The sequence below is a fragment of the Salvelinus fontinalis genome, chromosome 1, assembly GCF_029448725.1.
Source record: "Salvelinus fontinalis isolate EN_2023a chromosome 1, ASM2944872v1, whole genome shotgun sequence".
NCBI lineage: Eukaryota > Metazoa > Chordata > Actinopteri > Salmoniformes > Salmonidae > Salvelinus > Salvelinus fontinalis.
In genome coordinates this window covers 94,454,669-94,526,757 of record NC_074665.1, presented here as the reverse complement: position 1 = coordinate 94,526,757, position 72,089 = coordinate 94,454,669, and the positions used below count along the sequence as shown (strand labels likewise).

Below are 72,089 nucleotides of genomic sequence, written 5' to 3'. Positions count from 1 at the left end.
CCGTGGCTTGTTTTAAATTCAATGTTGTTAATGATTACAGCAAATCAAACATTAGTATTGGCAAAATCACGAGCACTTAATGTGGCCTCTGAAAGTATTCATACCTCTTGACTTATTCAACATTTTGTTGTGTTACAGCCTGGATTCAAACTGAATTAAATATATTTTTTTCTCACCCCATCGACAAACAATAATAATGACAAAGTGAAAACTTGTTTTTAAATTTCTTTGCTAATTTATTGAAAATTAAATACAGAAATATCTAATTTACATAAGTATTCAACCCCCTGAATCAATACAAGTTAGAATCACATTTGACAGCAATTACAGCTGTGAGTCTTTCTGGGTAAGTCTCTAAGAGCTTCACACTTGGATTGTACAATATTTGCACATTATTCTTTAAAAAATGATTTAAGCTCTATCAAGTTGGTTGTTGATCATTACTAGACAATGATTTTCAAGTCTTGGCATAGATTTTCAAGCCGATTTAAGTCAAAACTGTAATTAGGCCAATCAGGAACATTCAACGTCATCTTGGTAAGCAACTCCAGTGTATATTTGGCCTTGTGTTTTAGGTTATTGTCCTTCTGAAAGGTGAATTCATCTCCCAGTGCCTGGTGGAAAGCAGATTGAACCAGGTTTTCCTCTAGTATTCTGCCTGTTCTTAGCTCTATTCCATTTCTTTTTATCCCTAAAATAAAATCCCTAGTCTTTGCCAATGAAAAACATACCCATAACATGATGCAGCCACCAACCATGCTTGAAATATGAAGAGTGGTACTCAGTGATGTGTTGTGTTGGATTTGCTCCAAACATAATGCTTTGTGGTATACTCAGGATATGAAGTTTATTTCTTTGACAAATTATTTGCAGTTTAACTTTAGTGCCTGATTGCAAACAGGATGAAGGTTTTGGAACATATTTATTCTATACAGGTTTCCTTCTGTTCACTCTGTCACTTAGGTTAGTATTTTGGAGTAACCACAATGTTTTTAGTTTTCTCCTGCCACAGCCATTAAAGTCTGTAACTGTATTAAAGTCACCATTGGCCTCATGGTGAAATCCCTGAGCAGTTTCTTTCCTCTCCGGCAACTGAGTTAGGGTTAAGGAGGCCTGTATCGTCATAGTGACTGGGTGTATTGATACACCATCCAAAGGGTAATTAATAACTTCACCATGCTCAAAGGGCTATTCAATATCTGTTTATTTTTTATTTTTACCCATCTACCAATACGTGCCTTTCTTTGCGAGGCATTGGACAAGCTCTCTGGTCTTTGCGGTCGAATTTGTGTTTGAAATTCACTGCTCAACTGAGGGACCTTACAGATAATTGTATGCGTAGGGTACAGAGATGAGGTAGTCATTCAAAAATCATGTTAAACACTATTATTGTACACAGAGTTTGTCCATGCAAATTATCATGTGACTTGTTAAGCACATTTTTACTCCTACATTTATTTAGGCGTTGCCATGACAAAGGGCTTGAATACTTATTGACTCAAGACATTTCAGCTATTTATTTTTAATACATTTGGAACCATTTCTAAAAATATAAGTCCACTTTATCATTATGGGTTATTGTGTGTCGGCCAGTGACACACAATCTAAATGCAACACATTTTAAAATCAGACTGTAACACAACAAAGTGTGTAAAAATTCCAGGCGTGTGAAAACTTTCTGAAGGCTCTGTACATAGAAAAACACATGCAAAATAATATTTCATAATGTCGACATATTGTTTCGCATGTGTATGTAGGCTTATATCTCAATACAGAAGTTCACAAGTCAAAACAATAGTCCGGTTTGCTGAATATACAGTCAAAAGGAAGGCAACGTTTAATTGTCAAAGGCAATCCAGCATCTGGAACCTTAATGCAAAGCGTTGCTCGTTGCTCGTTTGGCTCTAAATTTGATGAAGAGCGCCTCCTTTTGGTCATTTTAAAGACCACCACCCCGATTGTAGATTTCCAGGCAAACTTCAGCGCGTCACAGACCCGCTACGTTTGTCAATAGATTGTTGACCCTTTAGAATGTAACACGTGATCTAATTAGTGTATAGAGTTAACGTCTAACTACCTATGTTGTTTTAATGTATATGAGATGTTCAGAACATTCATGTCTTATTTAGGCTTGCTTTGGTGTCGCTCGAGGGAAAAGATTTCATATAATAAATACAAATGCTATCTAATAGTTGATGGTCATAAAATCAGTCAAGAAAAGGTTTACAGTTTTGATTAGTTGCCGGAAATTAGAAATTAATTTACAATAGACTTGATTAAAAAAACAGAACCTAATTCACGTGCTTTACAATCGGGGTTGTTTGCCAGTTAGACATGTGGTTGTTTCCGTACAATAAACAAGGCATCAATTAACAGCGTGCTGTGGGCATCGCAATTTCAATGCAAAGAAAGCATAGCGATAGACCCTGATAAACTATCGGCTAATTTAAAATGCATTCTGAATGTTATAAATATATCTGTTTCAAAGGTTCTAATGTCAAGGGGGGCACCTTCATTACGGAGACAGGGTTCGATTAGGCAACTCCAGATATTGTAATTGGCTTTAATGAAACATGTATCGGGATAATTAACTCTGAAATATGTGCAACCGCTGGGACGTTGAGTCGGTGTCAGCTTTCATACTGTCCAGATGTCCTAACACAGATCAGCCTTCAATTAAAAGTTGAACGGTTTTATTTAAAAGCAAGCTTTAAATGAGTATTTTACTTAAAACAATTTTAATCTAATAAACGAGCATAGCCTTTATAAATGTTGAAAATGCAAAAGGGGAAGATTTTGGTAATAGGGCAGATTGGAGAGTGATTGTTGAGATTACAAACCACTGCTCCTAGTCTACCAACCGTTATAAACCACTGCTCCTAGTCTACCAACCGTTATAAACCACTGCTCCTAGCCTACCAACCGTTACAAACCACTGCTCCTAGTCTACCAACCGTTACAAACCACTGCTCCTAGTCTACCAACCGTTACAAACCACTGCTCCTAGCCTACCAACCGTTACAAACCACTGCTCCTAGTCTACCAACCGTTACAAACCACTGCTCCTAGTCTACCAACCGTTACAAACCACTGCTCCTAGCCTACCAACCGTTACAAACCACTGCTCCTAGTCTACCAACCGTTATAAACCACTGCTCCTAGTCTACCAACCGTTATAAACCACTGCTCCAAGCCTACCAACCGTTACAAACCACTGCTCTTAGCCTACCAACCGTTATAAACCACTGCTCCTAGCCTACCAACCGTTATAAACAGCTGCTCCTAGCCTACCAACCGTTATAAACAGCTGCTCCTAGCCTACCAACCGCTATAAACCACTGCTCCTAGCCTACCAACCGTTATAAACCACTGCTCCTAGCCTACCAACCGTTATAAACAGCTGCTCCTAGCCTACCAACCGTTATAAACAGCTGCTCCTAGCCTACCAACCGTTATAAACAGCTGCTCCTAGCCTACCAACCGTTATAAACAGCTGCTCCTAGCCTACCAACCGTTATAAACAGCTGCTCCTAGCCTACCAACCGTTATAAACCACTGCTCCTAGCCTACCAACCGTTACAAACAGCTGCTCCTAGCCTACCAACCGTTACAAACCACTGCTCCTAGCCTACCAAACGTTATAAACCACTGCTCCTAGCCTACCAACCGTTATAAACAGCTGCTTCTAGCCTACCAACCGTTATAAACCACTGCTCCTAGTCTACCAACCATTATAAACCACTGCTCCTAGCCTACCAACCGCTATAAACAGCTGCTCCTAGCCTACCAACCGTTATAAACAGCTGCTCCTAGCCTACCAACCGTTATAAACCACTGCTCCTAGCCTACCAACCGTTATAAACCACTGCTCCTAGCCTACCAACCGTTATAAACAGCTGCTCCTAGCCTACCAACCGTTATAAACAGCTGCTCCTAGCCTACCAACCGTTATAAACCACTGCTCCTAGCCTACCAACCGTTATAAACAGCTGCTCCTAGCCTACCAACCGTTATAAACAGCTGCTCCTAGCCTACCAACCGTTATAAATAGCTGCTCCTAGCCTACCAACCGTTATAAACAGCTGCTCCTAGCCTACCAACCGTTATAAACAGCTGCTCCTAGCCTACCAACCGTTATAAACCACTGCTCCTAGCCTACCAACCGTTATAAACCACTGCTCCTAGTCTACCAACCGTTACAAACCACTGCTCCTAGCCTACCAACCGTTATAAACTACTGCTCCTAGCCTACCTCACTCCTTATCTGCTTGACTGATGATTATTGCCTACAATCCAGTTTCAACTTCACAGTTTATTAAGACTAAAGATTAACAGTAGAACAATGTGATTTTACTGTTGACTGTGCCTAATCCTTTAATTCAACGTTTGCCCCCTTAATCATCGCGATGTGACAGTGATTAGTGTCAAATAATGATTCTGATGATAACGATAATGCCTAAATGATGCTATCAGTATTATAGATATTAAACAAGGGTATACGACTACAACAGGTCAGCACTAGTCTACTAATGGCAGTATATTAGGCTGTAATACAATACTACTGATTTAAATGATTTTAAACAATGTCTTGATGAACAGTGCAGAAGAACATGTGAGATGGTTGAGTTATGTCAAGCGGCCTACCCGAGTTGCTGTATAATTAGCATTTTCACTCTGGTGCTAAAATGAAGAGAGAGATGCTGTGCGGCTCGCCAGCGGCACAGCCCGGGGCGATAGTCATATAAAGAAGGAGGGGGGAAAAAATGAATAAAGAAACCGAGACCTATTCCAGGCAATTAACATGTAAAATATCCAGTGGAAATCGAGAGTGAACCGAGAGTGGTTGGGTCAACCGCTCCCCTTTTCAGAATAAGAAATATATTCGTTTGGATACTATTGAATAAAACAGTTGACTTCCATAATTAAAGATTTGCAGATGTGCACCTGCCACCTTCACCAAGTGATCATCTCTGATATAATCACATATAGGTCAGATATAATGTAGACTATTTGTGCTTCAGATAAAATGGCCTCACATTATGTCTTTCTCTATCAGATTAATCCATACCATTTGATTCATTGTTTCTCTCGTAAATTGCTCAAATTGGCAATAGTTGGTTGGGGGCAATTGTTCAAATCACGTAGCATTTGAGAACTTAAACATAGAACCACAGCTCAGGCCATAGGCGATAGCGACCTCAGTTTGACAGCGACAGCCAGCCTTTACCCGTCTGAAGAAACGCCATTCCACGGTGACAGTGCCCCACCTACAGGCATACTTAGTTAAATCATTCTACTCAGTCCACACTTTTAATAGGTCTCGTGCGAGTAACCTAATAATTATGCACACGGTCAACACAGCCTAAGTCAAAAATGGTGACATAATCATTATTGTGTGGTTATTGGAGCAGTTGTCACAGCTGTGGGGTAAATTGAACACAAAACACATCATTCAAAAGACAGTTGCTTCAAAACTCTAAGCACATTTTCAATTGACTAAGTACAACACACACAACAAATCATGCGGTCACTTTTTTCACCAAACTTTTAATCTGTGTTTCATTTAGAAATACATGTTTCACATTGAAATACATTTTCATATAAAATTAAATTGCTTTCCGCAATGCAATGCTTGATATGATTGTCTTTTAATTTGTTCAAATACATTTGACTATTACTTTAATCCGACTGTTCTTAGTTTTCAAACTGTTTTGTCTACAACAGAGTTGGATAATTACATAATAAACGTTTATGTTTGTAAAGTAGAAACATAACGTTTGATAGTGTAAAGTAGAAACGTAATGTTTGATAGTGTAAAGTAGAAACGTAATGTTTGATAGTGTAAAGTAGAAACATAATGTTTGATAGTGTAAAGTAGACACATAATGTTTGATAGTGTAAAGTAGAAACGTAATGTTTGATAGTGTAAAGTAGAAACATAACGTTTGATAGTGTAAAGTAGAAACTTAATGTTTGATAGTGTAAAGTAGAAACTTAATGTTTGATAGTGTAAAGTAGAAACTTAATGTTTGATAGTGTAACGTACTATTACGATAATGACTTATGATTTTATTCATTAATTTAAAAAAATGTGATATTGGCAAGATCATGTTGGCCAATAGAGTACTGTAATGTTGCCCAATAATGTTTGTGACATGTTTCGTGCTGCTACCATTTTGTGTTGCTACCATACTGTGTTGTCATGTGTTGCTGCCTTGCTATGTTGTTGTCTTTAGGTCTCTCTTTATGTAGTGTTGTGTTGTCTCTCGTGTCGGGATGTGTGTTTTGTCCTATATTTATATATGTATATATATATATATTTTTTTATCCCAGCCCCCTGTCTCCGCAGGAGGCCTTTTGCCTTTTGGTAGGCCATCATTGTAAATAAAAATTTGTTCTTAACTCACTCGCTTAGTTAAATTACATAAATTATATTACATAGTTAAATAAAATACAAAATAAAACTGTAATACTGTAATATATGCCAACAGAGTACTGTAATACTGTAATATATGCCAATAGAGTATTGTAATACTGTAATATATGCCAATAGAGTATTGTAATACAGTAACATATACCAATAGAGTACTGTAATACTGTAATATATGCCAATAGAGTACTGTAATACTGTAATATATGCCAATAGAGTACTGTAATACTGTAATATATGCCAATAGAGTACTGTATTACTGTAATATATGCCAATAGAGTACTGTAATACTGTAATATATGCCAATAGAGTACTGTAATACTGTAATATATGCCAATAGAGTACTGTAATACTGTAATATATGCCAATAGAGTACTGTAATACTGTAATATATGCCAATAGAATACTGTAATTCTGTAATATATGCCAATAGAGTACTGTAATACTGTAATATATGCCAATAGAGTACTGTAATACTGTAATATATGTCAATAGAGTACTGTAATACTGTAATATATGCCAATAGAGTACTGTAATACTGTAATATATGCCAATAGAGTATTGTAATACTGTAATATATGCCAGTAGAGTACTGTATTACTGTAATATATGCCAATAGAGTACTGTAATACTGTAATATATGCCAATAAAGTACTGTATTACTGTAATATATGCCAATAAAGTGCTGTAATACTGTAATATATGCCAATAAAGTACTGTATTACTGTAATATATGCCAATAAAGTGCTGTAATACTGTAATATATGCCAATAGAGTACTGTAATATATGCCAATAGAGTACTGTAATACTGTAATATATGCCATTTACGTAGCTGCCGTTTTAATCCAAAGTGACAACAGTGAGTCCATACATTTTTGTATGTGACCCCAGCAGGAATCCAACCTACAACTCAAATGTGTCTCGTGCCATGTGCTTACTAACTGAGCCACAAAGGACCACCACAATGTTCACGCTCGTGATTAAAGACGGACCAAGGCGCAGCGTGCGTAGAGTTGCACATCTTTATTCACCGTGAAACTTCGACAAAACAAGAAACGAACAACGAAACGGGAAAGTCGAGGTGCACAAAAAACACTCACACAAACAATATACCACAACCACAGGTGGGAACAATGGAGAACTTAAACATGATCCCCAATTAGAGACAACGATAATCAGCTGCCTCTAATTGGAAACCATACCAAGTACACCAACATAGAAATAGGAAAACTAGAACACCCCCCTAGTCACGCCCTGATCTACAATACCATAGAGAACCAAGGGCTCTGTATGTTCAGGGCCTGACAACAATAAAGAAGTACTATACATGATTACAGTACATGTGGACAGTGCATGATAGCCATGCCCATGAGCGTACCACCTTCCTTCAGGCCATGGATGAGGCATGCAATGACATCAACCCAGACCTACACTACCAGTCAAAAGTTTGGACACAACTACTCATTCAAGGGTTTTTCTTCATTTATTTATTTTACTATTTTCTACATTGTAGAATAATAGAGAAGACATCAAAACTATGAAATAACACATATGGAATCATGTAGTAACCAGAAAAGTGTTAAACAGATCAAAATATATTTGAGATTTGAGATTCTTCAAAGTAGCCACCCTTTGCCTTGATGACAGCTTTGCCCACTCTTGGCATTCTCTCAACCAGCTTGGTTGAATGAGTAGGTGTGTCCAAACTTTTGACTTGTACTGTAAGGGAAAGGGGGATACCTTTGGATTAACTAACAGTTTTTCCCCAGGTGTATGAACAACGAGGACATTTACTCTGATATGGATGAGATCTATGGTCAAATGCTCCAGACAGGCTTGATGCTAACTAGCGCCTGCTACATGTTATGTGTCTTTCATTCATTTAATGTGCTTCATTTGACTACACCTATAGTGTCATTATATATTAAAAATAAATGTACTTTCTTGCATCAATGATTGTGAAAGATGTCTTCAATGATCACACATTGGGATAGAAATTAAGGAAATTGGATTTTAAGTAAATTTTGATTGTTATTGGTTAAACCTGTTGTTAAAATAACTACATTTAAAGATGTCTTTGTGTTATGATTTTAGTGATTAAATCAATGTTCTCACAGTATTTCACAGTAAACATGTTTTTGGATTGGTTGTGTGGTGAAAGATATCTCTAGACAAAACACAAGAAAAGGTTTTTAATGGAAAACACGCTGCACCATAAATGTTACCAGTTTGGACTTTTTGTACTAAAAGTTTAGAAAATTCACCGCATACAGAAAGTATTCTGATCACCTTCCCCTTTTTACAAATGTTGTTACGTTACAACCCTATTCTAAAATGGATTAAATTACATTTTTCCTCAACAATCTACAAACAATACCCCCTAACTGGCAGGTAGGAGCGCTGGGCCAGTAACCCGAAAGTTTACTGGATCGAATCCCCGAGCTGACAAGGTAAAAATCTGTCGTTCTGCCCCTGAGCAAGGAAGTTAACCCGCTGTTCCCCGGGCGCCGAAGACGCGGATGTCGATGATGGTAGCCCCCCCCCCACCTCTCTGATTCAGAGGGGTTGGGTTAAATGCAGAAGACACATTTCAGTTGAATGCATTCAGTTGTACAACTGACTAGGTATCCCTCTTTCCCTTTCCCTTAATGACAAAGAGGAGGGGGGGGGACCTTTAGAGGTGGCTAAGTGGTAAAGCAGAGGAAACACTTCCTGATTCATCATCAGAGTTCTACAGCCTCACTCATCATTTGCAACATATTTAATTTCCCTTTGTCGGTGTCGGTGTCGGTGCCGGTGCCGGTGTCGGTGTCTGTGTCGGTGTCTGTGTCTGTGTCGGTGTCTGTGTCGGTGTCGGTGTCGGTGTCTGTGTCTGTGTCTGTGTCTGTGTGGTCTTCTATCCTCATGGGGACCTAGAATTCCCAAATGTCCCCACAAGGATGGTAAAAACAAGGGAAATTCTCCCTTGTGGGAACATTTGCCACTTCCCCTTGAGTCATAGTGGGAGGACCACACAGTGTGTCACCACCTGACTCCCAGTTTACTTCCATATGAAGGTTATTATGTCAATATTTGCGCATCGAAAGCGCTTCCACCTCCATTTCTCACAACGCCTAATTCATATTACAAATACAAAACGACCCCAGCTTGTCTGCCGTGTTTTGTTTTGTCGACATTTGGAAAGTTGACTGACAAATTCTCTATTTCCATTAGGCCTGTTTTTCTTTTTGCTTTTTTCTATCCGACATTTACTTTACTCGCATAAAAACGGATGGAAACCTGGTTATAGTCTAATAATGTGTGCAGCTGTACATTAAATATCTCTGCACTGTTGAAATCTCTCAAAACAAACAGAGACATAATTACTGTAAACAAAACCCCCTTGTGGTGACTTGTCCTACTTTCTGCAGCCCATATTGGGGGGAGGAAGAGAAGCATGGCAGAGAGACAGAGAGAAAGAGGCTGGCATATGGACCGCGTCTTCATTAGAACCATGGCAATAAATAGATTAATTGGGCAGATTAAGAAACCAAAGCTTTGATCAGATAATCCCCTGCAACATCCCAAAATGGCACCCTATAGACCCTGGTCAAAAGTAGTGCACTAAATAGGGAATAGGATGCCATAGTAGTGCACTAAATAGGGAATAGGATGCCATTTGGGACAGACAAAACATCTCTGTGGTTTCCTGCAAGACTATTCATGAGGAATATTCCTACAGATTTAAACACATAGTGGAGTTTAGCTGAAGAGTTTGTTATCTAATTACATAAGAGACATGCAGGACATCACAGCCAGTTCTTGTTTGTTGATCATTCTGTCCCTCCCAGAGAAAACACTGTGTTCTTCTATTAAAAAGGGTTGTGTGTGTGTGTGTGTGTACTAATGAATATTTGACCATCAGCAGCAGCAGCAGCAGCAGTCAGTCAGTCAGAATTGTCATCTCTGGGAAGCAAAGCAGGTCAGTGGCGACCAGTCATTCAGGGCCTCTGTTTTGAGCCCCACCTGTTTAGCTAAAACCTTTCATTTAAAAAATGATTTATTTTTGTTGTTGTTGTTGCCTGTTTTGCATATTATTTTGGTATTATAATACGTGTCACATATCAGTTTGCAAACAATGTATAAAACAAATACATATGAGTTAATAAAGCTGCATACAAACATGGTCTCTTTTTTTGCTTTCTTGAGGAAGGCAGCACCAAAATGTTTTCAAAGTGTTTCAGCCTAGCTCAGTGCTTTCTGTGGTGGTGGGGCAGCCAGCGGAAAGTACGGAGCGTAGGGGTTGGTAATGTTCTCTAGTTGCACCGTGATTGGCTCAGTGTTCTCTCACTCATGGGGACACTATGTCACCACTAAATTTACAGGTAGAGCTCGAACAATTCACGCTCCTCGTGTGCTACCATAGAGTTACATTAGAAGTGCCCATCCAAGAAGGCTTTTATTTGGCGTCATTGGCCACAGATAAAATGACGTCAAATCATGTTATATCTACCGTAGCTTTGATTGGACTGATCATGTCATTATCATACTTTCAAAATCTTTGCTAGTAAGTTATCAGTCATTATCATGAAGTCGACAATCTACCGGAAAATATCAATCATTCTCGTATGAAGAGAAATTATGAAGAGAAATTATAGATAAAACGTATCTGTGCTCATCAGCCATTGGACATAAACATCACACAACAAGTTGGAAACCACAAACTCAACAATGAGTGGTTTGGAAGGAATCAGTGGCTAACTGTAAGCCTTGCAAAGCTATCACTAGCCTGCTATTCAGTGGAGTGGGTGTGTGGTCCAAGTCTGGGTTTAAAGGTCTCTTTTCTAAGCTTAAAATAACAAACATTCAACATTGGCCATGCTGTCGATCCAGCATGACTTCTGCTGCGATCAAAACAACTGGAAACTCGGAACTGGAAAGAACAAGCTCTGACTGGGAAAATACGTTTTGAACGGTCATCCAACTTGGAATTCCAAGTCGGGAACTCGGGCCTCTTTCTAGAGCTCCGACCTGAAGATCACTGATGTCATGATTCAACCTTGTTTTTTTCCCAGAGTTCCGAGCTGTCTTGAAAATACCATAAATCCAGAGAATGCCAGACTTTGATGACAAAATGTTCTCACAAAGGACCGCAGCGCCACCTACCTGTTCTAGTTAGCAAAGCACAAGAAAGCGAGTCCAAAAATGTCTTGTATGCTTTTGCATAAATTGTTATATTCCAGGGAGATATGTATAATGTTGCTAAGAAAGTAAAACTAAGTGTATGTTGTGTAGTAAGCTGTTAGTAGCCCATGTGTCTTACCCTAATAATTAGGTCACTTTCCCCCTCATAATTTACCCTACTGTTTTGACATGGAGGTGCACATGTAGCCTATAGCCTGTTTTAGAGAAATGTTATCATTGAATATTGTAAGATCTTTCGTTCTCTGCTTATATGCCCCCTTATATACCCTATGGTTCTGACTTGGTGTACACGGAGAACACTGAATTCTGTCACTGTACACTTAAAAAAATAACTTGTTTTGTATTACATTGCTCAACATGTTCTCAACATTTTGTCATAATTTAGTTAAAGCAATGAACATTTACTTTTTTGGACTTACGTTTGTATATCCGCTCTCGTTTGACTTCGGGCTGCATATTTTCAGCCACACGCTAAAATGGCCACTGAAGCAGGTGAATAAAGGAAGTAAATGAAGCAACAGCAGACGAGATGGTGAATGTGGTTCGTTAGACACGTGAGGAATAACAGGTGGTGTCCCTCAGGTCCCCCAGAGAGCAGAATCTTAACGCCCTTTAACTTCTCACTCGTCCCCAGGGACCCCCACCGTCCACGCAGCATCTCCCCTCGTTGACACAGATCGGATTTAACATTTAAACAACAGCAAGGTGCACCGCCGCCAATCCTCTGCAAACACCTCCAAACAAATGTACAAGCAGAGGTTATGCTCAGAGGCAAACAAGCCACCGAACGCATGCAGAACAGAGGTGAACACCACAAGTCATTGTTAATTCATAATATATTTATTATTCGTTATGGGGGGCCTTGGGATCAGATAAAACATTATGCATTAACAGTCTCTGTCTCTACTCTCCCCTCCTCCACTGTTTGGCCTTACCTCTCTGAAAGCTTTGTTCAAACTACAGTACCTATTCCTGTCCTGACACTCAGCCTGACATTAAGATATCTCTCTGAAAGGAGTCCTGTTCTTTCATGTGTTTGGTAACCCTTCCAAGCAGCTCCTCCGTTAGTCGTATGTGACTGGTGGTGACTGACAGGTCGACACAGGCACGCCACTTAAATAGTTTCATGGTACCGTGTATGGTGCAGGAAGTCTTGAGGGATTCCTTTGGGCACAAGGAGTAATGGGAGCTACTGTCAAGAGCACAGCAAGAGACAAAAGTGATTTCAGTACATAACCTTTAACATAAAACAGTATCCATGTTTGTATGGTTTTATTTCTTGGAGGGATGGGGGAGGGGGATGTTCTGAAGAATAATAAAAAACTGGGGAGTTGCAGTAGTATACAAATAAAACTGTCACCCTTTAATTCATAAAACACAATAAAAAATATTGCTTTAAAGCTAGAATCTGCAGTTAAAAACAATAACAATAACAAAGCAGACAGCCCACCAAAAGCAGAGGGATGTGCCTAGAGAAATGTAATGATATCAGAACTATAGTTTTAACAAGGCTCGAGACCATATATATGTATATATATTTATATACAGTTGAAGTCGGACGTTTACATACACCTTAGTCAATTACATTAAAACTCAGTTTTTCGCAATTCCTGACATTTAATTGTAGTAAAAATTCCCTGTCTTAGGTCAGTTAGGATCACCACTTTATTTTAAGAATGTGAAATGTCAGAATAATAGTAGAGAGAATTATTTCTTTCAGATTTTATTTCTTTCATCACATTTCCAGTGGGTCAGAAGTTTACATACACTCAATTAGTATTTAGTAGCATTGCCTTGAAATTGTTAAACTTGGGTCAAACGTTTCGGGTAGCCTTCCACAAGCTTCCCAAAATAAGTTGGGTGAATTTTGGTCCATTCCTCCTAACAGAGCTGGTGCAACTGAGTCAGGTTTGTAGGCCTCCTTGCTTGCACATGCTTTTTCAGTTCTGCCCACAAATTTTCTATAGGATTGAGGTCAGGGCTTTGTGATGGCCACTCCAATACCTTGACTTTGTTGTCCTTAAGCCATTTTGCCACAACTTTGGAAGTATGCTTGGGGTCATTGTCCATTTGGAAGACCCATTTGCGACCAAGCTTTAATTTCCTGACTGATGTCTTGATGTTGCTTCAATATATCAATTTTCCTGCCTCATGATGCCATCTATTTTGTGAAGTGCACCAGACCCTCCTGCAGCAAAGCACCCCCACAACATGATGCTGCCACCCCCGTGCTTCACGGTTAGGATGGTGTTCTTCGGCTTGCAAGCCCCCCCCTTTTTCCTCCAAACATAACGATGGTCATTATGGCCAACAGTTCTATTTTTGTTTCATCAGACCAGAGGACATTTCTCCAAAAAGTACGATATTTTTCCCCACGTGCAGTTGAAAACCATAGTCTGGCTTTTTTGGCGGTTTTATGAGCAGTGGCTTCTTCCTTGCTGACCGGCCTTTCAGGTTATGTCGATACAGGACTTGTTTTACTGTGGATATAGATACTTTTGTACCTGTTTCCTCCAGCATCTTCACAAGGTCTTTTGCTGTTGTTCTGGGATTGATTTGCACTTTTCACACCAAAGTACGTTCATCTCTAGGAGACAGAACACATCTCCTTCCTGAGCGGTATGACGGCTGCGTGGTCCTATGGTGTTTATACGTGCGTACTATTGTTTGTACAGATGAACGTGGTACCTTCAGGCGTTTGGAAATTGCTCCCTAGGATGAACCAGTCTTGTGGAGGTCTGAATTTTTTTTTCTGAGGTCTTGGCTGATTTCTTTTGATTTTCCCATGATGTCAAGCAAAGAGGCACTGAGTTTGAAGGTAGGCCTTGACATACATCCACAGGTACACCTCCAATTGACTCATCATTTTAATTAGCCTATCAGAAACTTCTAAAGCCATGACATAATTTTCTGGAATTTTCCAAGCTGTTTAAAGGCACAGTCAACTTAGTGTATGTAAACTTCTGACCCACTGGAATTGTGATACATTGAATTATAAGGGAAATAATCTGTCTGTAAACAATTGTTGGAAAAATTACTTGTCATGCACAAAGTAGATTTCCTAACTGACTTGCCAAAACAATAGTTTGTTAACAAGAAATTTGTGGAGTGGTAGAAAAACTAGTTTTAATGACTCCAACCTAAGTGTATGTAAACTTCCCACTTCAACTGTATATATATCTTTACATTTATGTTGTTTACAGACATTGGAGTAAAAAAATCATATATTTTGCCCTCTGATGGAGTACGACAGTTGAACGACACTCATTTATAAGCTCTATTCTTTAAGCATCGATGAGTATATATCATAAATTTATGTCCAAAAATGGATGTAGCAACTAAGAATGTAGCTTCAATGTTCTGTTGTCTTTTAGCCATTTAACAGTTTATGACCTTGGAATTCGCTGTAAACTGTTTGCCCCTTGGTTATGACTGTTTGCCCCTTGGTTATGGGTTCACGTCAAATAAGAGGGGAATTCAAGGTGTACTTCGAACACTCATTATATAGGAATGACCATGACAAGGTTAAGTGTTTGTATACAATAGTGATATAGAACAAATTGGCTCAGTAATTGAAGTCATTTTACACTTCGCATTGGGTATATTTACTTCAATTTGTTGTCGGACGGAACAATATCATTCACAATGCACTGTTAGCTATTGTATGGGTTTGAATTACTAGTGCTGAGCGATTAACCTACTTTTTAAAACATTTTTTTTACTATAATTGACCAACGTCGGTTCAATTATTAGAATTGCATTTCCTTCTGTTTTTTTTTCCTGTGAGCTCAATATGCACATTGCAGTTTCTGTAGAGATAAAACAGATCCAGCCCGAACTGTGTGTTGTAGTTGGGAGATGTAGTTTCCAACAGGCCAATACTTGACATAGTTTAACGCAGAAATCGTGGTAATTAACTACAATGACCATAATCCATTGTGCGCCTACTTGTCCGCCTGTCACATAAGAGAATGCAGTTTCTTCGGGAGGTATCTCTACCTGAAAATACATGATCTTAGTGATTGATAGTTGGTATTCAGCAGTGATAAAAGCATGCCTTAATTACTTTGAAGAACTACGAAAATAGTGATTTTGTCAGAAAGCATGGGCATCAGCGCTACAGAGATGAGATGACTTAGAATTAAATAAAGTCATTAAATAAAACATTTAATATACACAAACACTGAAATATTTTATTAAAGTAATGTGAATAAATAATGGTTAATGGGTGATCAGCAGTAATGGGCAAACCCCTACCATCATGGGACTTATATTAATTGTTTTACGTTACAGCATTCAACCCACATAATGCATAGTGCATTTAACGTAAAAAAAATACATTTTCCCGAAATCGAAAACGGATTATATTTGAATTATCGAACTTAAACAGGCCTCAAAAAGCACTAATCGCTCAGCACTATGAATTATTAATAGAGCAGATAGAGTTATTGGTTCTCTTCGCCTTGCTTCAAAACACTGCTCAGCAATTTGTAACAGTTCAACAGAGCACCATCCCACCAAGACTGTAGAAAAAGGCTGTCTTTGTGCATGACCTTTTGTTCTGCATCTCTGTAGAACTCTTGTTACTGAAGGGGACTACTTTTTGAGGAGGGACAAGAAAGGGCTCCACGAGTATAGAGTTCCCATTGGGAACAATGGAGAGCGGGGTCACCTTGCACTACATGGGTGGAACTTTAAATGCAATATTGTGGATCAAAGCCTGAACCAAAGTAGGTGGACATGCTGTTAGATGGGATCCAGTGAAGGACACATTTATAAAGGGAAAATGTCAGAGTTTAATAAAGAGCAGAAAGAAAAATTGTCAACTTTCTTAGCATCTCTTAATCTTTAATGATTCACTGAATCTAAAACACATGAAAAAATATTGAAAACTAATACTCAAATGCTATATACAGCATAAGGCAATAAAATAAGCAATACAATGTTAATGTACTACAAAGTTAGTCCATGATGATTTGTACATCAGCTGACGGGATTCCAGGAGTCTAACCTAGTGATGTTCAGCAGAGAAACCATTACATCTGTCTGGTTCCCTGTGGAGAAGCAGGTCAGATTCCTGGAGTCTGACCTAGTGCTGTTCAGCAGAGAAACCATTACATCTGTCTGGTTCCCTGTGGAGAAGCAGGTCAGATTCCAGGAGTCTGACCTAGTGCTGTTCAGTAGAGAAACCATTACATCTGTCTGGTTCCCTGTGGAGAAGCAGGTCAGATTCCAGGAGTCTGACCTAGTGCTGTTCAGCAGTGAAACCATTACATCTGTCTGGTTCCCTGTGGAGAAGCAGGTCAGATTCCAGGAGTCTGACCTAGTGCTGTTCAGCAGAGTAACCATTACATCTGTCTGGTTCCCTGTGGAGAAGCAGGTCAGATTCCAGGAGTCTAACCTAGTGATGTTCAGCAGAGAAACCATTACATCTGTCTGGTTCCCTGTGGAGAAGCAGGTCAGATTCCAGGAGTCTGACCTAGTGCTGTTCAGCAGAGAAACCATTACATCTGTCTAGTTCCCTGTGGAGAAGCAGGTCAGATTCCAGGAGTCTGACCTAGTGCTGTTCAGCAGAGAAACCATTACATCTGTCTGGTTCCCTGTGGAGAAGCAGGTCAGATTCCAGGAGTCTGACCTAGTGCTGTTCAGTAGAGAAACCATTACATCTGTCTGGTTCCCTGTGGAGAAGCAGGTCAGATTCCAGGAGTCTGACCTAGTGATGTTCAGCAGAGAAAACATTACATCTGTCTGGTTCCCTGTGGAGAAGCAGGTCAGATTCCAGGAGTCTGGCCTAGTGCTGTTCAGCAGAGAAACCATTACATCTGTCTGGTTCCCTGTGGAGAAGCAGGTCAGATTCCAGGAGTCTGACCTAGTGCTGTTCAGCAGTGAAACCATTACATCTGTCTGGTTCCCTGTGGAGAAGCAGGTCAGATTCCAGGAGTCTGACCTAGTGCTGTTCAGCAGAGTAACCATTACATCTGTCTGGTTCCCTGTGGAGAAGCAGGTCAGATTCCAGGAGTCAGACCTATCAGGGTGTCAATAGTAGTCAGATCAGGGTGTCAGTAGATGTCAGACTAGGGTGTCAGTAGCAGTCAGACGATGGTGTCAGTAGCAGTCAGACGAGGGTGTCAGTAGCAGTCAGACGAGGGTGTCAGTAGCAGTCAGACGAGGGTGTCAGTAGCAGTCAGACGAGGGTGTCAGTAGCAGTCAGACCAGTCAGATCAGGGTGTCAGTAGCAGTCAGGCCAGTCAGATCAGGGTGTCAGTAGCAGTCAGGCCAGTCAGATCAGGGTGTCAGTAGCAGTCAGACCAGGGTGTCAGTAGCAGTCAAACCAGTCAGATCACGGTGTCAGTAGCAGTCAGGCCAGTCAGATCAGGGTGTCAGTAGCAGTCAGATCACGGTGTCAGTAGCAGTCAGGCCAGTCAGATCAAGGTGTCAGAAGCAGTCAGTCCAGTCAGATGATCAGGAGAAAATAAAGGGGGCCGAAAGTGAACATGAAAAGTGCAATTGTCCAAAACATCCCTAAGGAAATAAAAATAATTCCACATCCATAACATGATACTTGTCAGGGTTGGTCTGCATCCATCCCAAATGGCACCCTATATCCTACATAGTACACTACTTTGGACCATAGCCCTATGGGTCCTGGTCCAAAGTAGTGCACTATGTAGGGTGCCATTTTGACACATTCCTATATCATCACCCTGCTCATTACGTCTTCATGAAGGGCTCTTCTGGGGCATACTTGATCTCCCAATATGAGTTGGAGGGTATTTCTCTTTTCCATTTTATTAGCAGCTAAGCTCTTTACACTTGTAGCATATTGCAGCAGGTTTCAAGCTTATGCTTTGTTGTCTTACATTATTGAAAATCTAGGCCCTCAGAGCCATTTCCCCCAGGTCTTGCTTTGTGTGAGAACACACGTATTTCTACTGCTAGTACACTGGGCTGTACTGGGGGAGGACAGGGGAGATTGTCAGGGTAATACGCATTAATCCATCCTAGTTGACTTTCCTCAAAACTTTAGCCCTCCCCTATTGCATCTGTTGAGCCATAATGTTGATACCCTGACATCTATGAATATATTATTCATCGTTGCATTATAACTGCTAATCACTTCGTATCACATGAGGTGGACTGGAAACATTCATAAAGGTTAGGATACAACACCCAAAGGAGAATGGTAACGTTCTAGAAGGGTAGGATACAGAGCATTGTAACGTTCTAGAAGGATAGGATACGGAGCATGCTAACGTTCTAGAAGAGTAGGATATGGAGCATGCTAACGTTCTAGAAGGATAGGATACGGAGCATGCTAACGTTCTAGAAGGGTAGGATACGGAGCATGCTAACGTTCTAGAAGGGTAGGATACGGAGCATGCTAACGTTCTAGAAGGGTAGGATACGGAGCATGCTAACGTTCTAGAAGGGTAGGATACGGAGCATGCTAACATTCTAGAAGGGTAGGATACGGAGCATGCTAACATTCTAGAAGGGTAGGATACGGACTATGCTAATGTTCTAGAAGGATAGGATACGGAGCATGCTAACGTTCTAGAAGGGTAGGATACGGAGCATGCTAACGTTCTAGAAGGGTAGGATACGGAGCATGCTAACATTCTAGAAGGGTAGGATACAGAGCATTGTAACGTTCTAGAAGGGTAAGATACGGAGCATGCTAACGTTCTAGAAGGATAGGATACAGCGCATGCTGACGTTCTAGAAGGGTAGGATACGGAGCATGCTAACGTTCTAGAAGGGTAGGATACGGAGCATGCTGACGTTCTAGAAGGGTAGGATACGGAGCATGCTAACGTTCTAGAAGGGTAGGATACAGCGCATTGTAACGTTCTAGAAGGGTAGGATACGGAGCATGCTAACGTTCTAGAAGGGTAGGATACGGAGCATGCTAACGTTCTAGAAGGGTAGGATACGGAGCATGCTAACGTTCTAGAAGGGTAGGATACGGACTATGCTAACGTTCCAGAAGGATAGGATATGGACTATGCTAACGTTCTAGAAGGACAGGATACGGACTATACTAACGTTCTAGAAGGCAGAGGATACGGACTATGCTAACGTTCTAGAAGGATAGGATACGGAGCATGCTAATGTTCTAGAAGGATAGGATACGGACTATGCTAACGTTCTAGAAGGATAGGATACGGAGCATGCTAATGTTCTAGAAGGGTAGGATACGGAGCATGCTAACGTTCTAGAAGAGTAGGATATGGAGCATGCTAACGTTCTAGAAGGATAGGATACGGAGCATGCTAACGTTCTAGAAGGGTAGGATACGGAGCATGCTAACGTTCTAGAAGGATAGGATACAGAGCATGCTAACGTTCTAGAAGAGTAGGATATGGAGCATGCCAACGTTCTAGAAGGGTAGGATACGGAGCATGCTAACGTTCTAGAAGGGTAGGATATGGAGCATGCCAACGTTCTAGAAGGGTAGGATACGGAGCATGCTAACGTTCTAGAAGGGTAGGATACGGAGCATGCTAACGTTCTAGAAGGGTAGGATACGGACTATGCTAACGTTCTAGAAGGGTAGGATAAGGACTATGCTAATGTTCTAGAAGGCAGAGGATACGGACTATGCTAATGTTCTAGAATGGTAGGATACAGAGCATTGTGACGTTCTAGAAGGGTAGGATAAGGACTATGCTAATGTTCTAGAAGGATAGGATACGGACTATGCTAACGTTCTAGAAGGCAGAGGATACGGACTATGCTAACGTTCTAGAAGGATAGGATACGGACTATGCTAACGTTCTAGAAGGATAGGATACGGACTGTGCTAACGTTCTAGAAGGGTAGGATACGGACTGTGCTAATGTTCTAGAAGGGTAGGATACGGAGCATGCTAACGTTCTAGAAGGATAGGATACGGACTATGCTAATGTTCTAGAAGGACAGGATACGGACTGTGCTAACGTTCTAGAAGGACAGGATACGGACTATGCTAACGTTCTAGAAGGACAGGATACGGACTATACTAACGTTCTAGAAGGCAGAGGATACGGACTATGCTAACGTTCTAGAAGGATAGGATACGGAGCATGCTAACGTTCTAGAAGGATAGGATACGGAGCATGCTAACGTTCTAGAAGGGTAGGATACGGAGCATGCTAATGTTCTAGAAGGGTAGGATACCGAGCATGCTAACGTTCTAGAAGAGTAGGATATGGAGCATGCTAACGTTCTAGAAGGGTAGGATACGGAGAATGCTAATGTTCTAGAAGGGTAGGATACCGAGCATGCTAACGTTCTAGAAGAGTAGGATATGGAGCATGCCAACGTTCTAGAAGGGTAGGATACGGAGCATGCTAATGTTCTAGAAGGGTAGGATACGGAGCATGCTAATGTTCTAGAAGGGTAGGATACCGAGCATGCTAACGTTCTAGAAGAGTAGGATATGGAGCATGCTAATGTTCTAGAAGGGTAGGATACGGAGCATGCTAACGTTCTAGAAGGGTAGGATACGGACTATGCTAACGTTCTAGAAGGGTAGGATAAGGACTATGCTAATGTTCTAGAAGGCAGAGGATACGGACTATGCTAATGTTCTAGAAGGGTAGGATACAGAGCATTGTAACGTTCTAGAAGGGTAGGATACGGAGCATGCTAACGTTCTAGAAGGGTAGGATACAGAGCATTGTAACGTTCTAGAAGGATAGGATACGGACTATACTAACGTTCTAGAAGGATAGGATACGGACTATGCTAATGTTCTAGAAGGATAGGATACGGACTATGCTAATGTTCTAGAAGGATAGGATACGGAGCATGCTAATGTTCTAGAAGGGTAGGATACGGACTATACTAATGTTCTAGAAGGGTAGGATACGGACTATGCTAATGTTCTAGAAGGATAGGATACGGAGCATGCTAATGTTCTAGAAGGGTAGGATACGGACTATACTAATGTTCTAGAAGGATAGGATACTGACTATGCTAACGTTCTAGAAGGGTAGGATACGGACTATGCTAACGTTCTAGAAGGCAGAGGAGTTGAAAAATACTGGAATAGAGAAGTGGCTTGAAAATGTGTGATCTAGTTCAACTCCATGGATAAGAATGGTGATGATAGCTACAGTAGAAGCTACCTCCTGACAAAACACAGCTAGCAGTAATATGGAACATATCCTCAAACAAGAGACTAAAATGAAACAGAATAAATGCTGTTCACCTATAATCCACTAGTAAACATAGCAGACGGCCTAATGGTAAAGATCCACAATGGACAGCAGGCAGCAGAAGCCCGTGAACAGATGACATCTGGAAATAAGCTTCATATGAAAAAGTTATTGAATAACAGTGAAGAAACAATAGTCAAAAACACATCTAAATGTCCACACATTGTTCATCAAATCATACTTTATTGAAAGTTGTTTTTCCTTGTACTAAAAAGAAACTATTACATTGAGTCATAACCTGAAATTTAACAGCATCGACTATTGTCTATTCCTTGCATAAAAATCACTGCTTGGCAAGGTGGAAACTGGCTTCAAATCACTGTAAGACAACACAAAACCAGATCTAGTGGGAAATAGACAAATCATTGTAAGACAACACAAAACCAGATCTAGTGGGATATAGACAAATCACTGTAAGACAACACAAAACCAGATCTAGTGGGAAATAGACAAATCATTGGAAGACAACACAAAACCAGATCTAGTGGGAAATAGACAAACCATTGTCAAACGGCTCTACATTTGAAGTGTAGATCTAACTATTGAAAACTGGCTGAAAATGTTAATGAGATTAACACTAAATTCAGGACAATTTCCAAATATTAAATGATTAGCACAAATATTGTTACAAACTTCTTATTTTATTATTCAGCCAATTACATTTTAGAATATATAAAAAAAAAATATATAAAATATTTATTTCACAAAAATATATTTGCAGACAGGATTATCCATTTCAAAAAGGTTAACAATTATATAACTTTAAAAAGTTTTTACTTATCAATATTATTATTTACATGTATATTTTCTTGGTCTTGATACTGGGACAATAAGTAATTTTTTTAAATACATCCATTGACTTTAAGTGAGTATCCACATTACATTGTAAAGTTACAGTATTAATTGTGGCTTGATGGCTCATTCCTTATGGTTGTATGTGGACTACACTGTAGTGGTTATCTTTCCATTCAAACAGAACGTTAGTAAGACAGTATGAAATGACCTGTCTGGCTAGTAGCCATTTTCCCAATAACAGTGTTAAGTAGTGTAAACATGTGAGGCTATACATGAAGCATACAGTGCTTGTGGTTAAAAGCGAGAGAAAAGGCACACTGATAAAACGTTCATAGCCACAATGGCTTGATCAATCAATCAATCAATCATTCTCTTCATCCTCAAGGATCCTTCAGTTCTTCAAACGATCTCTGATCATGACGATAACCGATCAATACCCCATGATGTGGTTAATGTGCCCCTGAGAAGAGACTCATTATGTGTCAGGTAATCTTTATGGAACAAACCATTTACATGACGGTAGTATCCCAAATGGCACCCTCTCCACTATATAGTGCACTGTGTGGGGAATAGGGTAGTGCACTGTGTGGGGAATAGGGTAGTGCACTGTGTGGGGAATAGGGTAGTGCACTGTGTGGGGAATAGGGTAGTGCACTGTGTGGGGAATAGGGTAGTGCACTGTGTGGGGAATAGGGTAGTGCACTATAATCAGGAATAGGGTACCATTTGGGACTGAACCCATGTCATGTTCATTAACCAGTCCCGCAAGCATTTTGATGGGATTTTTGCAGGGCAATAGGCTTGATTTTGCTGCTGCAATCCTGACATTTTGCATGGCAATATGCTATGAATTAGTCTAATTTGTTGTGAAACTGTGCTGACGGGGGGGGGGGGGGGGGTTGTTGTGTGACTTCATTTAACTATATTATGCAGTAAATGTACTCCGATTGGTTGAAATTGCAAGCCCTATTTTTGTACTGCGGTGATGGGCCTGGTTTATGTGACAATATTGCGATGATTTGACTGTTGCACGTGGAAAGTGTGCAGTCAAATTTACAAGCTCTCGCATAATACGCAGGGAATTATTGATTTAGCAACAACAACAAAAAAGTCATTGCAGAAACCTGGAGGGACTGATTAACCCTTTTGACATGAGAAAGTCCAGAATGCTGACTCGGCCCAAGGTGAACATGAAGAGCAAAGCAGTCCATGGTCAATATGGTAGGTTTTATAGCCTGAGGGCCAACCCTTTAAAAAGGGCATATTTTATTATGTTGATTTTGTAGGTGCAACAATTGTCCCCAAAGTAAGAGACATAATATCCCATATTAGCATAAGGAATGTTTGATTATAATGTGCTATAGCTGTTAAATCCCATTGCCACTGATGATACATTTGTTTTGGTGTTTCTGGATGACTTGTACAACATGCTGGGTTAGGCCTACACACGGACACATGATATCAGTCATCCACACTACTGGGGGATGTTCAGGTAAAAATCAGGACACTACTTACAGGCTCCCCTGCCAGGCACCGATTACAACGTTGGCTGCCTTGGACTGCATAGACCTGTACAAGAGAAAACACCAGCCTGGAGGGTTATTTACGGCAATAATTACACTTGATTATTTAATGGATTGTCACATTGTAATTCTGCAAATAAACATTTGAGGATGAACACTGCATAGAAGACAAGACTATTCAAAGTATACTGATTATGACAGAAGGACAATTTCACAGTGGAGTGAAACGATATACAAATATTATATCAACATTGTGGCACTAGCCACATTCCTTGGGTAAGGATGAGAAACAATTTCCCAAGCTTCCTTGACATCACCAGCATTGAGAAAACCTGTCATAAAGATAGCTAAGGCTACACCTTAGAGATCAGATGTTGAGGAAGCATGTTGTCATGGGTACGCCTAGTGTCCCTTACTGCTTGACCTATGAACCTTTATTACTACTACAGCAGCATCATCGTCATCCAGGAGGAAAACATGGACCATAAAAACACTCCTGCAATGCACGTGGGAGGCTAACTCCTTTGGGATATAGGCCTCGACTGTAGCAACAAAGACTCCAAAATAGTTGAATACGCATATCTACCATGTTAGAAGCTGGGTGGTTGATGCTGACACCGCTGTTGCTGTTTGGGACACCCTGCTGTTGCATGCTGGCATCCCATGTATCCATGGCACTGTCAGTCACCATCCCGCCATGTTCAACCTGGATGCAGACTCCCACTCCGTTGCACAGTCGTTTCTGAGGATTCAAACAATGCAGCATAGTTGTATAACATGACAGGTAATGATTGATCTAGTTAGTTAAATGGTTATAGGCATGCATTCACTTAGCTAATGTACTAAGAGAACGTTTCTTCATGAGAAACTGTGGTAGCACGTAGTCATAGTTACACGTGCTTTTACATGTTGTAAACACCGGCTAAAGTTAGTTCTCTATGCGTTAGCTTAGCTAGCTAGCTCCCATACAACCAAATATGCATGCAAGGTTAGCTAAACTAGTTGCAATACAAATACATGCACACGTGATAACCAATAAATCACTATTAACTGATTTAGCCTAAAAATAGCAACACGCCAACTGGATAGATATTTCAATACCCAGTTAGCTAGACTGGTGTTAGCTAAACTATAAACACACCAATAGCAACAATGTTCTCACTAAAGCAATAGGCTACTGTTAACGTTATTGTCTGGAAACCCGACGTTGAATTGCATTGGATTCTTCGTCGGACAGAAATGTGCGATTGAATCAGGGAAGTTTCCTCTTCCTCTACAATCCAGAATGTTGTTGAATATAATTGTATTTCATCGTTAATCGTTCAATGCAATTCAACGTCGGGTTTCAAGGCAATAAACTAGCTAAGGACGGTTAAGGTCATACCGCTTGGCAATCTTTCCAGTTTTGAAGGTCCCCTTCGTGGCGTCTCTTCTTCTGGAGGGGTGTCATATATTCCATGGTTGTAGAAAATTATACCTATTTTTAGTATCTATCGACTGAATTTAATAACAAAATGTCAAAGGTAACAGTAACGTTAGATAGCTGGCAATCAAACAAATGCAACACGTCCAGTGTAAGCTAACTAGTTAATACTAACGAGGTCTTTTCAGAAACGTCCGGCTGCGATATCAAAATCAATGAAATTGCAACTAGTAGTGGCTACAAACCGGTTCAATCTCTGGCTACCTTGCTAGCTGGCTAGCTCCTTCACTTTCAGTTCGCTTTTCTACCGCAAGGACACGACAACCGTCCTGTTGATTTCTCTGCTTCTGACTTTTCAAAGTGTCGTCCCCGCTTGACTTCCAGCCAATCAGAATCGATTTCAAGTAGCGGGGGCGGGGGCTGTCTGAATAGCACTTTGTGACAGTTGCCGATGTAAACTAAAAGCGCTTTATTAAATACGATTGATTTAATTTGTTTGTGGAATATGAGGACAAATTACTTTCCCCCCCGCTACCAAATGCATGCTCAACACATTTTCTCCATTAGAATTATAACAATATTGTGCAACTAAACAGTAATATAGTATTTTACATGTTAGTTATTCATTTTAGTTCATAGATCAGTCATAGACCGACTCTGTGTAGGTAGTTATGTCTTGTTCCATCCATATAGTTGCTAGAATTTACCGACTCTACCATTAGCTTGTTTACACTGAGCTGCACTGGGGTCGGAACAAAGTCATCGTTATATTAACATTGGAGCCAGGTGAAATATGTCTCGGAAAATATACCTAAATTCATGGATGTGATATGCCACTGTAGTCCACATTTTGGAGTAGAGTGGCATATCCCATCCCTGCATGGAGGTACGTTTTCAGACCCATATCTAGCGCAGGGTTCACTGTGTTTTAATATAACCATGATGCGTTCCGACCCCGTTCAGCTCAGTGTAAACAAGCAGAACAGTAAGGTGTGTGTCTTCTGGCAATCCACATAGAACACAATCGCTCGGTAAGCGATTACACATGTCTGAAAACATGGCGAATTTTGTGGAGGCAACATCCTCGCAGCAGTTTGAGGACTTGCTATCAAAGGCTGGCAAGTATGTGCATAATTTCATAACATGACATTTAAGCAATTAGCCATTGAATGGTTTTCATTCAAATGTGCGTCATATGATATTTAGCTTGCTATGATAGCTACTTTTCTGTTATATCGAAATCTAGCTAGCTAACGTTAGCGTGATGTAGCTTCACCATGTTAGGGAACGTTAACTAGCTAACGTTATCTAGCTGCTCCAAATGAAAGGGCAACTAACTAGCTAGCTATTTTAGCGGATATTTGCTTTAGCATGTCGTCGGACGACAACGAACTTGGAACATCTAGCTAGCTAATAACATACATGTTTATTGTACATGGTGTGAATGTAGTTGATCATTGTACATGCTGATGTGTTTACCTAATATAAACAGTCAGGCTCTTGTGTCTTGAACTAATTCTTATCACGATATGGCAGGGCTAGGCGAGCCTTTCTATTAGGCAGACATTATATTATATTCCTGATAATGTAACGTTAGGTCTAGCTCTTATATGGGAGGGAGAGGGAGAGATTAACCCCTTTATCAGACATGACCAGGTGCCTGCCCATTTCAGAATTAGGTAGCTAACTAGGTCCATTCAGTTATTGTGCTTTTTAAATCCATCATTACAAGTAGGCTATAAAATAATGTTTCATTCCAGAAGACATGTTATGATCCAGTGTCCTAGTCATGTGATGTTCAGTTGGTCAGTGATCTCCTGCATGATCATCAGTGTATGGGAAGTAAGAATTAATGGATGTCAACAACGTCAATTAGCTCGGCCTATTGATGGTAGACAGTAGTTGGCAAGTGTGCATGCATGTCCCACATCTTTAGCATATGAATCTGTGTGTCACGATAAAGTTGTGCTGTTTCAGACCTATTGCTATGCTGAGATCTGACACCTGTCTCTTCCTTGAGCCTCACCGGTGCACCTATGGACTTACACCCATTCCAATCTAATGTGACTTCTCTGTTCCACCAGGTTCTTGACGGTGGTCCACTTCCAGGCAGCATGGGCCCCTCAGTGCAGTCAGATGAACGATGTGATGGGAGAGCTGGCCAAAGAGAACAAACACACCATGTTTGTCAAGGTACATACTATATCTTGTCATGGATGTTACATGATGCCTGATACACATACTATACCTTGTGATGTATGTTACATGTAGTGATGTTGAATTGGATACCCGGAGCTTCGAGCCATGCGTCCAAGTCGCTAAGCAGCTAACTTTGAAGCACAGTGTGTCGATCTGTGTATTACTTTTTTCAGTAGTACGTCATCAATGTCCGAAGCATCGTTTGATCACTTTGCCTTTTTCAAACCGTGTGTTGCAGAGTGTGAGATCCCACTGATTTCAGCGTGGTTCCGGTGCTTTCTTCTATTCTAAGCTGCTTTCAAACACACTGACCTCTATTGGACACCGTACTTAGAAATATAGTTTCAGCTGACCGGTAGTGTAGCAGGTAGAGTAGGGAACTATGGGAACAGTCAGGTAATTGAATGGCGTGAGGTTGAATCCCGTTAGAAGGTACATTTAAAAAAAAATGTGAAACCACACTTTCTGCACTGTTAAAGTGTTTTATTCAGTGTAGTATAAGCTTCTCTCTTAAGCATCCTAAATAATGCCATAGACAAACATGAACAACATCACCCCTGCCCAGAACCACCTGTTCTCTACGCTCTGCCATTTTGTTTCTCTCCATCGCCCACGCTCTTTCAATATTTAGATAATGAAGCATATGATTTTTTCCATTGTCTTAACGATGGAGTATTGCTTGATTTCCAGGTTTGAAATATACGTAAAAAAAAAAAAAAAAAGCTAACGAGAAGAGTATCGTGCAACCCATCGGGTATCTCACTGCCCCCTAATCTGACATGTCTTGAAATATGCAGACAGACAAATTAAAAGTTGACACGTTCCTGACCGGTTTTCTGTTATTTTGTATGTGTTTGACGGTCAGGGCGTGAGTTTTGGGTGGGTAGTCTATGTTGTGTGTTTCTATGTTTGTTTAAGAGTGACCTGATATGGCTCTCAATTAGAGGCAGGTGGTTTTCATTTCCTCTGATTGAGAGCCATATTAAGGTAGGTGTTTTCACACTGTTTGTTTGTGGGTGGTTGCCTCCTGTGTCAGTGTCTGTATGTTACGCCACACGGGACTGTTTCGGTATCGTTCGTTCGTTCGTTTTGTATGTAGTCTGTTTCCTGTTCATGCTTTCTTCGTGTTATATGTAAGTTCGTGTCCAGGTCTGTCTACATCGTTTATTTGTTTTGTAGTTTATCAAGTATAGTTCGTTTTGTGTCTTGTTTAATAAATCATTATGTCACATAAACACGCTGCATTTTGGTCGAATCACTACTCCTCCTCTTCGTATGAAGAGGAGGAGGAACGCCGTTACAAAAGTACATTTACATTGTAAAACTTCTAACAGCCAACTTTCTATCTCCGCCCATCACTTTTGGACTTTATAGCATTCCCAGAAGGCATGGATTATTGAGTCATTGTTAGTTTTACTCTTAAGACATGACTCTGCCGTTGTGCTGTAGAATTTATGGATTTTGTCTCTTGTATAATGAATTCTATACATTACTTTGTACTGAATGAAGCATACATTTTTGTTACCAGTAATTTTGTTAGTTATGTTCCAAAAATTCCCTCCAATATCAGTTATTTTTAAGTCTTGGTTCCTATTAAGTCTGTGGCAGTCATGACGTTTTGTCAGCCGGTTATTAAACTCGTTTAGCATCTCCAGGCCTCCATCATACAAGCCACTGATACGCGCCATTGGAACATCACATTTAAAAATGTCTAATGAATAAATGTAATATTACACCATCACAATAAATCCATTATTTATTTTAGGTCTAAAGAAACATTATGATGTGAAGAAAATGTATTTCAGAAGTACAGAATATGAGTTGGCCTACTGTATGCTATCTGGTTATGGGCCATGCCAAAGTTAGTTCAGTTAGCAGACAAGATAAGTCCTGTGCTATTATTTACATTATATGATTTGATAGTAAGAAGAATATAATTGAACTTAGCTGAAGACATTAGGAAGGAAGTGTTTCTCATTATGGAGCGAGTGAGCATAGGCAGTGGCTATGTTGAGAGTAAACGTGACCATTTGAAACAGGTCTTATACACTAGATTCAGAGTTATTTAGCAGTTTTAGTTGTGAATGATACAAACCTTTAGAACGTCTTAGAAATCAAAACATATAAATGGGCTGTCTGATGGGACAAAAGACTATTGATGAGTTGAGAAAGTAGAAGGAAAAAGCTTGTGCTCTTGTTCCTTGCCTCAGGCTGCACAGCTGGTCTCTCATCAAGTGGTCTTATTTTCACCCACCAGACTATTCTCCATTTAAATCTTTTCTTTAGTAATATACTAAATGAGTTTCGTTTTAGAATGGGTCATTTATCAATGGACAGGGACAGGAACAGGGACATGGAACAGGAACAGGGACAGGAACAGGGACATTAACAGGAACAGGGACAGGAACAGGGACATGGACATGGAACAGGGACATGGACAGGGACATGGACAGGAACAGGAACAGGGACAGGGACAGGGACAGGGACAGGGACAGGGACAGGGACAGGGACAGGAACAGGGACAGGGACAGGGACATGGACAGGGACATGGACAGGGACATGGACAGGAACATGGACAGGAACATGGACAGGAACATGGACAGGGACAGGGACATGGAACAGGGACAGGGACATGGAACAGGGACAGGGACATGGAACAGGGACATGGAACAGGGACATGGACAGGGACATGGACAGGGACATGGACAGGGACATGGACAGGAACATGGACAGGAACATGGACAGGAACATGGACAGGAACATGGACAGGAACAGGGACATGGAACAGGGACAGGGACATGGAACAGGGACATGGAACAGGGACAGGGACATGAACAGGGACATGAACAGGGACATGAACAGGGACAGGGACATGGAACAGGGACAGGAACAGGAACATGGACATGGAAAAGGGACAGGAACAGGGACAGGGACATGGAACAGGGACATGGAACATGAACAGGGACAGGAACAGGGGGCAGGAATAGGAACATGGACAGGAACAGGGACAGGGACATGGAACAGGAACATGGAACAGGGACATGGACAGGAACAGGGACATGGACAGGAACAGGGACATGGAACAGGGACATGGAACAGGGACCTGAACAGGGACCTGAACAGGGACCTGAACAGAGACAGGAACAGGGACAGGAACATGGAGCAGGGACAGGGACAGGAACAGGGACATGAACAGGAACAGGGAACAGGAACAGGGACATGAACAGGGACAGGAACAGGGACAGGAACAGGGACATGACAGGAACAGGAACAGGGACAGGAACAGGGACATGGAACAGGGACATGGAACAGGGACATGGAACAGGGACATGGAACAGGGACATGGAACAAGGACAGGAACAGGGACATGGAACAGGGACATGGACAGGAACAGGAACAGGGACATGAACAGGAACATGGAACAGGGACATGGACAGGAACAGGGACATGGAACAGGGACATGGAACAGGAACAGGGACAGGAACAGGGACCTGAACAGAGACAGGAACAGGGACATGGAACAGGGACATGGACAGGAACAGGGACATGGAACAGGGACATGGAACAGGAACAGGGACAGGAACAGGGACCTGAACAGAGACAGGAACAGGGACAGGAACAGGGACAGGGACATGGAACAGGGACAGGAACAGGGACAGGGACATGAACAGGGACAGGGACATGGAACAGGGACATGGAACAGGGACAGGGACAGGAACAGGGACATGACAGGGACAGGAACAGGAACAGGGACATGGAACAGGGACATGGAACAGGGACATGGAACAGGGACATGGACAGGAACAGGGACATGGACAGGAACAGGGACATGGAACAGGAACATGGAACGGGGACAGGGACAAGGAACAGGGACGTGGAACAGGGACAGGGACAGGGACATGGAACAGGAACGTGGAACAGGGACAGGGACAGGAACAGGGACAGGGACATGGACATGGACAGACTTTGCAAAAAGGAACTAAGGCCAGAACGTGTCAATTAATTTGATCTCCTGAGATTTCAGAGTATTCTGAAGAGATGTAGCATTACGTTCATAGAGCTTTTGACCAGAGCCCACAGGGGCAATGTAGTACACTAGTTATATAGGGAATATGATGTAGTGCACTAGTTATATAGGGAATATGGTGTAGTACACTAGTTATATAGGGAATATGGTGTAGTACACTAGTTTTATAGGGAATATGGTGTAGTACACTAGTTATATAGGAATATGATGTAGTACACTAGTTATATAGGGAATATGATGTAGTACACTTGTTATATAGGGAATATGGTGTAGTACACTAGCTATATAGGGAATATGATGTAGTTCACTAGTTATATAGGGAATATGATGTAGTACACTAGTTATATAGGGAATATGATGTAGTACACTAGCTATATAGGGAATATGATGTAGTACACTAGCTATATAGGGAATATGGTGTATTACACTAGTTATATAGGGAATATGGTGTAGTACACTAGTTATATAGGGAATATGATGTAGTACACTAGCTATATAGGGAATATGATGTAGTACACTAGCTATATAGGGAATATGATGTAGTACACTAGTTATATAGGGAATATGATGTAGTACACTAGTTATATAGGGAATATGATGTAGTACACTAGTTATATAGGGAATATGATGTAGTACACTAGTTATATAGGGAATATGATGTAGTACACTAGTTATATAGGGAATATGATGTAGTACACTAGCTATATAGGGAATACGATGTAGTACACTAGCTATATAGGGAATACGATGTAGTACACTAGCTATATAGGGAATACGATGTAGTACACTAGTTATATAGGGATTATGATGTAGTACACTAGTTATATAGGGAATATGATGTAGTACACTAGTTATATAGGGAATATGATGTAGTACACTAGTTATATAGGGAATATGATGTAGGACACTAGTTATATAGGAATATGATGTAGTACAGTAGTTATATAGGAATATGATGTAGTACAGTAGTTATATAGGGAATATGATGTAGTACAGTAGTTATATAGGGAATATGATGTAGTACACTAGTTATATAGGGAATATGGTGTAGTACACTAGCTATATAGGGAATATGGGGTAGTACACTAGTTATATAGGGAATATGGGGTAGTACACTAGTTATATAGGGAATATGGGGTAGTACACTAGTTATATAGGAATATGGTGTAGTACACTAGTTATATTAGGAATATGGTGTAGTACACTAGTTATATTAGGAATATGGTGTAGTACACTAGTTATATTAGGAATATGGTGTAGTACACTAGTTATATAGGGAATATGGTGTAGTACACTAGTTATATAGGGAATATGATGTAGTACACTAGTTATATAGGGAATATGATGTAGTACACTAGTTATATAGGGAATATGATGTAGTACACTAGCTATATAGGGAATATGGTGTAGTACACTAGCTATATAGGGAATATGATGTAGTACACTAGTTATATAGGGAATATGGTGTAGTACACTAGCTATATAGGGAATATGATGTAGTACACTAGTTATATAGGGAATATGATGTAGTACACTAGCTATATAGGGAATATGATGTAGTACACTAGTTATATAGGGAATATGATGTAGTACACTAGTTATATAGGGAATATGATGTAGTACACTAGCTATATAGGGAATATGGTGTAGTACACTAGCTATATAGGGAATATGATGTAGTACACTAGTTATATAGGGAATATGGTGTAGTACACTAGCTATATAGGGAATATGATGTAGTAAACTAGCTATATAGGGAATATGATGTAGTACACTAGCTATATAGGGAATATGGTGTAGTACACTAGTTATATAGGGAATATGATGTAGTACACTAGCTATATAGGGAATATGGTGTAGTACACTAGCTATATAGGAATATGATGTAGTACACTAGTTATATAGGAATATGATGTAGTACACTAGTTATATAGGAATATGATGTAGTACACTAGTTATATAAGGAATACGATGTAGTACACTAGCTATATAGGGAATACGATGTAGTACACTAGTTATATAGGGAATACGATGTAGTACACTAGCTATATAGGGAATACGGTGTAGTACACTAGCTATATAGGGAATACGGTGTAGTACACTAGCTATATAGGGAATACGGTGTAGTACACTAGCTATATAGGGAATACGGTGTAGTACACTAGCTATATAGGGAATACGATGTAGTACACTAGCTATATAGGGAATACGATGTAGTACACTAGCTATATAGGGAATACGATGTAGTACACTAGCTATATAGGGAATACGGTGTAGTACACTAGTTATATAGGGATTATGGTGTAGTACACTAGTTATATAGGGATTATGATGTAGTACACTAGTTATATAGGGAATATGATGTAGTACACTAGTTATATAGGGAATATGATGTAGTACACTAGTTATATAGGAATATGATGTAGGACACTAGTTATATAGGGAATATGGTGTAGTACACTAGCTATATAGGGAATATGATGTAGTACACTAGCTATATAGGGAATATGATGTAGTACACTAGCTATATAGGGAATATGGTGTAGTACACTAGTTATATAGGGAATATGATGTAGTACACTAGCTATATAGGGAATATGGTGTAGTACACTAGCTATATAGGAATATGATGTAGTACACTAGCTATATAGGAATATGATGTAGTACACTAGTTATATAGGAATACGATGTAGTACACTAGTTATATAGGGAATACGATGTAGTACACTAGTTATATAGGGAATACGGTGTAGTACACTAGCTATATAGGGAATACGGTGTAGTACACTAGCTATATAGGGAATACGATGTAGTACACTAGCTATATAGGGAATACGATGTAGTACACTAGCTATATAGGGAATACGATGTAGTACACTAGCTATATAGGGAATACGGTGTAGTACACTAGTTATATAGGGATTATGGTGTAGTACACTAGTTATATAGGGATTATGATGTAGTACACTAGTTATATAGGGAATATGATGTAGTACACTAGTTATATAGGGAATATGATGTAGTACACTAGTTATATAGGAATATGATGTAGGACACTAGTTATATAGGAATATGATGTAGTACACTAGTTATATAGGGAATATGATGTAGTACACTAGTTATATAGGGAATATGGTGTAGTACACTAGTTATATAGGGAATATGGTGTAGTACACTAGTTATATAGGGAATATGATGTAGTACACTAGCTATATAGGGAATATGATGTAGTACACTAGTTATATAGGGAATATGATGTAGTACACTAGTTATATAGGGAATATGATGTAGTACACTAGTTATATAGGGAATATGGTGTAGTACACTAGTTATATAGGGAATATGGTGTAGTACACTAGCTATATAGGGAATATGATGTAGTACACTAGTTATATAGGGAATATGATGTAGTACACTAGTTATATAGGGAATATGGTGTAGTACACTAGCTATATAGGGAATATGGTGTAGTACACTAGCTATATAGGGAATATGATGTAGTACACTAGTTATATAGGGAATATGGTGTAGTACACTAGCTATATAGGGAATATGATGTAGTACACTAGCTATATAGGGAATATGATGTAGTACACTAGTTATGTAGGGAATATGATGTAGTACACTAGCTATGTAGGGAATATGGTGTAGTACACTAGCTATATAGGGAATATGATGTAGTACACTAGTTATATAGGGAATATGGTGTAGTACACTAGCTATATAGGGAATATGATGTAGTACACTAGCTATATAGGGAATATGATGTAGTACACTAGCTATATAGGGAATATGATGTAGTACACTAGCTATATAGGGAATATGGTGTAGTACACTAGCTATATAGGGAATATGATGTAGTACACTAGTTATATAGGGAATATGATGTAGTACACTAGTTATATAGGGAATATGGGGTAGTACACTAGTTATATAGGGAATATGGGGTAGTACACTAGTTATATAGGGAATATGGTGTAGTACACTAGCTATATAGGGAATATGATGTAGTACACTAGCTATATAGGGAATATGATGTAGTACACTAGCTATATAGGGAATATGGTGTAGTACACTAGTTATATAGGGAATATGGTGTAGTACACTAGCTATATAGGGAATATGATGTAGTACACTAGTTATATAGGGAATATGATGTAGTACACTAGCTATATAGGGAATATGGTGTAGTACACTAGCTATATAGGGAATACGATGTAGTACACTAGCTATATAGGGAATATGATGTAGTACACTAGTTATGTAGGGAATATGATGTAGTACACTAGTTATGTAGGGAATATGATGTAGTACACTAGCTATGTAGGGAATATGGTGTAGTACACTAGCTATATAGGGAATATGATGTAGTACACTAGTTATATAGGGAATATGGTGTAGTACACTAGCTATATAGGGAATATGATGTAGTACACTAGCTATATAGGGAATATGATGTAGTACACTAGCTATATAGGGAATATGATGTAGTACACTAGCTATATAGGGAATATGGTGTAGTACACTAGCTATATAGGGAATATGATGTAGTACACTAGTTATATAGGGAATATGATGTAGTACACTAGTTATATAGGGAATATGGGGTAGTACACTAGTTATATAGGGAATATGGGGTAGTACACTAGTTATATAGGGAATATGGTGTAGTACACTAGCTATATAGGGAATATGATGTAGTACACTAGCTATATAGGGAATATGATGTAGTACACTAGCTATATAGGGAATATGGTGTAGTACACTAGTTATATAGGGAATATGATGTAGTACACTAGCTATATAGGGAATATGGTGTAGTACACTAGCTATATAGGGAATATGATGTAGTACACTAGCTATATAGGGAATATGGTGTAGTACACTAGCTATATAGGGAATATGGTGTAGTACACTAGTTATATAGGGAATATTATGCCATTTTAAATCGCATGATATTTGTCACTTATACACGTGTTAAGCAGATGTTATTGCGGGTGTAGCGAAATGCTTGTGTTTCTAACTCCAACAGTGCAGTAATATCTAACAAGTAATATCTTAACAATTTCACAACAATACACACATTTAAAGTAAAGGAATGGGATTAAGAATATATAAATATATGGACGAGCAGTAGGATATTTGATCCTACATATATTGTACACTGGAAATGAGCTATTTTCTTAATTTGTGTTTCAAAAGATTTTTTCCAATTATGAACAATATTCCTACATTCTCCAATAGGAGTCTGCTGTTCCTGTACCAGTCTAGGTTGTCTCTAACCAATCAATAGCACTGTTATTACCCATGTCACATGGAAACAAGCATTTTACTATAAATATTTAGTGACCATATGTTGCCATCCTCATAGCTTTATTTGACTGCGTTAATGTAGGTTGTGTTCATACAAGCCTGTAAGTGTCTGTCACCCATAATGCCCTGCCTCATGGATCAGGAACACAAACAGCAGAGTTTGCTCGAGGCAGGAAGTAAGTGATGTCTGTAATCGCCTGTCTGTAATGGCTGGCTGCCACCAACCTGGGTCAGTGATTTATGGATTTCAATATGTGCGAGCTAAATATGATTGAACAATCTCTGGGTCAATTTGTGCATCAATGTTGGTTTTCTTTCCTCTGCCTGGGGGGGGGGGGGGGGGGTTCTGGAAATTCATGGTGAAATACAAACCTTCTCAAAGCCCTGTTTGTGTGATGGTCCGGTGTTGGACGGTAGCTAACGTGACCTTTTTAAAGTAACCCCTGTTGAACTCAGAAACATCATTGTGTTACCTCTCATGTAGCCTATTGTTTTTACCCATTGAATTGACTTGAACATGTGATTATATATATATATTTTTAATGATTTTAAAGTAAATGGCAAACTTGGAACTATTTTTATTCCTCTGTTAGTTTGAGGTGTGTGTGGTCACACTCGTTCCTTTAATTTGGTCCTGGTGGATTGCCATAGCACTGTCAAGAACAAAGCAACCATCCATCACCAATCACAGATCACAGCTCACCAATCCCAGCTCACCAATCACAGCTCACAGCACCCCGAGCAGAGCAGGAGGTGGTGCTGCTCTGCTCTCTCATTTCTCTTTGCTTGTTAGACATATCAAAGTGGTGAATGTGTGCTTTATTTTCTCCCTGAAGGGTGATGCCTGCTGGCTAAATAAACCGAGTGTTGAGGGGAAATTCATTGGGGTTCTCCATGTGTGGATGCAGACATTGTTTGATGGCTTGGAAAGGGAACAAAGGGGTATCAACATTGTGTGGATGATCCCTCATTCACTCCATCTCTTTCTCCCTTCCTCTTCCCTTGCTTTGTCCTCTCTCTCTCTCTCCCTCCCTCCCTCCATCCCTTACTCCTTCCTTCACTTCTCTCTCGCTCCCTGCATCCCTTCCACCCTTCTTCCCTCCACCCCTTCCTCCCTCCATCCCTTTCTCCCTCCATCCCTTCCTCCCTTCCTCCACCCATTCCTCCCTTCCTTCCTCCCTTTCTCCCTCCATCCCTTCCTCCCTTCCTTCCTCCCTTTCTCCCTCCATCCCTTCCTCCCTCCTTCCCTCCACCCCTTCCTCCCTCCTTCCCTCCACCCCTTCCTCCATCCCTTCCTCCCTTCCTCCCTCCTCTCTGTCTTACAGCTGGAGGCAGAAGCAGTGCCAGAGGTATCAGAGAAATATGAGATCGCCTCAGTCCCTACCTTCCTCTTCTTTAAGGTGAGTCTTATTGCCTCAGTCCCGACCTTCCTCTTCTTTAAGGTGAGTCTTATTGCCTCAGTCCCGACCTTCCTCTTCATTAAGGTGAGTCTTATTGCCTCAGTCCCGACCTTCCTCTTCATTAAGGTGAGTCTTATTGCCTAAGTCCCAACCTTCCACTTCATTAAGGTGAGTCAAGTACTGTAAAAAACTAATTTACACTACTTGGCCAAAAGTGTTATTGGATTTGGCTATTTCAGCCACACACAGGTGTATAAAATCGAGCATACAGCCATGCAATCTCCATAGACAAACACTAGCAGTAGAATGGCCTGTACTGAAGAGCTGTGACTTTCAACGTGGCACTGTCATAGGATGCCACCTTTCCCACAAATCAGTTGGTCAAATTTCTGCCCTGCTAGAGCTTCCCCGGTTAACTGTAAGTGCTGTTATTGAGAAATGGAAATGTCTAGGAGCAACAGCGGCTCAGCCGTGAAGTGGTAGGCCACACAAGCTCACAGAACGGGACTGTTGAGTGCTGTAGCACTTAGAATTCGTCTGTCCTCGGTTGGAACACTCACTACCGAGTTCCAAACTGCCTCTGGAGGCAACGTCAGCACAAGAACTGTTTGTCAGGAGCTCCATGAAATGGGTTTCCGTGGTCGAGCAGCCGCACACAAGCCTAAGATCACCATGCGAAATGCCAAGGGTCAGCTGGAGTGGTGTAAAGCTCACCGCCATTGGACTCTGGAGCAGTGGAAACGCGTTTTTCTGGAGTTATGAATCACGCTTCACCATCTGGCAGTCCGATGGACGAACCTGGGTTTGGCGAATGCCAGGAGGACGCTACCTATCCCAATGCATAGTGCCAACTGTTTGGTGGAGGAGGAATCATGGTCTGGGGATGTTTTTCATGGTTCGGGCCCCTTAGTTCCAGTGAAGGGAAATCTTAACGCTACAGCATACAATGACATTCTAGACGATTCTGTGCTTCCAACTTTGTGGCAACAGTTTGGGGAAGGCCCTTTCCTGTTTCAGCATGACAATACACCCGTGCACAAAGCGAGGTCCATACAGAAATGGTTTGTCGAGATCGGTGTGGAAGTACTTGACTGCACAGAGCCCTGACCTCAACCCCATCAAACACTTTTGGGATGAATGTGTGGCTCAGTTGGTAGAGCACGGCGCTTGCAACGCCAGGGTTGTGGGTTCAATTCCCACGGGGGGACCAGGGTTCAATTCCCACGGGGGGACCAGGATGAATATGTATGAACTTTCCAATTTGTAAGTCGCTCTGGATAAGAGCGTCTGCTAAATGACTTAAATGTAAATGTTAAATGTAATTGGAACACCGACTGCGAGCCAGGACTAATGGCCCAACATCAGTGCCCGACCTCACTAATGCTCTTGTGGGTGAATGGAAGCCCTGTAGTAATGATCCAATATCTAGTGGAAAGCCTTCCCAGAAGAGTGGAGGCTTTTATAGCAGCAAAGGGGGGGACCAACTCCATATTATGGCCATGATTTTGGAATGAGATGTTCGAGGAGCAGGTGTCAACATACCTTTGGTCATGTATTTTGTGAGTGTGTGTGTGTGTATAAACTCAGCAAAAAAAGAAATGTCCCTTTTTCAGGACCCTGTCTTTCAAAGATAATTCGTGAAAAATCCAAATAACTTCACAGATCTTCATTGTGAAGGGTTTAAACACTGTTTCCCATGCTTGTTCAATGAACCAGAAGCACTTAATGAACATGCACCTGTGGAACGGTCGTTAAGACACTAACATCTTACAGACAGTAGGCAATTAAGGTCACAGTTGTGAAAACTTTGGACACTAAAGAGGCCTTTCTACTGACTCTGAAAAACACCAAAAGAAAGATGCCCAGGGTCTCTGCTCATCGGCGTGAACGTGCCTTAGGCCTGCTGCAAGGAGGAATGAGGACTGCAGATGTGTTGACAATGACAATGTTGATACCCCAATAAATTGCAATGTCCGTACTGTGAGACGCTGAAGACAGAGCTACAGGGAGACATGGTGGACAGCTGATCGTCCTCGCAGTGGCAGACCACGTGTAACAAGATATATATATAGTACCAGTCAAAAGTTTGTACACACCTATTCATTCCAGGGTTTTTCTTTATTTTTACTATTTTCTACAATGTAGAATAATAGTGAAGACATCAAAAAGATGAAATAACACATATGGAATCATGTAGTAACCAAAAAAGTGATCAACAATCAAAATATATTGTATATTTGAGATTATTCAAAGTAGCCACCCTTTGCCTTGATGACAGCTTTGCGCACTCTTGGGATTCTCTCAACCAGCTTCACGTGGAATGCTTTTCCAACAGTCTTGAAGGAGTTCCCACGTATCCTGATCATTTGCTTTACTGAAGTTGCGAGACATTGCAAGCCAAGAAATTGTGATCTACAGCATTCCGTAGCGAGCTACAATTTTGGATTGCTGATAGAGTCAGAACCGAGCACTAGGTCTGTCTGCCCTCTCTCTCTCCGTCCCTCACTAGCTCGCTATGAAAAATGCAAGTGTTTGTGTTCTCGGAATTACGACAAGTAATCAGTCTCCTCCATTCCAAAAATGCTGAGTATTAGGAGTCGATTCCTGGCGGAATTGAATCTTGACACTCCGAAATGGGAGTCGACACCGGGAGTCGACTTGCAAGGAGTCAAGGAATCAAATTATTTTGGATTCGACTCTTCACCACTACGTCATCGTCGTTAACAGTTGGAAAAATGGCAGAGAAAGGCCAGCGACAGCAATACTGTATGACAATACTTTGAGAAGTTGAATGAGAAGGAAGTGCAGACTTTTTGAGGTGGAACTGAGGTACAGTAATAGTAGAGCAGGTACAAGGCTTCACCATCTGAAAGGGACGCACCGTGACGCCCAAACCTCTGCTGGCAGCTGCACAGCTGCATTTGTTGTGAATTCATGTGGAATTTTATGAATTTTTCTTGTCGTTTTATAATAGACAACTGGAAGAAAAAAACCTGTGTTTGAAATCCACATTTACCGTGTCAAGTTCATTAGTCCTTTTATTCATTTTTGTACAGTATGGAAAGTAACATGCTGCCCTTAGGATGCCTATATCAGCCTTAGAGGCTGCTGGTAAGTTAGGATTCCTATATCAGCCTTAGAGGCTGCTGGTAAGTTAGGATGCCTATATCAGCCTTAGAGGCTGCTGGTAAGTTAGGATGCCTATATCAGCCTTAGAGGCTGCTGGTAAGTTCTTGTCTGTTAGGAGAGGTAACACACACTGGATATCAGGATCAATAGGAGAATATAACCTAGTTTACAGCTTCTCCACAGTTAGTACCATCAGGCCTTCTGTCAGGCCTTCACTGATGATTTAACATGCCAAACATTCAACTGGGAGAGGACTCCTGTCCTTGAATCTCAATCTCTCTCTGTCTCTCTTTTTCTCTCTTTCTCGCTCTCTTTTTCTCGGACTCTCTCTCTTTCTTGATCTCTCTCTCTCTCAACCCTCCTCCTCTGGAATAATACAAACAAAAAGAAAAACCATTGCGTTAAAATATTAATGTTATTTTTCTTTCTCCCCCATCCTCTGGTGTGTCTCAGGGTGGCCAGAAGATTGACAGGCTGGACGGAGCTCATGCTCCAGAGTTGACCAATAAGGTCCAGAGGCTGTCGGTCAGCTCGGGGGGGCTGGGCGAGCCAGGGGCTGAGCCCCCTAAAGAGGACCTTAATGAGCGTCTGAAGAGACTGATCAACGCAGCACCCTGCATGCTCTTCATGAAGGGATCCCCCCAGGAACCCCGCTGCGGTAAAGAGAGAGAGAGAGAGTGTGTGTGTGTGTGGTCTTCATGAACAGGCTCCCGCTGTGGAAAACACACAGGGGCCAGGCCTGGTAATTAGAAAAAGACAGAGGGGGGGTTGGTGGTGGAGGAGGAGGAGAGGCAGGCCTGGTGGTGGTGGAGGAGGAGGAGGAGGAGAGGTAGGCCTGGTGGTGGAGGAGGAGGAGAGGCAGGCCTGGTGGTGGTGGTGGAGGAGGAGAGGCAGGCCTGGTAATTAGAGAGAGGCAGAGGGGGGTTGGTGGTGGAGGAGGAGGAGAGGTAGGCCTGGTGGTGGTGGAGGAGGAGAGGCAGGCCTGGTGGTGGTGGAGGAGGAGAGGCAGGCCTGGTGGTGGTGGAGGAGGAGAGGCAGGCCTAGTGGTGGTGGAGGAGGAGAGGCAGGCCGGGTGGTGGTGGTGGAGGAGGAGAGGCAGGCCTGGTGGTGGTGGTGGAGGAGGAGAGGCAGGCCTGGTGGTGGTGGTGGAGGAGGAGAGGCAGGCCTGGTGGTGGTGGTGGAGGAGGAGAGGCAGGCCTGGTGGTGGTGGAGGAGGAGGAGAGGCAGGCCGGGTGGAGGAGGAGAGGCAGGCCTGGTGGTGGTGGAGGAGGAGGAGAGGCAGGCCTGGTGGTGGTGGAGGAGGAGGAGAGGCAGGCCTGGTGGTGGAGGAGGAGAGGCAGGCCGGGTGGTGGTGGTGGAGGAGGAGAGGCAGGCCTGGTGGTGGTGGTGGAGGAGGAGAGGCAGGCCTGGTGGTGGTGGTGGAGGAGGAGAGGCAGGCCTGGTGGTGGTGGAGGAGGAGGAGAGGCAGGCCTGGTGGTGGTGGAGGAGGAGGAGAGGCAGGCCGGGTGGAGGAGGAGAGGCAGGCCTGGTGGTGGTGGAGGAGGAGGAGAGGCAGGCCTGGTGGTGGTGGAGGAGGAGGAGAGGCAGGCCTGGTGGTGGTGGTGGAGGAGGAGAGGCAGGCCTGGTGGTGGTGGAGGAGGAGAGGTAGGCCTGGTGGTGGAGGAGGAGAGGCAGGCCTGGTGGAGGAGGAGGAGGAGAGGTAGGCCTAGTGGTGGTGGAGGAGAGGCAGGCCTGGTGGAGGAGGAGGAGGAGGAGGAGGAGGAGAGGCAGGCCTGGTGGTGGAGGAGGAGAGGTAGGCCTGGTGGTGGAGGAGGACATTACACTGTACAGGGTTGAGGTTCCACTCCAACCACGCCGCTGATTATAAGTTTCAGTATTAGGTTCAAGGCAGTTTGCCAAACGTCTAACGTTACATTTTAGTTTAGTTTAAAATCTAAACCCACACGTGTCACTTTTCACCTCATCCTGAAATGTATCTGTAAATATGTTTAATCTGTAAAGAAGCCAAGTCGTAGTGTTTGAACTCTAGTTGAATCCCCAACAAGCCGCGCGATGCTGTGACTACGACCTCGCTACTTCTTTAAAGAAGCCCTCTAAACCTGAATTTAAAGGTTACACACTCATACACCATGTAAAACACATGTTCCTAACACATTACACGCTCTTTGTGTGCCTGTGTGTGTGTGTGTGTGTGTGTGTGCATAATAACCTAACTTTCCTTGAAATAAGAAATCAGCTTTTTATGTTCCCTTTTTCCTGGAGCTGTATCGTCTGTCTGCGGAGCGCGATCCCCCTGACCCTTTAGGAGAAGGAGAGAGGGGGAACAACCTCTCGCCAATCAATCGTGCGTGTCTGGGTCTAGGATAGAGAGCCTCTAGCCAGAGAAAGCAGCTGGGCCTGGTGTAGTAGAAATAAGTTAATATAGTGGCATGTAGCTGAATAACCATTAGTTAGGGGCCTCTAGCTGTTTTATAATGAATTCCCCCATGAATGAATGAAGTATCAGAATGAGAGTTTCACTGCAGGCTCTACATGCAGGCAACATATCACCCCTCCCCTCCTCCCACTCCTGTTCCCTCTCTGTTTCCTTCTCTTTTTCTCTGCCTCTCTCGCTTTCTTTCTTGATCGCTCGCTCTCCTCTCTCCCCCTCACTTTCTCCTCTTTCTCCTCTCTTCCTCTCTCCCTCTTCTCCTCTCTCCCTCTTTCTCCCTCTCTTTCTCCTCTCTCCCTCTCTCTCTGTCTTTCCCCTCTCTCTCTCTCTTTCTCCTCTCTCCCTCTTTCTCCTCTCTCTCTCCCTCTCTTTCTCCTCTCTCTTGCTGTCTTTCACTTGCTCTCCTCTCTCATTCTTTCTCTCGCTCGCTCTCGCCCTCCCCCTCGTTTCCATCTCTCTATTCCCCTCTGTCACAGTCTCTTCTCAAACACTGACTCACACCCATGTATCAAGGACATAACACATACCTGCCTCATATTTAAACAGTGATCCTGTCCGTGCCAATGTGGACCCATGTCAGTAGTAAGATAGAAAGAGCTATTACAATAGATACACTGCATTAGGAAAGTATTCAGACCCCTTGACTTTTTCCGTTACAGCCTTATTCTAAAATTGACAACAACAAAAAATGTCTCATTTCCTTATCAATCTACACACAATAGCGCATAATGACAAAGCAAAAACAGCTTTTTAGAAATGTTTGCTAATTTATGAAACATAAAAAAAACGGAAATATCACATTTACATAAGTATTCAGACCCTTTACTGAGTACTTTGTTGAAGCACTTTTGGCAGCAAATACAGCCTCGAGTCTTCTTGGGTATGATGCTACAAGCTTGGCACACCTGTGTTTGGGGAGTTTCTCCCATTCTTCTCTGCAGATCCTCTGAAGCTCCTGTCAGGTTGGATGGGGAACGTTGCTGAACTGCTATTTTCTGGTCTCTCCAGAGATGTTCGATCAGGTTCAAGTCTGGGTTCTGGCTGGGCCACTCAAGGACATTCAGAGACTTGTCCCGAAGCTACTTCTGTGTTGTTTTGGCTGTGTGCTTAGGGTCGTTGTCCTGTTGGAAGGTGAACCTTCACCCCAGTCTGAGATCCTGAGCGCTCTGGAGCAGGTTTTTATGAAGGATCTCTCTGTACTTTGCTCTGTTCATCTTTCCCTCGATCCTGACTAGTCTCCCAGTCCCTGCCGCTGAAAAACATCCCCAAAGCATGATGCTGCCCCCACCATACTTCACCTTAGGGATGGTGCCAGGTTTCCTCCAGACGTGATGCTTGGCTTTCAGGCCAAAGAGTTCAATCTTGGTTTCATCAGACCAGAGAATCTTGTTTCTCATGGTCTGAGAGTCTTTAGATGCCTTTTGGCAAACTCCAAGCGGGCTGTCATGTGCCTTTTTCTTGAGGAGTGGCTTCAGTCTGGCCACTCTACCATAAAGGTCTGATTGGTGGAGTGCTACAGAGACGGTTGTCCTTCTGGAAGGTTCTCCCATCTCCACAGAGGAGCTCTGTCAGATTGACCATTGGGTTCTTGGTCACCTCCCTGACCAAGGCCCTTCTCCCTCGATTGCTCAGTTTGGCCGGGCGGTCAGCTCTAGGAAGAGTCTTGGTGGTTCCAAACTTCTTCCATTTAAGAATAATGGAGGCCGCTGTGTTCTTGGGAACCTTCAATGATGCAGAAATATTTTGGTACCCTTCCCCAGATCTGTGCCTCGACACAATCCTGTCTCGGAGCTCTACAGACAATTCCTTCAACCTCATGTCTTCATTTTTGCTCTGACATACACTGTCAACTGTGGGACCTTATATAGACAGGTGTGTGCCTTTCCAAATCATGTCCAATCAAGTTGTAGAAACATCAAGGATGATCAATGGAAACAAGATGCACCTGAGCTCAATTTCGAGTCCATTAGCAAAGGGTCTGAATACTTATGTAAATAATGTATTTTTTTCAATGTATTTTTATTACATTTGCAAAATCAAATAACTTGTTTTTGCTTTGTCATTATGAGGTATTGTGTGTAGATTGATGAGGATTATTATAAAAAAAATTTTTTACATCCATGTTTAGAATAAGGCTGTAACGTAACAAAATGTGTAAAAAGTCAAGGGGTCTGAATACTTTCCGAATGCTGTGTGTGTGTGTGTGTGTGTGTGTGTGTGTGTGTGTGTGTGTGTGTGTGTGTGTGTGTGTGTGTGTGTGTGTGTATGACAATCATTTTAAGTAATATGTGTAACACTGATAAAATGAATGTCTTACACGTATTACTTAATGAATGTGATGATACCAGGCTAGGGTTTGGGACCATCTTTATTTGACCTTTTAACTTCATGTCTTGTTCATTTGTTTCCAAATGTCCCCTATAATATGAGGGTAACAAACATGCTGCTGACCAAACTCATCTGCAATTATGTCCTGATTTAATATCCTGACTCTGTTGTTCCTGTTAACATACAATAACATGTAACTAACCTGATTAATATCCTGACTCTGTTGTTCCTGTTAACATACAATAACATGTAACTAACCTGATTAATATCCTGACTCTGATGTTCCTGTTAACATACAATAACATGTAACTAACCTGATTAATATCCTGACTCTGTTGTTCCTGTTAACATACAATAACATGTAACTAACCTGATTAATATCCTGACTCTAGGGCCTCCCGGGTGGCGCAGTGGTCTAGGGCACTGCATCGCAGTGCTAACTGCGCCACCAGAGTCTCTGGGTTCGCGCCCAGGCTCTGTCGCAGCCGGCCGCGACCGGGAGGTCCGTGGGGCGACGCACAATTGGCATAGCGCCGTCCGGGGTAGGGAGGGTTTGGCCGGTAGGGATATCCTTGTCTCATCGCGCTCCAGCGACTCCTGTGGCGGGCCGGGCGCAGTGCGCGCCAGCCAAGGGGGCCAGGTACACGGTGTTTCCTCCGACACATTGGTGCGGCTGGCTTCCGGGTTGGAGGCACGCTGTGTTAAGAAGCAGTGCAGCTTGGTTGGGTTGTGCTTCGGAGGACGCATGGCTTTCGACCTTCGTCTCTCCCGAGCCCGTACGGGAGTTGTAGCGATGAGACAAGGTAGTAATTACTAGCGATTGGATACCACGAAAATTGGGGAGAAAATGGGATTAAAAAAAATAAAAATAAAAATAAATTAAAAAATATCCTGACTCTGATGTTCCTGTTAACATACAATAACATGTAACTAACCTGATTAATATCCTGACTCTGTTGTTCCTGTTAACATACAATAACATGTAACTAACCTGATTAATATCCTGACTCTGTTGTTCCTGTTAACATACAATAACATGTAACTAACATCCTGATTAATATCCTGACTCTGTTGTTCCTGTTAACATACAATAACATGTAACTAACCTGATTAATATCCTGACTCTGATGTTCCTGTTAACATACAATAACATGTAACTAACATCCTGATTAATATCCTGACTCTGTTGTTCCTGTTAACATACAATAACATGTAACTAACCTGATTAATATCCTGACTCTGATGTTCCTGTTAACATACAATAACATGTAACTAACCTGATTAATATCCTGACTCTGTTGTTCCTGTTAACATACAATAACATGTAACTAACCTGATTAATATCCTGACTCTGTTGTTCCTGTTAACATACAATAACATGTAACTAACCTGATTAATATCCTGACTCTGATGTTCCTGTTAACATACAATAACATGTAACTAACCTGATTAATATCCTGACTGATGTTCCTGTTAACATACAATAACATGTAACTAACCTGATTAATATCCTGACTCTGATGTTCCTGTTAACATACAATAACATCTAACTAACAACCTGATTAATATCCTGACTCTGATGTTCCTGTTAACATACAATAACATCTAACTAACAACCTGATTAATATCCTGACTCTGTTGTTCCTGTTAACATACAATAACATGTAACTAACCTGATTAATATCCTGACTCTGATGTTCCTGTTAACATACAATAACATGTAACTAACCTGATTAATATCCTGACTCTGTTGTTCCTGTTAACATACAATAACATGTAACTAACCTGATTAATATCCTGACTCTGTTGTTCCTGTTAACATACAATAACATGTAACTAACCTGATTAATATCCTGACTCTGATGTTCCTGTTAACATACAATAACATCTAACTAACAACCTGATTAATATCCTGACTCTGATGTTCCTGTTAACATACAATAACATCTAACTAACAACCTGATTAATATCCTGACTCTGATGTTCCTGTTAACATACAATAACATGTAACTAACCTGATTAATATCCTGACTCTGATGTTCCTGTTAACATACAATAACATCTAACTAACAACCTGATTAATATCCTGACTCTGATGTTCCTGTTAACATACAATAACATCTAACTAACAACCTGATTAATATCCTGACTCTGATGTTCCTGTTAACATACAATAACATGTAACTAACCTGATTAATATCCTGACTCTGATGTTCCTGTTAACATACAATAACATGTAACTAACAACCTGTTGATTTCTCCTCAGGGTTTCAGCCTTCAGATTGTATTTCTATTTCAGTACCACGCTATCCAGCATAACAGCCGTGTACCTGTCTTATACCAGGTTTACAAACACACCGTGTCCTCTTCATCACCCAGGTTTCAGCCGTCAGATTGTGGCGCTTTTCAAGGACCACGCTATCCAGTTCAGCAGTTTTGACATCCTGTCAGACGAGGAAGTGAGAGGGGGGCTGAAGACCTTCTCCAACTGGCCCACCTACCCTCAGGTTTACATTAACGGAGAACTCGTAGGGGGACTGGACATTGTCAAGGTGAGGAATGTTAAACACACATTTAGCCCTACACATTTTTATTTTCCAGAGAAGTGAGGTCGAGCGAAAAACAAAACAAACGTGGACAACAAAAAAAATGAAAAATTGAACCCTTGTAAAAATACTAAATAACCTTGGTATAACACCTAGAGACCTCACCAAGAGATTTGAGCCTTTTGGTGTAATGGTTGTAAAATGACCGAGACCAGGGTTTGAGTCCTGGTCAGGATACCCTCCTAATGAACTACATTGGTTGCAGCAGTTGGATAGCACTATTGACAGCAGGTCCCAGGCAAGTTAGAGGGCATCGTTCTGTCATTCTTCATAATGGATGTTCTATGTATACAATTCTATTAAAGTAATCAGACCCCCGTCTTTACTGTATTGATCTGCTTCAGCTTCTATTCAGCTTGAATTCTACATTTAACACAATCTAAGCATGTAAATATATTTAGACAGCTGACGCAAGCACAAATCAAATCACATTGTCTTCAGGAAGTGTACTTCTTGAGTCATATGTAGGTGTGTTTCAGACTGTAGGTGTGTGATTCAGACTGTAGGTGTGTGTTTCAGACTGTAGGTGTGTGATACAGACTGTAGGTGTGTGATACAGACTGTAGGTGTGTGATTCAGACTGTAGGTGTGTGATTCAGACTGTAGGTGTGTGATACAGACTGTAGGTGTGTTTCAGACTGTAGGTGTGTGATACAGACTGTAGGTGTGTTTCAGACTGTAGGTGTGTTTCAGACTGTAGGTGTGTGATACAGACTGTAGGTGTGTGTTTCAGACTGTAGGTGTGTGATACAGACTGTAGGTGTGTGATACAGACTGTAGGTATGTGATTCAGACTGTAGGTGTGTGTTTCAGACTGTAGGTGTGTGTTTCAGACTGTAGGTGTGTGATTCAGACTGTAGGTGTGTGTTTCAGACTGTAGGTGTGTGATTCAGACTGTAGGTGTGTGTTTCAGACTAGGTGTGTGTTTCAGACTGTAGGTGTGTGATTCAGACTGTAGGTGTGTGTTTCAGACTGTAGGTGTGTGTTTCAGACTGTAGGTGTGTGATTCAGACTGTAGGTGTGTGATTCAGACTGTAGGTGTGTGTTTCAGACTGTAGGTGTGTGATTCAGACTGTAGGTGTGTGTTTCAGACTGTAGGTGTGTGTTAGTGTGATACAGACTGTAGGTGTGTGATTCAGACTGTAGGTGTGTGTTTCAGACTGTAGGTGTGTGTTTCAGACTGTAGGTGTGTGTTTCAGACTGTAGGTGTGTGATTCAGACTGTAGGTGTGTGATTCAGACTGTAGGTGTGTGATTCAGACTGTAGGTGTGTGTTTCAGACTGTAGGTGTGTTTCAGACTGTAGGTGTGTGTTTCAGACTGTAGGTGTGTGTTTCAGACTGTAGGTGTGTGTTTCAGACTGTAGGTGTGTGTTTCAGACTGTAGGTGTGTGATTCAGACTGTAGGTGTGTGATTCAGACTGTAGGTGTGTGTTTCAGACTGTAGTTGTGTGTTTCAGACTGTAGGTGTGTGATTCAGACTGTAGGTGTGTGTTAGTGTGATACAGACTGTAGGTGTGTGTGTTAGTGTGATACAGACTGTAGGTGTGTGTGTTAGTGTGTTTCAGACTGTAGGTGTGTGATTCAGACTGTAGGTGTGTGTTAGTGTGATACAGACTGTAGGTGTGTGATTCAGACTGTAGGTGTGTGTTAGTGTGATACAGACTGTAGGTGTGTGTGTTAGTGTGATACAGACTGTAGGTGTGTGATTCAGACTGTAGGTGTGTGTTAGTGTGATACAGACTGTAGGTGTGTGATTCAGACTGTAGGTGTGTGTTTCAGACTGTAGGTGTGTTTCAGACTGTAGGTGTGTGTTTCAGACTGTAGGTGTGTGTTTCAGACTGTAGGTGTGTGTTTCAGACTGTAGGTGTGTGTTTCAGACTGTAGGTGTGTGATTCAGACTGTAGGTGTGTGTTTCAGACTGTAGGTGTGTGTTTCAGACTGTAGGTGTGTGATTCAGACTGTAGGTGTGTGTTTCAGACTGTAGGTGTGTGATTCAGACTGTAGGTGTGTGTTTCAGACTGTAGGTGTGTGTTAGTGTGATACAGACTGTAGGTGTGTGATTCAGACTGTAGGTGTGTGTTTCAGACTGTAGGTGTGTGTTTCAGACTGTAGGTGTGTGATTCAGACTGTAGGTGTGTGATTCAGACTGTAGGTGTGTGATTCAGACTGTAGGTGTGTGTTAGTGTGATACAGACTGTAGGTGTGTGATTCAGACTGTAGGTGTGTGTTAGTGTGATACAGACTGTAGGTGTGTGTGTTAGTGTGATACAGACTGTAGGTGTGTGTGTTAGTGTGTTTCAGACTGTAGGTGTGTGATTCAGACTGTAGGTGTGTGTTAGTGTGATACAGACTGTAGGTGTGTGATTCAGACTGTAGGTGTGTGTTAGTGTGATACAGACTGTAGGTGTGTGTGTTAGTGTGATACAGACTGTAGGTGTGTGATTCAGACTGTAGGTGTGTGTTAGTGTGATACAGACTGTAGGTGTGTGTTTCAGACTGTAGGTGTGTGTTAGTGTGATACAGACTGTAGGTGTGTGATTCAGACTGTAGGTGTGTGTTAGTGTGATACAGACTGTAGGTGTGTGTGTTAGTGTGATACAGACTGTAGGTGTGTGTGTTAGTGTGTTTCAGACTGTAGGTGTGTGATTCAGACTGTAGGTGTGTGTTAGTGTGATACAGACTGTAGGTGTGTGATTCAGACTGTAGGTGTGTGTTAGTGTGATACAGACTGTAGGTGTGTGTGTTAGTGTGATACAGACTGTAGGTGTGTGATTCAGACTGTAGGTGTGTGTTAGTGTGATACAGACTGTAGGTGTGTGATTCAGACTGTATGTGTGTGTGTTAGTGTGATTCAGACTGTAGGTGTGTGTTAGTGTGATACAGACTGTAGGTGTGTGTTTCAGACTGTAGGTGTGTGTTTCAGACTGTAGGTGTGTGTTAGTGTGATACAGACTGTAGGTGTGTGATTCAGACTGTAGGTGTGTGTTAGTGTGATACAGACTGTAGGTGTGTGTGTTAGTGTGATACAGACTGTAGGTGTGTGATTCAGACTGTAGGTGTGTGTTAGTGTGATACAGACTGTAGGTGTGTGATTCAGACTGTAGGTGTGTGTATTAGTGTGATACAGACTGTAGGTGTGTGATTCAGACTGTAGGTGTGTGTATTAGTGTGATACAGACTGTAGGTGTGTGTTTCAGACTGTAGGTGTGTGTTAGTGTGTTTCAGACTGTAGGTGTGTGATTCAGACTGTAGGTGTGTGTGTTAGTGTGATACAGACTGTAGGTGTGTGATACAGACTGTAGGTGTGTGTTAGTGTGATACAGACTGTAGCTGTGTGATTCAGACTGTAGGTGTGTGTTAGTGTGATACAGACTGTAGGTGTGTGTTAGTGTGATACAGACTGTAGGTGTGTGTTTCAGACTGTAGGTGTGTGATTCAGACTGTAGGTGTGTGTTTCAGACTGTAGGTGTGTGTGTTAGTGTGATACAGACTGTAGGTGTGTGATTCAGACTGTAGGTGTGTGTTAGTGTGATACAGACTGTAGGTGTGTGATTCAGACTGTAGGTGTGTGTTAGTGTGATACAGACTGTAGTTGTGTGATTCAGACTGTAGGTGTGTGTGTTAGTGTGATACAGACTGTAGGTGTGTGATACAGACTGTAGGTGTGTGATTCAGACTGTAGGTGTGTGTGTTAGTGTGATACAGACTGTAGGTGTGTGATACAGACTGTAGGTGTGTGATACAGACTGTAGGTGTGTGATTCAGACTGTAGGTGTGTGTGTTAGTGTGATACAGACTGTAGGTGTGTGATACAGACTGTAGGTGTGTGATTCAGACTGTAGGTGTGTGTGTTAGTGTGATACAGACTGTAGGTGTGTGATACAGACTGTAGGTGTGTGTTAGTGTGTTTCAGACTGTAGGTGTGTGTTTCAGACTGTAGGTGTGTGTTAGTGTGTTTCAGACTGTAGGTGTGTGATTCAGACTGTAGGTGTGTGTTAGTGTGATACAGACTGTAGGTGTGTGATACAGACTGTAGGTGTGTGTGTTAGTGTGATACAGACTGTAGGTGTGTGATACAGACTGTAGGTGTGTGTTAGTGTGATACAGACTGTAGGTGTGTGATACAGACTGTAGGTGTGTGTGTTAGTGTGATTCAGACTGTAGGTGTGTGTGTTAGTGTGTAGGTACAGTAGAACAAAGGGCCTCTGCAGTGACTCATCTCAGTGTTGATACCTGTTGTAGGAACTAGCTGAATCTGGAGAGCTACAGAATACCTGTCCCAAGGCTGTCACACTGGAACACAGGTAAAATACACCTTTATATACACACACACACTGTAGCACAGGTAAAACACACCTTTATATACACACACACACTGTAGCACAGGTAAAATACACCTTTATATACACATACACACTGTAGCACAGGTAAAATACACCTTTATATACACACACACACTGGAGCACAGGTAAAACACACCTTTATATACACACACACACTGGAGCACAGGTAAAACACACCTTTATATACACACACACACTGGAGCACAGGTAAAACACACCTTTATATACACACACACACTGGAGCACAGGTAAAACACACCTTTATATACACACACACACTGGAGCACAGGTAAAACACACCTTTATATACACACACTGGAGCACAGGTAAAACACACCTTTATATACACGCACACACTGGAGCACAGGTAAAACACACCTTTATATACACACACACACTGGAGCACAGGTAAAACACACCTTTATATAGACACACTGGAGCACAGGTAAAACACACCTTTATATAGACACACTGGAGCACAGGTAAAACACACCTTTATATAGACACACTGGAGCACAGGTAAAACACACCTTTATATACACACACACACTGGAGCACAGGTAAAACACACCTTTATATACACACACACACTGGAGCACAGGTAAAACACACCTTTATATAGACACACACGCACACGCACATACACACACACACACGCTCACACGCGCGTTGAAGATGGCACGTTGTATTGTGTGACTTATGGACTGTCCTTATAACCTCCAGGTTGAAGTCGACCATCAACAGGAGTCCAGTCATGCTGTTCATGAAGGGCAATAAAGAGGTACGTAGGTGTCACTATATCATAACAGGGCAATAAAGAGGTACGTAGTGTTCACTATATCATAACAGGGCAATAAAGAGGTACATAGTGGTCACTATTTCATAACAGGGCAATAAAGAGGTACGTAGTGGTCACTATATCATAACAGGGCAATAAAGAGGTATGTAGTGTTCACTTTATCATAACAGGGCATTAAAGAGGTACGTAGTGTTCACTATATCATAACAGGGCATTAAAGAGGTACGTAGGTGTCACTATATCATAACAGGGCAATAAAGCGGTACGTAGTGGTCACTATATCATAACAGGGCAATAAAGAGGTACGTAGTGGTCACTATATCATAACAGGGCAATAAAGAGGTACGTATTGGTCACTATATCATAACAGGGCAATAAAGAGGTACGTAGTGGTCACTATATCATAACAGGGCAATAAAGAGGTACGTAGGTGTCACTATATCATAACAGGGCAATAAAGAGGTACGTAGTGGTCACTATATCATAACAGGGCAATAAAGAGGTATGTAGTGGTCACTATATCATAACAGGGCAATAAAGAGGTACGTAGTGGTCACTATATCATAACAGGGCAATAAAGAGGTACGTATTGGTCACTATATCATAACAGGGCAATAAAGAGGTACGTAGTGGTCACTATATCATAACAGGGCAATAAAGAGGTACGTATTGGTCACTATATCATAACAGGGCAATAAAGAGGTACGTAGTGGTCACTATATATCACTATATCACAACCAAAAGGTTGCTGGATCGAATCCCTGAGCTGACAAGGTAAAAGTCTGTCATTCTGCCCCTGAACAAGGCAGTTAACCCACTAGGACGTCATTGAAAATAAGAATTTGTTCTTAACTGACTTGTCTAGTTAAATAAAGATTATTTTTTTTTAAATGGAAAAGGAAAGGAGACTAGGACTTGCATATAATTGCAGCTAATTGTAAATAAATACTATGCATAAACATAGATGGACAATAAACTGAGGCTTGTGTTTGTTCTATATAATACTATTCTAATATAACTCCAGTACATTACTTCAAGAGGTTGGCCTATATAATACTATATAATACTATTCTAATATAATCCAGTACATTACTATATAATACTATATAATACTATTCTAATATAACTCCAGTACATTACTATATAATACTATATAATACGATTCTAATATAACTCCAGTACATTACTATATAATACTACTCTAATATAACTCCAGTACATTACTATATAATACTATATAATACTATTCTAATATAACTCCAGTACATTACTATATAATACTATATAATACTACTCTAATATAACTCCAGTACATTACTATATAATTCTATATAATACTACTCTAATATAACTCCAGTACATTACTATATAATTCTATATAATACTACTCTAATATAACTCCAGTACATTACTATATACTACTATATAATACTATTCTAATATAACTCCAGTACATTACTATATAATACTATATAATACTATTCTAATATAGCTCCAGTACATTACTATATAATACTATATAATACTATTCTAATATAGCTCCAGTACATTACTATATAATACTATATAATACGATTCTAATATAACTCCAGTACATTACTATATAATACTATTCTAATATAACTCCAGTACATTACTATATAATACTATATAATACTATTCTAATATAACTCCAGTACATTACTATATAATACTATATAATACTTTTCTAATATAACTCCAGTATATTACTATATAATACTATTCTAATATAACTCCAGTACATTACGTCAAGAGTTTGGCCTATATAATACTATATAATACTATTCTAATATAACTCCAGTACATTACTTCGAGGTAACAGTCGGCCTATATAATACTATTCTAATATAACTCCAGTACAGTACTTCAAGAGGTAACAGTTGGCCTATATACTCTGCCAATCTAGTAGATAAGGACAATTGGTATTGCATACATGTCAACAGAGATGAGGCTAATCTGAAATCAATAATGTTCTGCACAGACCAGAGTAGAACACACACACACACACACACACACACACACACACACACACACACACACACACACACACACACACACACACACACACACACACACACACACACACACACACACACACACACACACACAGACACACACACTAATGGTTCAGGAGTCCCCCCCTCCTACCTCTTCATCCACCTATTGATTGCTGCTCACAGATGAACAGATATCTTCAGAGTACTTTAAACCAGGTCCCCTGTGAATCCCGTCTCTCCCTTTTCACTCGCTGGGTTTTTATTTTTAGATATGGATCTTTTAGTCGTTTTGCCTCCATTTCTTAAAAGACCGTTTCTAAGTGGGTCCTGTGAAACCCAATAGCAGTTGAAACTTGCTCAATGAAAGCTTTAGTTTGGTGCTTTTCATTCTGGAGTGAAGAAGTCCCAACTTCTCCTGCTTCAGAGTAGTTTATTTAATTATTTTATTTAACTAGGCAAGTCAGTTAAGAACACATTCTTATTTACATTGACGGCCTAGGAACAGTGGGTTATCTGCCTTGTTCAGGGGCAGAACGACAGATTTTTACCTTGTCAGCTCGGGGATTCGATCCAGCAACCTTTCGGTTACTGGCGCAACACTCTAACCACTAGGTTACCTGCCGCCACTTAACCATGTGTTATCTTGAAAGCATTTCTCCTACTCCCTCAGAAAGCACCATTTTTATATTAGCTATTTGAAATGATCTTTGTCTTTAAAAAAAAATAATTGATGACCAGAAACATTGCTTCCTGTGATTTTGTTCTGCAATAAAATCGACTCACCTGTTGGACTCACCTGGTGAGGATGGACTCACCTGTTGGAGGATCTGAAATGAGTTAATATGTTGATTATAACGTGTATGTTCTTTGTCAACTTAAATCATACCCATGTATCTTATCTGTTTTATTTCTAAAGTCTGTTTTTCTTCCTGTATCTGTAGCAAGCCAAATGTGGATTCAGTCTTCAGATACTGGAGATAATGAACAGCGCAGGGTAAGATAACACCACTATATCACGATACTGGAGATAATGAACAGGGTGAGGTAACACCACTATATCATGATACTGGAGATAATGAACAGGGTAAGGTAACACCACTATATCATGATACTGGAGATAATGAACAGCGCAGGGTGAGATAGCACCACTATATCATGATACTGGAGATAATGAACAGGGTGAGGTAACGCCACTATATCATGATACTGGAGATAATGAACAGCGCAGGGTGAGGTAACACCACTATATCACGATACTGGAGATAATGAACAGCGCAGGGTGAGTAAACACCACTATATCATGATACTGGAGATAATGAACAGCGCAGGGTGAGATAGCACCACTATATTATGATACTGGAGATAATGAACAGCGCAGGGTGAGGTAACGCCACTATATCATGATACTGGAGATAATGAACAGCGCAGGGTGAGGTAACGCCACTATATCATGATACTGGAGATAATGAACAGCGCAGGATGCGGTAACGCCACTATATCATGATACTGGAGATAATGAACAGCGCAGGGTGAGGTAACGCCACTATATCACGATACTGGAGATAATGAACAGCGCAGGGTGAGGTAACGCCACTATATCATGATACTGGAGATAATGAACAGCGCAGGGTGAGATAGCACCACTATATTATGATACTGGAGATAATGAACAGCGCAGGGTGAGATAGCACCACTATATTATGATACTGGAGATAATGAACAGCGCAGGGTGAGGTAGCACCACTATTATGATACTGGAGATAATGAACAGCGCAGGATGAGGTAACGCCACTATATCATCATACTGGAGATAATGAACAGCGCAGGGTGAGATAGCACCACTATATTATGATACTGGAGATAATGAACAGCGCAGGGTGAGGTAACGCCACTATATCATGATACTGAACAGCGCAGGGTAAAATAACACCACTGTATCATGATACTGGACAGCGCAGGGTAAAATAACACCACTATATCATGATACTGAACAGCGCAGGGTAAAATAACACCACTGTATCATGATACTGAACAGCGCAGGGTAAAATAACACCACTGTATCATGATACTGAACAGCTCAGGGTAAAATAACACCACTATATCATGATAATGAACAGCGCAGGGTAAAATAACCACTGTATCATGATACTGATCAGCTCAGGGTAAAATAACACCACTATATCATGATACTGAACAGCGCAGGGTAAAATAACACCACTGTATCATGATACTGAACAGCTCAGGGTAAAATAACACCACTATATCATGATACTGAACAGCTCAGGGTAAAATAACACCACTGTATCATGATACTGAACAGCTCAGGGTAAAATAACACCACTATATCATGATAATGAACAGCTCAGGGTAAAATAACACCACTATATCATGATACTGAACAGCGCTGGGTAAAATAACACCACTGTATCATGATACTGAACAGCTCAGGGTAAAATAACACCACTGTATCATGATACTGAACAGCGCAGGGTAAAATAACACCACTGTATCATGATACTGAACAGCGCAGGGTAAAATAACACCACTGTATCATGATACTGAACAGCTCAGGGTAAAATAACACCACTATATCATGATAATGAACAGCTCAGGGTAAAATAACACCACTATATCATGATAATGAACAGCGCAGGGTAAAATAACCACTATATCATGATACTGAACAGCTCAGGGTAAAATAACACCACTATATCATGATAATGAACAGCGCAAACAACTATATCATGATACTGAACAGCTCAGGGTAAAATAACACCACTATATCATGATAATGAACAGCGCAAACCACTATATCATGATACTGAACAGCTCAGGGTAAAATAACACCACTGTATCATGTTGTTGTTGATTTATTTAGATAAGATGACTTGATGTTATATTTAGTGTTAATTATTCATTTAGATTCAGATAAATTTCAATCACATGTTAACTCCAGTGGGATATTCCTTAGTGTTCACTGCTGAGGAGTACAGATCTTAAGGGAATTAATGGAGACGGAGAAAAGGTTGTTTATAGTATGATGCCTTGGTTAATATGTCTGTGTTTATAATATAATGGTTAATATGTCTGTGTTTATAATATGATGGTTAATATGTCTGTGTTTATAATATAATGGTTAATATGTCTGTCTTTATAATATAATGGTTAATATGTCTGTGTTTATAATATAATGGTTAATATGTCTGTGTTTATAATATAATGGTTAATATGTCTGTCTTTATAATATAATGGTTAATATGTCTGTGTTTATAATATAATGGTTAATATGTCTGTGTTTATAATATGATGGTTAATATGTCTATGTTTATAATATAATGGTTAATATGTCTGTCTTTATAATATAATGGTTAATATGTCTGTGTTTATAATATAATGGTTAATATGTCTGTGTTTATAATATAATGGTTAATATGTCTGTGTTTATAATATGATGGTTAATATGTCTGTGTTTTCTGTTTGCAGAGTGGAATATAGTACCTTTGATATCCTGGAAGATGAGGAGGTAAAAGAGGCTGTATCTGGCTATGACACTTGCTTTAGATTATTTTAAGTGAAGTCTTTTTTTTTCTCAGCAGTGATATTCAGAAAAGCAGATTGTATATTGTAATTTTTTAGATGTTTGATCCTTGTGATCAAAGTCCCTTGAAGCTTCCCCCCCCCGCCCCCACACACAAAACGATGTTGTTGAAACCTAAAGATGTTATTCTACATTCTTAACATTGTTATCCTCATTTATCTTCCACTCACCAATGTCCAGGTGAGACAGGGGCTGAAGACCTACTCAAACTGGCCAACGTACCCTCAGCTATATGTCAAGGGGGAACTCATTGGCGGGCTGGACATTGTGAAAGTGAGAAGTGATTTTTCTTTTACACCTCAGACCATAATTTCACTTATTACCTCCACTTAGTCCTGGCCTAGTCTTAATATGTCTATAAACCGTTCACAATGGAGATCGTCCATTTAAAATAGCTTTTTAGTCCTAAACTAGGCTCAATCTGTGTCTGGGGAAACCAGCTCCTATAGGATCAGCCAGGCATGTCACAGTGTCACAGACAGAGGCAACAGCAGTACCACAGACTCTCCACCAGGTGTCACTAAAGCACCGTGTTCTGTTAGCTTAGCCCTGCTTAATGTCCTCATCCATGTGCAGTCAGACATGCGGCATAGTAAAAAGCACAGAGGAAAAGATTGGTGTAATGTAAACACCAAGGTTTCTTAGTGAACTACATTGAACCATGCTAAGGGAGGTTCCACAACATTGAGATAGTAAAGTCCCCAGGGTGTGTCTCACAGTAATCCCCGGTTAGATATACCTACTTATTTCACCAAGAGCCTTGCTTTGCATAAACTAGGCCTGTAGTCCGGGTGGGTTTAAAGCAGCGTATTGCCCAACCAGTGGCTAGTGATTGAAGTCAGCTGGAGTTCAGTTTTAATAGATCACCTGTCAATCACTGTTCTTTTAAGGACTGCATTGTGATAACATGACAGGAGTTCTCTCTACATAGTTCGTTTCATGAGACAGGAGTTCTCTCTGTGTATCTATACATAGTTCGTTTCATGAGACAGGAGTTCTCTGTGTATCTATACATAGTTCGTTTCATGAGACAGGAGTTCTCTCTGTGTATCTATACATAGTTCGTTTCATGAGACAGGAGTTCTCTGTGTATCTATACATAGTTCGTTTCATGAGACAGGAGTTCTCTCTGTGTATCTATACATAGTTAGTTTCATGAGACAGGAGTTCTCTTTATCTATATACATAGTTATTGTGCATCAATAGAATATTTGTTTCTGGATCCTGTTGGAACGGGACTTACATGACAGGTCCAGCAGGCTGTTATTGTCTCATGTATCAGGTGGTATGAAGATCAGACCTGTATTGACGTTTTCTGTGTTTTTACAGGAGCTTAAAGAGAGTGGAGACCTTTCTTCTGTCCTGAGGGGTGAATGCTAGATTCCTGCAGCACTGTTACGGGAATAAACTATGGACTACTGCACTCTTCCTTCCCCTCTCTACCCTCTTCTCTTCCCCTCTACCCTCTTCTCTTCCCCTCTCCCCACTCTACCCTCTTCTCTTCCCCTCTCCCCACTCTACCCTCTTCTCTTCCTCTCTACCCTCTTCTCTACCCACTTCTCTACCCTCTTCTCTACCCACTTCTCTACCCTCTTCTCTTCCTCTCTACCCTCTTCTCTTCCCCTCTACCCTCTTCTCTTCTTCTCTACCCTCTTCTCTACCTTCTTCTCTACCCTCTTCTCTACCCTCTTCTCTACCCTCTTCTCTTCCCTCTTCTCTTCCCCTCTACCCTCTTCTCTTCCCCTCTACCCTCTTCTCTTCCTCTCTACCCTCTTCTCTTCCCTATTCTCTACCCTCTTCTCTTCCCCTCTACCCTCTTCTCTTCCCCTCTACCCTCTTCTCTTCCCCTCTACCCTCTTCTCTTCCCCTCTACCCTCTTCTCTTCCCCTCTACCCTCTTCTCTTCCCCTCTACCCTCTTCTCTTCCCCTCTCTACCCTCTTCTCTACCCTCTTCTCTTCCCCTCTACCCTCTTCTCTTCCCCCCTCTACCCTCTTCTCTTCCCCTCTACCATCTTAGAAATTCCTTAACCTCCCACTTAAAGCCAACAAGGTCACAGTGAATGCAGTCTGAGGCACAAGGGATGAAATAAGTCGTATTTTATCCGTCCATTGATTTCTGAACATAGCACAGGTGTCCAAATAAACCCGATTGATCAAAGTGCATTTTTCAACCACCAGCTGCACATATAATAAAGTCATCCATGATGCTACCTGACTGTTTTCCTTATTTGTCTTTAGAACCTTAGAACACAGCAGTCAGAGCAAAGAACTAGAACCTTAGAACACAGCAGTCAGAGCAAAGAACTAGAACCTTAGAGAACACAGCAGTCAGAGCAAAGAACTAGAACCTTAGAGAACACCGCAGTCAGAGCAAAGAACTAGAACCTTAGAACACAGCAGTCAGAGCAAAGAACTAGAACCTTAGAGAACACCGCAGTCAGAGCAAAGAAGTAGAACCTTAGAACACAGCAGTCAGAGCAAAGAACTAGAACCTTAAAGAACACCGCAGTCAGAGCAAAGAACTAGAACCTTAGAACACAGCAGTCAGAGCAAAGAACTAGAACCTTAGAACACAGCAGTCAGAGCAAAGAACTAGAACCTTAGAGAACACAGCAGTCAGAGCAAAGAACTAGAACCTTAGAACACAGCAGTCAGAGCAAAGAACTAGAACCTTAGAAGACAGCAGTCAGAGCAAAGAACTAGAACCTTAGAGAACACAGCAGTCAGAGCAACCTTTATTTATCAACCTTTATTTATTAATTCTTTCTTTATTCAACCTTTATTTAACCTTTATTTATTTAACCTTTCTTTATTTAACCTTTCTTTATTCAACCTTTATTTAACCTTTATTTATTTAACCTTTATTTATTTAACCTTTATTTATTTAACCTTTATTTAACCTTTCTTTATTCAACCTTTCTTTATTTAACCTTTATTTAACCTTTATTTATTTAACCTTTCTTTATTCAACCTTTATTTAACCTTTCTTTATTCAACCTTTATTTCAACCTTTATTTAACCTTTTATTCAACCTTTAGTGACTGCTGACAGAGAGATGCTGTTTGTTAGTGACTAATGATAGAGAGATGCTGTCTGTTAGTGACTGCTGACAGAGAGAGAGAGATGCTGCCTGTTAGTGACTGTTGATAGAGAGAGATGCTGTCTGTTAGTGACTGCTGACAGAGAGATGCTGTCTGTTAGTGACTGCTGACAGAGAGATGCTGCCTGTTAGTGACTGCTGACAGAGAGAGATGCTGCCTGTTAGTGACTGCTGACAGAGAGAGATGCTGCCTGTTAGTGACTGCTGACAGAGAGAGATGCTGCCTGTTAGTGACTGCTGACAGAGAGAGATGCTGCCTGTTAGTGACTGCTGACAGAGAGAGATGCTGCCTGTTAGTGACTGCTGACAGAGAGAGATGCTGCCTGTTAGTGACTGCTGACAGAGAGAGATGCTGTTAGATGTTAATAGGTGTTTATAATGTGGTTAGACGCTGATGGAAACACCAATGTGTAATTGCTTAGATCAACCACCAGGTGGAGCACTTATTTAGTCCGTCCAATAACCCAACACCATGTTGTGACTGGGCCTGATGCTATGTCAGGGGGAAATATTATGATGCAGATCTGTTCCACTATGTGTCCCATCTTTGTATGCGTTTTTCATTGTTTGTTTAAATTGTTTTTGGGAAGGAATCTTGTCCAAAATGGTGGAATTTCTACTGTTTTTAAATCCTAAATTGCAGTGCAGATCCATTATTAAATAATGGCAATTCATAAAGATGCCATAAGCTCAAATAGCTTCCTTGACATTAAGTAACATTTTGGGAGATCACAGATTTGTCAAGTCACTACAGTGTGTGTGTGTGTGTGTCTTCCTAGACAGGAAGTAACATTTGGGAGATCACAGACGTTTCGTGTCACTACAGTGTGTGTGTGTGTGTGGCTTCCTAGACAGGAAGTAACATTTTGGGAGATCACAGACGTTTCGTGTCACTACAGTGTGTGTGTGTGTGTGGCTTCCTAGACAGGAAGTAACATTTGGGAGATCAGCGACGTTTCGTCTCACTACAGTGTGTGTGTGTGTGTGTGTGTGTGTGTGTGTGTATATATATATATACAGTGGGGAGAACAAGTATTTGATACACTGCCGACTTTGCAGGTTTTCCTACTTACAAAGCATGTAGAGGTCTGTAATTTTTATCATAGGTACACTTCAACTGTGAGAGACGGAATCTAAAACAAAAATCCAGAAAATCATATTGTATAGTTTTTAAGTAATTAATTTGCATTTTATTGCATGACATAAAATGTCCATCCTTTAGGCTACTGTTGGATAAGTGCTCTCATTACCAGTTGTGATTCAGCTATTCAGTTTTATGCTCATTACATTGAGCCATTTTTCCATGCAGAATATGAGAGTCAAGACATTAGTGGTCTTTAGAATAGACTGTTCTCCTCCAGAGAAGCTCTGACACCCCGTCTGTCTGCAGCCGGTGCTTTACATCTGTCTGTTTCCTCAGAGCTGGCGATGATGCCGCAGGGTGTCAGTATATTCAGACTCCCTCAGAGCTGGCGATGATGCCGCAGGGTGTCAGTATATTCAGACTCCCTCAGAGCTGGCGATGATGCCGCGGGGTGTCAGTATATTCAGACTCCCTCAGAGCTGGCGATGATGCCGCAGGGTGTCAGTATATTCAGACTCCCTCAGAGCTGGCGATGATGCCGCGGGGTGTCAGTATATTCAGACTCCCTCAGAGCTGGCGATGATGCCGCAGGGTGTCAGTATATTCAGACTCCCTCAGAGCTGGCGATGATGCCGCAGGGTGTCAGTATATTCAGACTCCCTCAGAGCTGGCGATGATGCCGCAGGGTGTCAGTATATTCAGACTCCCTCAGAGCTGGCGATGATGCCGCAGGGTGTCAGTATATTCAGACTCCCTCAGAGCTGGCGATGATGCCGCAGGGTGTCAGTATATTCAGACTCCCTCAGAGCTGGCGATGATGCCGCAGGGTGTCAGTATATTCAGACTCCCTCAGAGCTGGCGATGATGCCGCGGGGTGTCAGTATATTCAGACTCCCTCAGAGCTGGCGATGATGCCGCAGGGTGTCAGTATATTCAGACTCCCTCAGAGCTGGCGATGATGCCGCGTGGTGTCAGTATATTCAGACTCCCTCAGAGCTGGCGATGATGCCGCAGGGTGTCAGTATATTCAGACTCCCTCAGAGCTGGCGATGATGCCGCAGGGTGTCAGTATATTCAGACTCCCTCAGAGCTGGCGATGATGCCGCAGGGTGTCAGTATATTCAGACTCCCTCAGAGCTGGCGATGATGCCGCGGGGTGTCAGTATATTCAGACTCCCTCCAGCGTTTTTATATCGGCCCACATCGTGAGATGAGCTCTGGAGGCCACCGTCCCTCTTTGACTTGAGGGAAATTGGTTTATTAAGATGAATTGCAAATGATTACTTGAACACATGTTTTATTGGACTATTTAGCAATATGAGCATGATACATTTCATGACACAGGCCTAGCCATAGAAATATCATTTATTAGATTTTTTAAAATTGGACATTTATTTTATTAGGGGGTCGTACTGAGACCAATGTGTCTTTTACAAATGAGCCCTGAATGACAGAAAATACACACATCAATATAAATACAAAATGCACAAAGAACATAAGAACCTCATCTTTCTGAATTCACCAAGAGTCACCAGAACGTCACATTCATCAGTAATACGGACCTCAATCAGCTTTCTGAATTCACCAAGAGTCACCAGAACATCACATTTATCAGTAATACGGACCTCAACCATCTTTCTGAATTCACCAAGAGTCACCAGAACATCACATTTATCAGTAATACGGACCTCAACCATCTTTCTGAATTCACCTAGAGACACCAGAACATCACATTTATCAGTAATACGGACCTCAACCATCTTTCTGAATTCACCTAGAGACACCAGAACATCACATTTCAGAACATTTTGAAGATAGTTCCACAAATAAGGTGCAAGAAAATTGAAATCTGATTTAACCAACTTTCTGGTAGAGAATGCAGGGATGACATCACAGAGGTCCAACCAACTTTCTGGTAGAGAATGCAGTGATGACATCACAGAGGGACAACCAACTTTCTGGTAGAGAATGCAGTGATGACATCACAGAGGGACAACCACTTTCTGGTAGAGAATGCAGGGATGACATCACAGAGGGCCAACCAACTTTCTGGTACATAATGCAGGGATGAAATCACAGAGGGCCAACCAACTTTCTGGTAGAGAATGCAGGGATGACATCACAGAGGGCCAACCAACTTTCTGATAGAGAATGCAGGGATGACATCACAGAGGGCCAACCAACTTTCTGATAGAGAATGCAGGGATGACATCACAGAGGGCCAACCAACTTTCTGGTAGAGAATGCCGGGATGACATCACAGAGGGCCAACCAACTTTCTGGTAGAGAATGCAGGGATGACATCACAGAGGGACAACCAACTTTCTGGTAGAGAATGCAGGGATGAGTACTAGAATTGTTACCCGTAATAAAGCGCAGTGCACTATGAGTTCAGAACCTCCACATCAGGCTTCTTCACCTGCGGGATCGTCTGAGACCAGCCACCCGGACAGCTGATGAAACTGACCAGTATTTATGTCTGAAATAACGCCTTTTTGTCTGAAAAAACTCATTCTGATTGGCCGTAGTCTAGGACCGATAGGAACGCCGACTGAATAATCTGCTTACTACTATTTAGCGAGAGGCAGGACCTATTTCTATAGAAGAAGCCCATTTTTATTCTCAGCTTCTTCACTAAGTTTTTCATCTATCCAGATGCCCAGATATTTGTAAGCAGGGACACCATCATTATGGACACCATCATTATGGACACCATCATTATGGACACCATCAGTATGGACACCATCAGTATGGACACCATCATTATGGACACCATCATTATGGACACCATCATTATGGACGCCATCATTATGGACCCCATCATTATGGACGCCATCATTATGGACGCCATCATTATGGACCCCATCATTATGGACACCATCATTATGGACACCATCATTATGGACACCATCATTATGGACGCCATCATTATGGACGCCATCAGTATGGACGCCATCATTATGGACGCCATCATTATGGACGCCATCATTATGGACGCCATCATTATGGACGCCATCATTATGGACACCATCATTATGGACACCATCATTATGGACACCATCATTATGGACACCATCATTATGGACACCATCATTATGGACCCCATCATTATGGACACCATCATTATGGACACCATCATTTTGGACACCATCCAAAGTACATATGCTGAAATCAGAGTTATTTTTATGCACTCTAGAGAACAACATATACTTAGTTTTACCTGCATTCAATACTAATTTCAGGTCTATACATTTTTTTCTGTAATACAATGAAGGCAGACTGTAGATCAGATAGAGCCTGGTCAACCGTGGGGGCGACAGTGGGGTCAACCGTGGGGTCAATCGTGGGGGCGACAGTGGGGGCGACAGTGGGGTCAACCGTGGGGGCGACAGTGGGGTCAACCGTGGGGGCGACAGTGGGGTCAACCGTGGGGGCGACAGTGGGGTCGACCGTGGGGGCGAAAGTGGGGTCAACCGTGGGTGCGAAAGTGGGGTCAACAGTGGGGGCGACACGGTTGACCCCACTGACGCCCCCACGGTTGACCCCACTGTCGCCCCCACGGTTGACCCCACTGTTGACCCCACTGTCGCCCCCACGGTCGCCCCCATGGTTGACCCCACTGTTGACCCCACTGTCGCCCCCACGGTGGGGTCAACCGTGGGGTCAACAGTGGGGTCAACCGTGGGGGCGACAGTGGGGTCAACCGTGGGGGCGTCAGTGGGGTCAACCGTGGGGGCGACAGTGGGGTCAACCGTGGGGGAGACAGTGGGGGCGACAGTGGAGTCAACCGTGGGGGCGACAGTATACACAACAGCATCATCGGCATACAAGTGCAGGTTACATTTTCTTTAAAGACAAGTCGATATTGTTAATGTAAACACTAAAATGTACAGGACCCAGAACTGACCCCTGCGGGATACCTTTTGTAATATCCAGGAAACCTGATTTCAATTCATCAGTAGATACACATTGAGTTCTATATGTCAAGTCATTTTTAAACCAGTTACATGCAGCCTGGTCTATGGCCCATTGAGAAAAGCCTCTGAATTAGCAGTGAGTGATCAACAGTGTTGAAAGCCATTGACAGGTCAATGTTGCCTTTTATCCATACAGTTAACCACATCATTTATAACTGGGGATGCAGCAGAGATAGTGCTATGACCTGGTCTAAAACCTGACTATAATACATTTCAAAGATAAGAAAGATCTTAGAGAATCTATGAAGAATTTTTATATTTTAGCGAGGCAAGAAAGAACTAGGGAGATTAGTTATTTAGGTCACAAGGTTCACCACCTCGGGCCGCCTTCCAAACCTCGGGGATAGCAGCAGATATAATCATCAGGTAAAAACCTTGGGGATAGCAGCAGATATAATCATCAGGTAAAAACCTTGGGGATAGCAGCAGATATAATCATCAGGTAAAAACCTTGGGGATAGCAGCAGATATAATCATCAGGTAGAAACATGGGTTAATGATTCAGCCATCGGGGGCAGAGAGCTGCAGCAAAAATGGATCAAGCATATCCTCCCCAGTGGATTGTTTTTTAAACATTAATCTTAATCAAGGCATGAGGCACATCACAGATATTAAATGGTTGAAAGGAAAACAAAGATTCACTAGAAGTTGACGGGTTAAACCGTTGAGTCAGCTTAGAGGCTGGCAGTGGAAAGACCAGTAGATTGACTGACCAGGGTCAATTAAACCACCGTTTCTCTCAAATAAAAAGCCTGCCACCATACAATTGTCATTAAAAACATCACTTATTGCATTCTTCTCAGTTATGGTGCCAGAGTCAGACAGAAGTTGCTCAGGAAGGGAGGAAGAGGAATTTATACGTTTCAGTGCATTTACTGTTTTCCAAACATTTAGAAGGATCAGCAGCAGAGTCAGAGAGCTTAAAAATTACAAATATCTTGATTTAGTTTCCTAATGAAGATAGTACATCTGATTCTCAATTGTCAGAAAGATCGCCAGTTCCATTACAGAGTCAGTTTTCCTTGCTTTGTCCCAGGCCTGATTTCTCATCTGACTGAGCTCAGATAGCTCCCGAAGAAAGCCAAGGGTTAGATCTATCTTTTAAAAGGGGCATGTTTATCTGCCAGAGGTATAAATATGGATTCTAGAGCCAAGTCAGGGTCAGGAATACAGGAGACTAAATTCCTAAAACTGATTTAGGAGGCTAAATCACAGTAGAACAGGTCATGTCAAAACCCTTTGAGGAGAAAACATTTTAAAAAGTTATCGTCTTAATTAAATGAGGATTAGTATTTTGCTGTTTCTAATCTCTAATGCACACTATGGGACAATGATCACTGAGATCATATGCAAGTACTCCACTAGACAAATATTTATGGGGGTTATTAGTAAGAATTGAATCAATCAATGAGGAGTGAAGAGTGTTTTTCACATTTAGCCGTGTGGGTTATGAGATCAATTGAGTCAGATTAAAATCAATCCATATACTCTTCAATTGATCTGAGGCCGGGGATAGCCAATCCAGATTTACATCTCCTAAAATGACCAACTCCGAGGAGCACCAATAGCATCGCATTAGGGGGGAGGGGAGGAGCTGTTTTGGTCTGTTTATGGAGCGGCAGTTAGCCTTGTGGTTAGAGCGTTGGGCCAGTAACCATAGAGGTTGTGAGATCGAATCCCCGAGCTGACAAGGTAAAAATCTGTAGTTCTGCCCCTGAACAAGGCAGTTAACCCACTGTTCCCCAGTAGGCCGTCATTGTATATAAGAATTTGTTCTTAACTGACTTGCCTATAATAAAATAAATATGTTTTGTGTATGTGTTGTCTGTCAAGGGTTGTTTTTACTTGTTTTGTACACTAGAGGGGGGTCACTATAATGTTGGGGTCATGGGTCACTGGTCACATATGTGTGTGTATATTGGTAGCACAGGTGACCAGGAAGGGTTAGTACAGGTGACCAGGAAGGGTTAACACAGGTGACCAGGAAGGGTTAGTACAGGTGACCAGGAAGGGTTAGTACAGGTGACCAGGAAGGGTTAGTACAGGTGACCAGGAAGGGTTAGTACAGGTGACCAGGAAGGGTTAGTACATGTGACCAGGAAGGGTTAGTACAGGTGACCAGGAAGGGTTAGTACAGGTGACCAGGAAGGGTTAGTACAGGTGACCAGGAAGGGTTAGTACAGGTGACCAGGAAGGGTTAGTACAGGTGACCAGGAAGGGTTAGTACAGGTGACCAGGAAGGGTTAGTACAGGTGACCAGGAAGGGTTAGTACAGGTGACCAGGAAGGGTTAGTACAGGTGACCAGGAAGGGTTAGTACAGGTGACCAGGAAGGGTTAGTACATGTGACCAGGAAGGGTTAGTACAGGTGACCAGGAAGGGTTAGTACAGGTGACCAGGAAGGGTTAGTACAGGTGACCAGGAAGGGTTAGTACAGGTGACCAGGAAGGTTTAGTACAGATGACCAGGAAGGGTTAGTACAGGTGACCAGGAAGGGTTAGTACAGGTGACCAGGAAGGTTTAGTACAGGTGACCAGGAAGGGTTAGTACAGGTGACCAGGAAGGTTTAGTACAGGTGACCAGGAAGGTTTAGTACAGGTGACCAGGAAGGTTTAGTACAGGTGACCAGGAAGGTTTAGTACAGGTGACCAGGAAGGGTTAGTACAGGTGACCAGGAAGGGTTAGTACAGGTGACCAGGAAGGGTTAGTACAGGTGACCAGGAAGGTTTAGTACAGGTGACCAGGAAGGGTTAGTACAGGTGACCAGGAAGGGTTAGTACAGGTGACCAGGAAGGGTTAGTACAGGTGACCAGGAAGGGTTAGTACAGGTGACCAGGAAGGGTTAGTACAGGTGACCAGGAAGGGTTAGTACAGGTGACCAGGAAGGTTTAGTACAGGTGACCAGGAAGGGTTAGTACAGGTGACCAGGAAGGGTTAGTACAGGTGACCAGGAAGGGTTAGTACAGGTGACCAGGAAGGGTTAGTACAGGTGACCAGGAAGGGTTAGTACAGGTGACCAGGAAGGGTTAGTACAGGTGACCAGGAAGGTTTAGTACAGGTGACCAGGAAGGGTTAGTACAGGTGACCAGGAAGGGTTAGTACAGGTGACCAGGAAGGGTTAGTACAGGTGACCAGGAAGGGTTAGTACAGGTGACCAGGAAGGGTTAGTACAGGTGACCAGGAAGGGTTAGTACAGGTGACCAGGAAGGGTTAGTACAGGTGACCAGGAAGGGTTAGTACAGGTGACCAGGAAGGGTTAGTACAGGTGACCAGGAAGGGTTAGTACAGGTGACCAGGGAGGGTTAGTACAGGTGACCAGGAAGGGTTAGTACAGGTGACCAGGAAGGGTTAGTACAGGTGACCAGGAAGGGTTAGTACAGGTGACCAGGGAGGGTTAGCACAGGTGACCAGGAAGGGTTAGCACAGGTGACCAGGAAGGGTTAGTACAGGTGACCAGGAAGGGTTAGTACAGGTGACCAGGAAGGGTTAGTACAGGTGACCAGGAAGGGTTAGTACAGGTGACCAGGGAGGGTTAGTACAGGTGACCAGGAAGGGTTAGTACAGGTGACCAGGAAGGGTTAGTACAGGTGACCAGGAAGGGTTAGTACAGGTGACCAGGGAGGGTTAGCACAGGTGACCAGGAAGGGTTAGCACAGGTGACCAGGAAGGGTTAGCACAGGTGACCAGGAAGGGTTAGTACAGGTGACCAGGAAGGGTTAGTACAGGTGACCAGGAAGGGTTAGTACAGGTGACCAGGAAGGGTTAGTACAGGTGACCAGGAAGGGTTAGTACAGGTGACCAGGAAGGGTTAGTACAGGTGACCAGGAAGGGTTAGTACAGGTGACCAGGGAGGGTTAGTACAGGTGACCAGGAAGGGTTAGTACAGGTGACCAGGGAGGGTTAGCACAGGTGACCAGGAAGGGTTAGTACAGGTGACCAGGAAGGGTTAGTACAGGTGACCAGGAAGGGTTAGTACAGGTGACCAGGAAGGGTTAGTACAGGTGACCAGGAAGGGTTAGTACAGGTGACCAGGGAGGGTTAGTACAGGTGACCAGGAAGGGTTAGTACAAGTGACCAGGAAGGGTTAGTACAGGTGACCAGGAAGGGTTAGTAAAGGTGACCAGGAAGGGTTAGTACAGGTGACCAGGAAGGGTTAGTACAGGTGACCAGGAAGGGTTAG

General features: G+C 41.8%; 2 protein-coding genes across 4 annotated transcripts; one reads left to right on the top strand and one right to left on the bottom strand.

Moving 5' to 3' along the window:
- Nucleotides 1–22,502: 22,502 nt before the first annotated feature.
- On the bottom strand, nucleotides 22,503–25,932 carry si:ch211-221j21.3 (uncharacterized). The gene is made up of 4 exons (XM_055936652.1): nucleotides 25,520–25,932; nucleotides 24,722–24,877; nucleotides 24,128–24,181; nucleotides 22,503–23,072 (listed from the first exon to the last, which is right to left on the bottom strand). Exons 1-4 carry the CDS (start codon nucleotides 25,592–25,594, stop codon nucleotides 23,043–23,045), a joined length of 315 nt encoding a protein of 104 aa, XP_055792627.1. The 5' UTR covers nucleotides 25,595–25,932; the 3' UTR covers nucleotides 22,503–23,042.
- A 590-nt stretch (nucleotides 25,933–26,522) lies between these two features.
- Nucleotides 26,523–61,959, top strand: glrx3 (glutaredoxin 3). 3 transcript variants are annotated; one of them, XR_008761049.1, is made up of 12 exons: nucleotides 26,523–26,680; nucleotides 27,643–27,751; nucleotides 38,423–38,497; nucleotides 42,080–42,284; nucleotides 48,765–48,937; nucleotides 53,234–53,295; nucleotides 54,058–54,115; nucleotides 57,093–57,145; nucleotides 59,635–59,674; nucleotides 59,930–60,022; nucleotides 61,079–61,210; nucleotides 61,260–61,959. XR_008761049.1 is itself a non-coding variant. In XM_055936622.1 (11 exons), the coding sequence occupies exons 1-11, from the start codon at nucleotides 26,604–26,606 to the stop codon at nucleotides 61,127–61,129; spliced, it is 996 nt and encodes a 331-aa protein (XP_055792597.1). In that variant the 5' UTR covers nucleotides 26,523–26,603; the 3' UTR covers nucleotides 61,130–61,959. The 3 variants fall into 3 exon arrangements, 2 of the variants coding, with proteins under 2 accessions (XP_055792597.1, XP_055792613.1); XM_055936622.1 differs by having other exon boundaries at nucleotides 61,079–61,959; XM_055936638.1 differs by lacking the exons at nucleotides 26,523–26,680; nucleotides 27,643–27,751; nucleotides 38,423–38,497 and adding an exon at nucleotides 38,517–38,539 and having other exon boundaries at nucleotides 61,079–61,959.
- The last annotated feature ends 10,130 nt before the right edge of the window (nucleotides 61,960–72,089 follow it).

Coding starts and splice junctions, on each gene's coding strand:
- si:ch211-221j21.3 (XM_055936652.1), bottom strand. CDS start 25,594: ATGGAATATATGACACCCCTCCAGAAGAAGAGACGCCACGAAGGGGAC. Junction 24,878..25,519: donor ACTGGAAAGATTGCCAAGCG/GTATGACCTTAA, acceptor TTGAATCCTCAG/AAACGACTGTGCAACGGAGT. Junction 24,182..24,721: donor ACCACCCAGCTTCTAACATG/GTAGATATGCGT, acceptor TCTCTTGTACAG/GTCTATGCAGTCCAAGGCAG.
- glrx3 (XM_055936622.1), top strand. CDS start 26,604: ATGTCTGAAAACATGGCGAATTTTGTGGAGGCAACATCCTCGCAGCAG. Junction 26,681..27,642: donor TTGCTATCAAAGGCTGGCAA/GTATGTGCATAA, acceptor CTGTTCCACCAG/GTTCTTGACGGTGGTCCACT. Junction 38,498..42,079: donor CTACCTTCCTCTTCTTTAAG/GTGAGTCTTATT, acceptor GGTGTGTCTCAG/GGTGGCCAGAAGATTGACAG.